Source organism: Plecotus auritus (assembly GCF_963455305.1).
Source record: "Plecotus auritus genome assembly, chromosome: 1".
NCBI lineage: Eukaryota > Metazoa > Chordata > Mammalia > Chiroptera > Vespertilionidae > Plecotus > Plecotus auritus.
This window is the reverse complement of record NC_137770.1, coordinates 13,883,099-13,954,267: the sequence shown is the minus strand read 5'-3', so window position 1 is coordinate 13,954,267 and position 71,169 is coordinate 13,883,099. Positions and strand designations below refer to the sequence as shown.

Genomic DNA, 71,169 nt, shown 5'->3' with positions numbered 1-71,169 from the left:
CAGTGGGGGGCGTGCAGGCGGCAGCTGATCGATGTCTCTCTCTCATCGATGTTTCTAACTTTCTATCCCTCTCTCTTCCTCTCTGTAAAAAATCAATAAAATATATTTAAAAAAAAAAAAAAAAAAAACACAAGAAACATCTAGTAATTACAGGGGGGGAAATAGCAACTTCCCCGTGTAGAATTCTGGAGACACCACATGAACCAAGAGCGTTAACATCACCAGTCGCACAGGCCGATGTCACACATCACCTGAAATGGTGCCCTGAGTGGGGCACAGCACCTCTGTGGCATCCTTCCCAGGAACACATGCCTTAGTCCCGTGGTCGGCAAACTGCGGCTCGCGAGCCACATGCGGCTCTTTGGCCCCTTGAGTGTGGCTCTTCCACAGAATACCACGGCCTGGGCGAGTCTATTTTGAGGAAGTGGCGTTAGAAGAATAAGTTTAAAAAATCTGGCTCTCAAAAGAAATTTCAATCGTTGTACTGTTGATATTTCGCTCAGTTGACTAATGAGTTTGCCGACCACTGCCTTAGTCTAATCACGAGAAAACCACAGACAAAGTGGGCCATCCTACCAGATAAAGCTGTCAAGCTAACGAGACACAGGAAGACTGGCGTGCTGTCCCAGGTGGGAAGAGACCGAGGAGGCGTGACGAGGAGATTCGACATGGGAGCCTTGGACTAGATGGATCTTGACTCACAGAAAGGATGTGAGTGGGAATGCTGGGGTGAAACCCCACAACTTGTAGTCTAGTTGGGCAGCGTCTTCTCTAAGGTTAAGTTCTTGGTTTTGATGGTTGCTCTGTGGTTATGTAAGGGGTTAACATCAGGGGAGGTTGGGTAGAAGGTATATGGGAACCATTAGACATCCAACGTTTTCTCTAAGTAAAATGTTAAAAAAATCAAAACTTTCTCAGGATTGCACACAGCCGGTCACACCTGGGTTTGGGCCGGGAACTGAGCACACACGTGGGACTCCAATTCAGATCTCACATCCACGCGAGTCGTGGCCAGTGATCTCCAGCAGTCGCCCCGAGCGTGTGGTCCCAGCCCAGCAGCAGCCCCTGGGAACTTGTGGGAAGTGCAGATTCTCAGCGCTCCAACCCGACAGAAGGAATCAGAGGCGCGGAGGGCCGGGCCTAGCAATCTGCATTGTAACGCGTCCTCTGGGTGATTTTTTTCCAGGAAAGAATGTTGTCCTGAGCGTGAGCTGGAAAGGACAGGAGAGAGGCCCTCCCCCAGAGCCCAACTCGTGTCCCCACCACGTTCTGCCGCTGTGACCAGATCCCAATGCCTCCCAGACTGAATCTCTCGTCTGCATCTCGGAGCCATTGCTGATGAACTTGACTTGCCCGGATGCCAAGATATCTACTGGGGAAACTGCTCTCAGAAGGAATTAGATGAGGGTAATGAGTCGGCGTCCTGGATGTAGGCAGAGGTGGTGCTGTTATTTGGAAGAGACTTTTTAAGAATTATCACCTCGCCAAAACCGGTTTGGCTCAGTGGATAGAGCGTCGGCCTGCGGACTGAAAGGTCCTGGGTTCGATTCCGGTCAAGGGCATGTGACTTGGTTGTGGGCACATCCCCAGTGGGAGGTGTGCAGGAGGCAGTTGATCGATGTTTCTCTCTCATCGATGTTTCTGACTATCTATCCTTCCTTCCTCTCTGTAAAAAATCAATAAAATATATTAAAAAAAAAAAAGAAAAAAAAAAAGAATTATCACCTCATGATGGTCCTTGGGCAGAAGATTTTGGTGTCACCCTAGGCCGCTGGCTGATTGAATGTTCAGTGTTCCCAGCAGCCGCCTTGGAATTTGAGTCAATGCAGAATCACCTGCCAGAGGCCCCGCACTTCCCACATCCTCAAGCCCCGAGAGGCACCTAGGGACATGTTTTTAAATGCATATTTTCAGGCCTTTCCTAGACCTTCAGTCAGAATCTGTCTGTCTGTCTGTCTATCCACCCATCTCCTATTGGCTGTGTTTCTCTAGAGCTGACTAATGCACGTTCCCACTTCACTTTCTCATTCCCTCCTCGATTATTCTGGAGAACATAAACGGTCTTCTCACCGTTTATGAAGAACCATCCTTCCCTTTTTATATATATTTCAGAGAGGAAGGGAGAGGGAGAGAGAGAGATAGGAGCATCAATGATGAGAGAGAATCACTGATTAGCTGCCTCCTGCATGCCCCCAACTGGGAATCAAGCCCGCAACCTGGTCATGTGCCCTGACCAGGAACCGAACCGTGACCTCCTGATTCATAGGTCGATGCTCAACCACTGAGCCACACTGGCCAGGCCCTTTTGAATTATACACCTTCAAGGAGAAGAGGCCTGTTACTGAACGTAACAGATGTCTAATTGGCTTCACCAAGGAGAATTCTTCAAAATGATTGCCGGTAAGGATACCATTATATGTTTTGAAGTCAAAGAACTTTCTAGAACATGGAGTTACTGGGGGCAGGAATATCCAGTTACAACTATCTGGTTTTGATCCAAAACATTTCTTCTTTCTTATTCTACGTTTATCTCAGATTAGTGATGGGGCTGGGGGCTGGAATCCTGACGCGGTGTGAAGGCCCTGGTGTGGACCCCTGGTGTGGAATTCTGGTATGGAATCCTGGTGTGGAATATTGGTATGGAACCCTGGTGTGGAATCCTGGTGTGGAATCCTGGTGCGGAGCCCTGGTGTGGAATCCTGGTGTGGAATCCTGGTGCGGAACCCTGGTGTGGAACCCTGGTGTGGAATCCTGGTGTGGAATCCTGGTGCGGAACCCTGGTGTGGAGCCCCTGGTGTGGAATCCTGGTGTGGAACCCTGGTGTAGAACCCTGGTGTGGAACCCTGGTGTGGAACCCTGGTGTGGAATCCTGGTGTGGAACCCTGGTGTAGAACCCTGGTGTGGAACCCTGGTGTGGAACCCTGGTGTGGAATCCTGGTGTGGAACCCCTGGTGCAGAGCCCCTGGTGCGGAATCCTGGTGTGGAGCCCTGGTGTGGAATCCTGGTGTGGAGCCCCTGGTGGGGAATCCTGGTGTGGAATATTGGTGCGGAGCCCTGGTATGGAATCCTGGTGTGGAACCCTGGTGTGGAACCCTGGTGTGGAATATTGGTGTGGAGCCCCTGGTGTGGAACCCTGGTGTGGAGCCCTGGTGTGGAATCCTGGTGTGGAATATTGGTGTAGAATCCAAGTGTGGAATCCTGGTGTGGAATATTGGTGTGGAGCCCCTGATGTAGAATCCTGGTGTGGAATATTGGTGTGGAGCCCCTGGTGTGGAACCCTGGTGTGGAACCCTGGTGTGGAATCCTGGTGTGGAATCCTGGTGTGGAACCCTGGTGTGGAATCCTGGTGTGGAACCCTGGTGTGGAACCCTGGTGTGGAACCCTGGTGTGGAACCCTGGTGTGGAATCCTGGTGTGGAACCCTGGTGTGGAATCCTGGTGTGGAACCCTGGTGTGGAACATTGGTGTGGAACCCTGGTGTGGAACATTGGTGTGGAACCCTGGTGTGGAACCCTGGTGTGGAATCCTGGTGTGGAACCCTGGTATGGAGCCCCTGAAGTGGAATCCTGGTGTGGACCCCTTGGTGTGGAGCAGACGGCTTCCCATTCTCTGCGCTGAAAGTGTGGCCACAGCTGTCCTTTAGCCACGGAGACTGCCTCTCACCCAGAGGCCTGCAAAGGAAAATGTCAGAAACCTCCCCCCAATCCGTTCCCTGTGCAAAGCCTTACGTAAGCGGACCCTTACCTAGAAGCCTCAGTTGTCCCGTGAGTAGAAAATAAGACGAATGAGCCAGGGGAGTGGATGCTGCTCGCGGGACCACCCCCGACCGTCATGATTAAGCTGCTTGGTGAGTTTCATGCTATGAGTCGTGGTCACAGGCCATCGCCAGGCCGATCCCACGGTCCCTTTTGGTCCAGTCAGTCGGTTGCCTTTCAGCCACTGAGGGATCTTGGGGGCCACTGGAGGGAGAGGAAGAGGAAGAGACTGATCTGAAGATACACCCTGTCTGCCCTTGGACGCTCCATTTTCTTAGCCCCGAGATCCCTCACTTCTCCCCTTCTCTTAATTACCTTTCCTTTTACCTCTCACTTCAGCAGCCCACTTCCGGCCTGGCTGGTGTGGCTCCGTAAGCATCCCGTACACCGAAAGGCGGCGGGTTCAATTCCCAGCCAGGGCACGTACTCAGGTTTCGGGTTTGATTTCCAGTTGGGGCGTGTATGGGAGGTGGTGTCTCTCTCTCTCTCCCTCTCTCTCTCTCTCTCTCTCTCTCTCTCTCTTCCCCCCCCCTCTCCCTCTCTCCCCTCCTTCCTATGTCTAAAATAAATTTTTTAAATAAAAAATAGTGGGGTTTTTTTTTAAAAAAGCCCATTTCTGGTGCCTCCTGTGACCTGACTGGGGCCAGTGCGGTCATTGACAATGTTTAGGTTCTTGGTGCTGGATGAGGTGACCACTGACAACTCTGAGAGGACAGGTAGCTGCCCCCAGCAAACCTCGCTGCCAGGAAGCAGTGAAAGCAAGTCTTAGGCCAACGTCACCCTCCGTAGAGACAGGTGCTAACCAGTGGTCGGCAAACTCATTCGTCAACAGAGCCAAATATCAACAGGACAGCGATTGGAATTTCTTTGGAGAGCCAAATTTTTTAAACGTAAACTTCTTCTAACGCCACTTCTTCAAAATAGACTTGCCCAGGCCGTGGTATTTTGTGGAAGAGCCACACTCAAGGGGCCAAAGAGCCGCATGTGGCTCGCGAGCTGCAGTTTGCCGACCACGGTGCTAAGCAATCAGTGGCATATGTGGGTCCCAGCCCAGTCTGCAGCCGGTGCCCTGGGCTCCGTGCAGTCCCAGCTCCTGTCCTCCCTCCTGTGACCGCACTGCCTGACACACCAGCAGGACGCAGGCACCACCGTGGGCATCGCCACCGGATCCAGGCCCCGTGCTAGGCGCAGGGCTGGGCTCTATGGTCCCCTCTCTCTCCTGCACGGCTGGTCTCTCCCATCGCTCCCCTGTCATGACAGCGAACACTGCTGCTCATGTAACAGGCTGCCAGGGGCCTTACACGCGTGATGTTATGTGGTCCCTCCGGTAACCACACGGCGCGGGAACCGTTACGGTCCCTGTTTTACAACAAAGAGCTGGAGCTCAGAGAAGTGCCTTGTCCAAGGCTAGGAAGTTAAAGGCACTCGAGTTAGAGGAGTGAGGAGGTAGGTCTGGCTGACGCCAAAGCTGTGAACACTTAACCACGTGCCACACCATCGCTGCATTGCTGTGAAGACAAATATGGAACCACCGCACCACACCGGAGTCACTCCCGGTAAAACTAAGCAGAGAAACCAAAAACTCCTTTGATTTGCCGCCTCGTCTCTCTCCTCCCCTACAGAGCCGCACTTCCCCAAGCAAGGTCTGCAGTTGCCATTTCCTCCCCGCCCCCTTCTCCTCCCCCCTCCCCCCTCCCCCCTCCCCCCTCCTCCTCCCCCTGCCAGCACCACTGCCCTACCACCCCTGCACACAGTGAGTACCCGGCAGAGCTGCTGCAGCCCTGGGCTGGGGAGGAGCCTGAGGGGGTAGGAGACAGAGCCTGGGACTTCCTGATGGGAGTCGCCCTGAAGAGTTGTGTCTGTCCTGTGGCCAGTGGCAGGGCTGTGGCCAGTGACAGGTCCACGCCAGAGGCGGGCAGTGATGTTGTTGAAGGGGACAATACATCTGGGGCTGTAGGGGGCTTTGTATGGGAACCCCAGCCCCTAGATATTGGAAATAGAGCGTTCCACAGCCTATTGCTGTTTCTGCTGCCAATCAGCTTTTCCGCAGTAAAAGTGTAACTCCTGTCAGAAAAGGGAGGGAGGGAGGGAGGGAGGGAGGGAGGGAGGGAGGGAGGGAGGGAGGGAGGGAGGGAGGGAGGGAGGGAAGATGGAAGGGAGGAAGGAAGGAAGGAAGGAAGGAAGGAAGGAAGGAAGGAAGGAAGGAAGGAGGGAAGGAGGGAAGGAGAGAAGGAAGGGAAATGAATATAAATCACCCTGGATTATACTTGTCTTTATAGCAGTGCGGTTATAAAATGTAATTTAATATGTTTTCTGGAGGAAACGGGTCCCAAGAGTCGCGCCTCAGCCCACTCTATGTGCAGGCAAGTGCAAGTTCACTCTCAGTTCTTTCTGAATTGAAAGCAGGTCCCTGGAGAGAAGGTTCCAGGGACATTAACGTGGGTGACTGTTGATCAGCCAGTGCACCTAATAAGAGGGGGCCGATATAGTCGGAGCAACCGGGCTGTCCGCGGGGGACAGTGTTAAAGGGGCAGAAGTGGTTGAAGGCAGAGTTGGAAACATTGCTAAGGGCTGGGCTTGACCTTGAGAACTCTTGTTCCATGAGCTGTGCTGGGACTGACTCCTCATTCCACACTAACTGGATTAGTGGTAAATGGCAGGAATAAGTGAACAAATAGGCTAGCAGGTTAAATTCGTTTAAAATCAGAAGTGAAATTAAATGCACAGAGCCCCAATATCTGCAGGAGGAGGCCAGATTGTTTTTAGTGGCATGCAGCCAGGCATGCCCCGCCTTCAGGGAGCTCACTGTCTAGGGAGAAAGAGGCAGAAGTAAACAAATAATCACACATTAATACCACACTAAAGGGACAGTGGGACTACAGAAGTGGGAAAACTATGCCTGAGAGTCAGAGCGGGTTCCATGAAGAGGTTAGAGTTAGAGTGGGTCTTGAAGGATGTGTAGGAGCTCACCAGAGGGAGGACCAAGGTGAGATGGTGAAGGAGCACAGGCGTTGGGAGTCAAGTGGCCAAGGTTCCAATCCCAGCTCCATTCTTTACCATTCGTGTGACCAGAGACAAGTTATGTACCTCTCTGAGACTCAAATGGCTTATCAATATAACGAGAGGTCCAGTGCATGAAATTCATGCACAGGCAGGGTCCCTCAGCCCTGCCTGCACCCTCTCCAATCTGGGACCCCTCAAGGGATGTCCGACTGCTGGTTTAGGACCCATCCCTGTGATTTAGGACCGGGAGTTGGACATCCCTCTCACAATCCGGGACCACTGGCTCCTAACCACTCGCCTGCCTGTCTGATCACCCTTAACCACTCTGCCTGCTGGCCTGATCGCCCCTAACTGCCCCCCTGCCAGCCTGATCGCCCCTAACCACCTCTGCCTTGGCCCCCACCATGCCACCGTAGCTTTGTCTGAAAGATGTCTGGTCTAATTAGCATATTACCCTTTTATTAGTATAGATACCTACCATGAGGAGTTCTTGGCAGGTATTAAAAACAAGCAATACACATAGAGTATTTAAGTGCTGCCTGGCCCCCCATAGACTTTTTGTAGACAGGAGCCACCAGAGGAGCAGGGGCATTAGAAACTGAGGGTGTGTATAGAGGCATGTCGGAGGGGTGAGCCACACAAAGGCAGGGCAGAGGTGTGTTGGAAGGCTGTTGGAGCCCAGAGAACCTGGCTTTTAGTTTCTTGCAGTCCTTGACATAACAGCAGTGTGATCCTGAGCTAGTGTTTAGCTTCTCTGCAACTGTAACAGCCCGGCCTCACAGGGCGGTTGTGAGGATGCGATGAGTTCATGCAAGTCCAAGGTCCAGCACAGAGGGGGCCATCAGTAAATGGCAACTATCATTTCATCGTTGGAATGGAATTAAGAACCAACAGGTTATCATCTGGCGCCCCACCTACATGGATAGTATTTATCAACAGGGTTTTCTCTTCATTGTATCTCCTATTAGAATGTGAGCTCTGAGTCTCATTCACTGCTGTGAGCCCAGCGTCTAGCAGAGTTCCTGACACATAGAATATCCTAAATGGAGATATGTAAGATGGATGGAAGGGTGGATGGATCGATGCATGGATGCATCAATGAATGGATTGATGGGGGGATGGATCCATGATTGAATGCATGGATGAATGGATGGATGGATGGATGGATCCATGGATGAATGCATGGATGGATGTATGGATGAATGCATGGATGGATGGATGGATGGATGGATGGATCCATGGATGAATACATGGATGGATGGATCCATGGATGGATGGATGGATGGATGGATGGATGGATGGATGGGGGGATGGATCCATGATTGAATGCATGGATGGATGGATGGATGGATGAATGGATGGATGGATGGATCCATGGATGGATGGATGGATGGGTGAATGGATGGATGGATGGATCCATGGATGGATGTATGAATGAATGCATGGATGGATCCATGGATGGATCCATGGATGGATGGATGGATCCATGGATGAATGGATGCATGGATGCATGGATGGATGGTTGCTTGGTTTGAAAAAAGCACAAGGCTCATTTCAGGGAGAAGTCGAAGCACAGCTGTGATTGTGGCTCACCTCCAGCTGCTGTTAAAGCTCCAGAAAGGCTTCCAGCAATGGCCCTGAGAGAATGGAGCCAGAGGAGGCAGGTGGGGGTCTTTACAGGTAGGTGGGAGAAATGGGCATAGGAGGAGCTCACCCCAGCTCCTGAACACAAGTGCAGGGTCAGCTGGATCTTCAAGGGGACCCTTGTCAGCCCTCAGCTACTGGCCCTAGGGAGCCTGGAACCCACCCACATAGTGCTGATGGGAGCCTGGCCTGGGCCCCCAGGAAGGATGGTGGGTAAGGTAGGTGGAGGTGGGGGTGTGGCCTCTCCATCTGCTCCAACTCTGACCATTCTTTGTCACCCTTTTCTGAATATTAAGAGACCCATGTTCAAGTCCTGGTTCTGCCCCTCCCTGCTGTGGCGCTCGGGCCACTTACAGGACCATCAATGCTTCAGCGTCCTCAGTTGTAAAATGGGGTGAGTGCCCGGGACAGAGGAGGCACTCGATACTGAAGTCTAACCAGTGTGAGGCCTCCAAACACTCCATTTGCTAAGGAGCCAGTACTTCCTGACACCTACTATGTTCCAGGTGCTATTCTCACCGCTCTCATTTAATACTCAAAGCCGTCCTGAGGGAAACATCTTTATTCCCATTTTACAGATGACAATCTGAGACAGAGATTTAAGGAGGCTTCCCAGGTCATATGGTTATTAGGTGCTATTCATGCGGCCATATTCTCACCCCCACGTTCCCGTGGAGGCTCCAGGGAGCTCCCTCACTGCTATTTGAGCCCCACTGTGTGTCATAGATCCGGGTGACTCTAGGAATATATGGAAGTCCTTGGGGGGGGGGGTGTATCTGTTCACTTTGGCCACAATAATACTACATAGCAAACAACATCAGAACTTCAATGGCAAACAACGGTGAGCTTTGATTTCGCTCCCATGTCTGGTGTCGGCAGCCGGGGATTGGCTGATGTGGGCTGGGCTCACTGGAGGTGGCTCTGCCCCCACAGTCTCTCCTCCTCCCCCTGGGATCAGCAAGCTGGCCCGGAACAAGCCTCTTCCGGTGATGGCAGAGACCCGGAGGGCAGGTAGAAATCAGTAAGATTAAGCATACCATCACTCCATCCCATTCTATTGGCCAGTGTAAGTCACATGGTCAACCCAAAGGCAAGGGCAGGGAATTATGCTCCACCTACAGAGGTGAGGGAGCCGCCAAGTCACGAGGGAACAGACGACTTGGGCGCCCGTTCTTCCCTCCCTCTTGCCCTGTACCTGGCAGCCTCTGGTGACATCCAGGAAGCAGCAGGACAATGTCAAGGTCCCTGCAGAAGACAGCAGAGCCCTGGACCTCCCACCTCCCTCTCATCAGGATGAACGGGTGTTGCTTTGACTAAACCCCCCTCCGTGGGTTGTGGGAAAATATTAGCTGTAGTTTTTCTTCACATCATTGTCTCCGATAATGTTAATGATAATATAATTCACAGTTGTCTGGGTCTTGAGAGATCACAAGGTACTCATTATCTTCCTGATCGAAGTGTGCAGAGGAGGGAGAGAGCCTAGGAGAATGTATAATTAATAACAACGGTAACAATAATAGCATTATTTTCAGCTCTCGCTGTGTTCCAGGCACTGATTTACACAACTGACTCATTTAATAGAAGAGGAATGGCTCATCACCGGGGCTCTGGGATCTGGGATCGGAATATGCTCTGGAATCTCAGGAGTTCTGCCTCCCAGCTGTGCAGCCTTGGGCAACTTACTTAACCTCTCTGTGTTAGTTTCCTGAAGCTGCAGGAACAATGGCCACACACTTTGAAACAACAGAAATGTACTCTCACACAGTGCTGGAGGCTGGAAGTCCTCTTTTTATTCAGGCACCAGTCATGCTGGAGTAAGGGCCCTTCCTACTCTCCAAGCAACTCCAGTATTAACCCACACAACTTACATCTGTAATGACCCAACTTTCAAATAACCAAGTACAGTCCCAGCCTGAGGTTCTGGGCAGGACATGCGTTGGGAGGGGGACTCCATCTGAGCCAGTGCGCTCTGCAGCCTCGTTTTTCCTTTCGCATCTATAAAATGGTGCTACTCGGCGCTTCTGTATTTGGGGTTGTTGTGAGGATGGGATAAGACCAATCAATGGCTGGAAAGCTCTCAGCACGGAGCCTGGCACATTGAGAGTGCTCACCAGATATAGCAGGTCCCAGGATAATGTCATTTCCTTCGACATCCTTTCATTATAATGTTGATGAGGAAGAAGAACTGATTCCTGCTGGTGGCCACTGTCTGTGTGGTTTGCACATTCTCCCCGCGTCTGCCTGCGTTTTCTCCAGGTTCTCTGGTTTCCTCCGCATCCCAAGGACATGCACGTGAGGTGAACTGGCGTGCCCGCTTGCCTGAGTGTGTGTGTGTATGTGTGTGCGCGCTTGCATGCACCCTGCCATGACAGGGCATCCTCTCCTTGCGCCCTGAGCTGCCAGGATGGGCTCCAGCCACCATCCCCTCCCCCAGCCCACCCCCAGGCCTGAACTGAAGGTAGCAGGTTGGTAAATCATTATCTTGCTTGTTTTTATTCATCTCTCTAAAATGTGTGGATAGCTCACATTTATTCCAATGTCTAATATTGTTATATTGTAAATCAGAAGACGCCTTAATCAATAAGCCATATTTATTTAGAGTCCTGTTTCACCAGCGCTAGCGGGCCCATAGGAAATCTTGCTTCGCAAATTCTGGAGCCCAATATGGTGGAAGTCTCTCTTATTTATATGTTTTTCAGCTTTGTTTTCCAAATTGGGAATGAGACTTCCGGACCTTCTGTGGAAAAAGTCCTGTGTGCTGGGACAGGCCGTGAGACCATATCTCAAGGCCTGGCCTGGCACCAGCACTGACAACTCTGTCTGGGGCATAGTTTATGGCCTCTCTGGAATGGGAGTAGTCTTATTTTTCCCTATTATTTAAGCAAGCAAACGTTTACAGAAGCCAGATAGCAGGTGTTAACGTAAAAAAACCATTGAAACCTGTAAAGAATTTTTGTGAGTTTATTCGAGCCAAACTGTCGACATATGCCGGGAAGCAGAACCTCAATGAATTGAGATAATGCTCAGGAGAATGGTGGTTACATTTGTATTTATACATTACCATCAAAGGAGGGACATAGGTGGGTTACATGAAATTCATTGGTGATAGATTAAGGAGGTGGGAATAAAGCAAAGCTGGGAAGACCCCTGGGATTGGATAAAAAGTGAAATGATGGACACATACTTAAGTGGGTGCAGGAACAATTAACATGATAATGAAGGAATTTGTGGTATCTGTCCTGGCGCCCAGCACATTTGGTTGTGCCCCAGGGGCTCCAGAAAAAGGGAAGTTACAAGTTACCCAGACATTTCAAGGGTATGTTATCATAGATGCAAAAAGACAGATAGGCTCAGTTAAGGGAAAGGTTGACCTTGTCAGTGAAGGGAAAGGTTGACCTTGTCAGTGAAGATAGCGGCCTAGGATGTAACTGCCCACCATCACTGCGTTTAGTTCAAGTTTAATTTCAGACCCTCCTTTGTGGTGACTTTAGGTCTCTGAGTTTGCAAGACCGCCATGCAGGCCTCCCCTGAGCTTGTCAGGTCAGCCTGTGGCCCCTTTCGTCCACACAGGGTTAAATTTTAAACAGCAGTTTTTACCCAAGATGGAGGTTACTATACTTCAATATTAGAAATGTTTGGGTCTTTATTTAGAAGTTGGGTGACGCTTTGTGCCAAGAAATATGCCGTAGGAACTTAACTCTGACTTATACCGATTAGCCTGTGGTGAAATTGGTTTTGTTAAATGTCTGCTCAAAGCCACAGTTTCCAAGAACCCGGGAACAACATTGAGTGAGCACTTCCTGTGGAAACTGTCACCGTCACCGTCTCCCTCACTGTCCCCACGTTAGAGTTGAGGAAATGAGGTCCAGAGAGACCAAAGTGCTTGCCATCCCGTAAACCGCAGAGCCAGGTTGGCTAATTCCTGAGCCAGCGTGCCCTGCATACAGTAGGTGCTCAATAAATGCTCCAGGACAACAACCTGAAATCCAGTGGTCACACACCCAGCCATGGAGCCTGGGGCCCTGGGCTGGAAGGAGAGGGAACCAGGAGGGTTCCTCTGGCTGGGTAGGGCTGACACACCTGGGTAATGATGTTTACTATTAATATTGCAAATTGGATCCCATAAAGTGTCCATCGCTGCTGGCGGCTGCATGGCTGGAGGCCTTCTAGCTGCTGCCGCTGGGACACCATGGGGGCTTGGTGCCTGCTGCATGGCCCCAGGGAGTTTGCTGGTCTAGAAGGCTTTGCCGAGACAGAGAAAGCCAAGTTTTGACGTTTGGCGAACACTCTTCTTAACAAAGTGCACCTCATCTTACCTCCAGGAGGGCTTCCCGGCGCACAGTTGATTTCTCCTAGGAGCCGGTTGAGTGGGCGTGCCTGGGAGAGGGCTATGCTGACAGAGGAACAGGTAGTTCCACAAAGGGTTCAAGTTAGAGGTTTACCCACCTACCTTAGCAGCGGGAAGGGAGGGGCAGAAAAGACTCCTAAGGGAAGAACAAATAGGTGTTTACAGAAAAGACACCTGGGTTTTAGGACACATGGAAGATAAGGAAGTTTGTGATGTTTGTGGAGACAAGGGTGAGCAGTCTTCTCTGGAGCCATAAACCCCCAGAAGGGAATTCCAGTGTGTTCACAGTTAGTCTCTCGCCTGGAAGTGGGCACGCCCACCGAGGGAATTCACAGCCGCCACACTTCCCAGAAGTTGCTGCTTTTAGTCAGATAAGAGAAGCTCGAAGAAGGCATTTTTCTGCATCTGTTGAATCTCAAATGTTTTCAGCTTAAAAGAACCTTCATATCAACTCGAGGGTTCTGAGTGGGTCCCTGAAAGTGAAGAGGAGGAAGCCAGGCAGAGATGTCCCCAAGCAGAGGACATGGGGTCCCCGGGTACTGGCTGAGTCATTGATGGACTGGATGGGAAGTTGCAGGATGTGAACTTTAGGGTGCGTCCCAGTCCTAAAACTCTCTGGGTTTTCTTTTTCGTTAATCCTCGCCGGAGGACATTTTTTCCTTCGTTTTTCAGAGTGAGTGGAAGGAGGGGGGAGGGGGAAGAGGGAGAGAAAGAAAAAGAGAGAGAAAGAGGAGAGGAACACTGATGTGGGACACATCACCTAGTTGCCTCCTGCTCACACCCCGACCTAGGGGAGGGAGCGAACCAAAACCCAGGTACATGCCCGTGACCAGGAATCAAACCTATGACCCTTCCGTGCGTGGGCCGATGCTCTAACCACTGAGGACCACCGGCCAGAACTCTGGATTTTCTTGACAAATAGGACAATGAAAATAAAGGTTGGGAACCGGAGAATCTAAGTTAGACATAACTGCCCATCAGCGGTATGGTCTCAAGCAGGTCACTTAATGTCCCCGAGCCCTAATTTCTCATGTGCTAAGTGAGGGTAATACAATAAACTCAAAGCACTGGTGTTGGTCATCTGAGCCCATGCCCAAGAAGGCAGTTAAGTAGGGACTTGGCAGTGTAAGTGCAATCAAAGTTTTTAGCTTTACGTTATCTTTGAGGATCACGTGCCCAAGGGGACGGATGGGTGCAAAAATGAGGAGGGGGGAATGGTGACTAAGGATCCGGGGGGCAATGGAGTGGTCTGGTTCCAGCACCAAGAGGGGCTTGGGCAGTGCCAGTATCTCTCCTGCATGGGTGGGCCTGCCAGGTTCAGCCTGGGCAGGTGGACAAAAGGTGGCCACAGAGATGCCAGCAAGTAGATTCCAGAAGCAATGCTTGAGGCTTTGAACCGGAAAGAGGCTAAACACGAGGCTTCCTGGGCAAAGGGCTCAAGGGCCAGGGTGAGAAAGAGGGTGGGTAACCCGGAGGTGGATGAGCAAGGAGTGTCAAAGCCATTTGGGAGCGAGGAGCAGGAAGGGACCAGCTCCACAGGAACTTCTAATAGGGCCACTGCACAGTATTTGGCTGTGGCTCCCTCTGCTGGTGATTGCGTGAACTGCATGTGCCCATCAGCCACCAGGAAAACTGGCCACCATTCATTCATTCATTCCTCCTTTATCACCAAGCATAGGAGACACACGGACAGCCAAAGGGACGCTTGCCGTCTTTCCGATGTCCTGGTGGGAATGCTAAATGACGAACTTAACCAACGAGGTGCAAGATGAGGACTTTATTGGCGTCATCGCAAGACACAGTCATCAGAAAGGAAAAAAAGATTTAGGTTATTCACGAGACAAAAAAATATTCTCAGGTGGTTAATTCCAGAGACCAAATAATAACTTAAATATTGATGCAAAAGTATACGTCAACCTCGCAGTTCCGAATGCCAGTCCAGTTCTTGGAGCAATAAGGAAAAGTTCTTCCCGCTTATAGTTTTTGCACGTTTAAAATAATTTATATTCTCACAATTACCTTAGTTCTCTGACAGTCGAGGTTATTCTCTTCATTTGTTGAGACAGCCTAAAAACTGCGATTTAGACTTTTTTTTTTTTCAAGTAAAATATAAGGTTCACATAAGATACCGTTGCCCCAACCCTCCCGCGCGAAGCCTTGGCGCGCGACTGTATCCCGTGGGGTTTGGCTCCTACAGGCCTCCGTAGCGTCCCGGGCTGCTTCCGTTTCTGACGCCAGCCGTGCGAGTGCACTTCCGGCGGCGGCGGCGGCGGCTTCTGCAGCCGAGGCAAGATGGTGAGTGACTAAGGCTTTTGGCTGGTGGTCGCGGTGTGACGGGGTCCGAGCGGTCCACCCGCTGCCCTGCCCGCCGGCCCGATCTTCTTGGGGGACGGAGGCTCCGGGTGACGGTGCTCGGGTGCGCCGCGGGCCGTGCCGACCTGCGGGCCTGGCTCGGGAAGCTGGGGCCGCGGCTCGGCGCGAAGGGTCCCCCAGGAGAACCAGTAGGACTGCGGGGCGGGTCCCGTCTCCCGGTTTTGGGGCTGTGCTGACCGGCCGGGGAGCCTCCTGAAGCACCTGGGATGAGTGATTTTGAGCCACTCAGGTGGCGGGATGTTCGCCCGGCGGAAGGGAGGGCGTCGATCCCGCCGATCTGGGCAGAGTGGGGTCGTGGAAGGCCGCTCCGAGCGGGGCATTTGAAGGCGGCCTGAAGGCTGACAATTTTAGGACGGGTGGAAGTCGGAGGGAAAGGCCCCGGGGTGCGTTCGTAGTAAAAAAAAAAAAAAAAAACACAGTTCACTTAGCAAATATTTATTGAGCACCTGCAGTTTTGGGGGCGCGGGCAGGCTCTCTTCTAGGCACCTGGGATGTAGGGGTTGAGCGTGATTGACCGTCTCTGCCTTCGTGGGGCTTACGTTCTAGGAAAGGCAGCCAAACAGAGAAATAGGTAAGGTGATGCCAGAGAGCGGAATAGAGAGGGTTTCATGGAGTGGCCATGGTTATATGGCTGTTTTATAGGGCAGCCTGGGATGGGGAGGGACCTCTGGGAGGTGAGGTTTGAGCTTAGAGCTAAATAAAGCGGGAGAGGAGCCTGGGCACAGAGGACAACGCGGTCCAGGCGCAGGGACAGCAAGTGCAAAGGGCCTGAGGCGGGACTGGGCAGCCTGCGTCGTGAACAGCACGAGGCGGCCCAGAGCCTTGCAGGTCTTCTCGGACTTGGGGTGCTGTGGAAGCGTATGCCAGGTCCTCTCCCAGCATTTTCTCCTATTCCTCACAGCCGTCCCCTGAGGCAATTCTTATCCTCACTTTACCAAGGAGGAAACAGACACCGTCAGTGGCTGTGCACAAACCCTGTCAGTCTTTTCATGAGCCCCTTCTGTGCTGGACCAGTCCCTGTGGTGGAGACACACGCCGATACTGCGGACCTGAGTGTGGTTCCTGGCCACGACTCTGACACGCTTTGTAGCAAAAAGCAATATGCGTTACTTCTCTGCGCCTCGGTGGTTTTGTGTGTAAATTCGAGGTAATGATAGTACAAGCTCATCGTGTTTGAGAATTGAGGTGGTACCCTGAGGCCGTGCAGGGGTCCTCAAACTACGGCCCGCGGGCCACATGCGGCCCGCCGAGGACACGCCAGGTGCCGCTGCCTGTCCTGCTTAGCAGCCAACGCGTCCCGGGCCCGCAGTGCGCATAGGAATTTGTTCATAGTTTTTTTTTTAAACTATAGTCCGGCCCTCCAACGGTCTGAGGGACAGTGAACTGGCCCCCTGTTTAAAAAGTTTGAGGACCGCCAAAACCGGTTTGGCTCAGTGGATAGAGCGTCAGCCTGCGGACTGAAAGGTCCCAGGTTCGATTCCGGTCAAGGGCATGTAACTTGGTTGCGGGCACATCCCCAGTGGGAGGTGTGCAAGAGGCAACTGATCGATGTTTCTCTCTCATCGATGTTTCTGACTATCTATCCCTCTTCCTTCCTCTCTGTAAAAAATCAATAAAAATATATTAAAAAAAAAAAAAGTTTGAGGACCCCTGATAGCGCGTGGCTTGGCATATAGTATGTCTGTTAGACTGAGACACATCATGTGAAAGGCCCCCCGACGTAAAGAAGTGTGGGATCTGTTCAGGAAAGCGTCCTCCGGTGGGGTGGGGCAGGACCGGCAGGATCATGAGGAAGGTCGGTGAACCTGGAAAGTTTATCTGAAAAGTAGAGGAACCTGCAGCCAGTTTAAGGGCCCGGCATGCTCAGCTGAAGAGTTGGATGTTACACCGCAAGTGCTAGGGAGAGCTGCAGGCTTTTAAGAATTAAAGGATCAGCTGATGGTTTTCGAAGGTGGTAGCTGGATAGGGGAGGGGAGAAACTGGAGGCGGGAACCTCAGTGGAGAGGCTGAGTCCAAATAAGACACAGGGGCCTGGACAGAAATAGAGAGAAGGGATAGACAGGAGAGAGGGAGCTGGAGCAGATGGAGTTCAGTGTCAGGATTTGTGACCAGACCAACAATTAAAATGCTGACCCTGGCATTTCTGACGCACCAATACTGTATTGGTGAGTAGTTCCTGAGTCACGTAAATACTCAGTAGTTGATTATGTTACTTCATTTTCAGCAACAGTTAGGAGCTAGAGTCATCCAGGCTTTCCCGTTAAGGACCCCAAGGCTCTGGTAGGTGACCTGACTTACCTGAAGTCACTAGCCTATTAGTGATGGCGTGGGAATTCAAGCCTGGATGCATCTAATTCCATGTTCTTAGGCTTGTTGTAGTTCCTCATCTAGAAAGGGGGAATAATGAACCCTGCCTTGAAGGATTGTGTGGAATTAATGAGTTAGTGAAGGAAAATGTCTGTACACACAGGCACATAGTAAGCACCCCACACACATGAGCTGCCCCAGCCAACAGCGTATTTCCTTATTATAAGTGATTGTTAAAGACCTATCATTTGGGCAGCCTGTTGCAGTATAGCTGTTTCCCAAAATTTCTCAGAGCCCTTAGTTACTTTCTTTGGAATAAAGCACGGAGTTTTAAAAAGGCTGCACGTGGGATATATATTTGACCTTAATTCCTTTGGGTAACCCATGATATGGTAGTTTTGTTTGATAGTGAAGCTGGCAGTGTATTTAGAGGTTCCGATGTAGAAGTGATTTGAGGGGATTGAGGGGGGGCCCCCAGTTAAGTAAGTTCACTATTGTTTAAAATGCAGTCTTTTCTGAGACATTGCTCTGTGTTATGCATTGTCCTGTAACTGAAGGATCTTTTAAAATCAGAAATCCTGCTGAAGCTTATTATTAATACAATTAAGTTCTTGATACCTTAAGGTGCTTCAGCTTTTCAGGCTTTAGGGATGGTAGGTGTGTAAGCTGCTGTTAAAAGGAAGTCTCCTGGATCTGGTGTTATCTTAGTAAGGAGTAAATTATTATTAATACATCTACACTAATAAAAGAGAAATATGCAAATTGACCATCACTTTGCCACGCCCACCAGCCATTCAGGAGTGAGTATGCAAATTAACCTAACAAAGATGGCGGCGGCCCCGCCCCCCAGCCACTTCGGGCCTCTGGGCAGCACACATGCAGGCTCAGAGCGGCCAGGCGGGACTGGACGCCTGCTCTGAGGGGGAGGGCGGGGGGGGGGGAGGGAGCTACAGGAGCGGTGCTCCGGCTGGAGCAAAGGCAGAAGGCAGCGGCCAGAGCGAAGGCCTGGGTCCCAGGTGCTGGAGGAAAACCGGTGCCGGCAGCCAGAGGAAGGAAGGCCTGTTGCACGAATCTTTGTGCTACAGGCCTCTGGTCATTGTTGAAAAGGGAAAATGATTTCGTTTTCATGGCCTAATTTCACAAAATACACTCTTGGTGGTAGTTCTATATTAAAGAAGACTGTACCAAACTCTATGCCTTCCCCTCAAGAAGGGTGTGTGTCTAGAATCTTAGCCTCATTATGATACATTATGTCTGTCTGTTGATGGAATTGTCCTTGATTTATGCAATCAGTTACAAGGTGTACCATTGTGCTAACAGCTTTTCGGAAAAATAAATTGTGCCATGCCAAATGTGCTTATTGACTGCAAGTGCATCTCGATTTCAGAAATGTTAAAATGAGGGGGGAAATGCCGCCAGTGTCTTAGAACTTCAGGAAAAGAAGAAGGGTGTTCTTTTGAAATGATCATATTCTGAATTTATACCTCTTCCCACCCCTCACCCCCAGGGTCAGAGTCAGAGTGGTGGTCATGGTCCTGGAGGTGGCAAGAAGGATGACAAGGTAAATATGCAGCCAGATATGTTCGTGATGTGAACAACTAGTGGAAACTGTCATAGGTCCCAGCTGCGTTCTTTGGGGATTCATGAATCTTAAAACGCAAAATAAATAATCTTGTAGTTATTTAACCCAGCCTGGCCTACAGATACTGGACCCTTAACATGTTTTCAGAAAGGTTATTGACCTGTCACATATGTATTTATGAATTAATGACTTTTAAATGTGTAAAAGTAACTTGACCACATTAGAGGAGTGTTAAAATACATTGCTTCTAATTTTAGTGTTTAATTTCCTGAGATGTGAAGAATTGTCTCAAGTTACATCAACTCAAACTTTTGGAATATAACTCTGAATTCTAACCTCTATTCCTTATTGAATAATTTATTGTGTGTTATAAAAAGAAAGACCAATTACATCCACATATTAAAACTGCAGAAATATAAAACCTAATGTGTTTTTTTAAAGAACAATTTTTAATAGTAGCCTAAAAGATAAGGAAAATTATATCACCTGGAAATAGACAATGATCCTACAGAAATGTTTGTGTTTTAATATGATTTGTGTGATTCTTTCCCCCCTGCTGTTCTGAAAACTCAAGGACAAGAAGAAGAAATATGAACCTCCCGTACCAACCAGAGTGGGGAAAAAGAAGAAGAAAACCAAGGGACCAGATGCTGCCAGCAAACTGCCACTGGGTAATGACATGGTTCTTCCTTGCCGTCTTTCCCATCCCTAGGGGAATGGACTATGTATGTAGCTTAGACAGGAAACGGGCGTGGTTGAAGCTCCAGCTCTGGGACTGTATTCTAACTCTTGTGTGCGGCGTGCCTCTGGGTTGGAATAAAAGCTATATTTTGGGTTTAACAGTTATATGACTGTCTCACTTTAGGAATCTTTAACCAGTTCCTCTAATCTTTTAAAAGTAGTTTTAGAGTAGAAAGCTCAGGCTGAGCTTGAGTAACTTAGAAACACATTTACTTTATGAAGCAAAGGAATGCCCTTTGTTAGAATTCACATCCTATGGTGCCTGAGCATAATAGTTTTCAGTGGCTTCCTATCCAACATAGAATAAAACTCAAACCAGGCGGCCCAGCCCATGTGTCCATCCTTAGCCCCATCACTCCCTTTGCTGGTGATTCATGTAGCCTTGTGCTCTTTGACTCTTCTACATGCCAGGGCCTTGCCCTCTGCTTCAGAATGTTCTTCCCCAGTCCTTCCTGTGGCTGCCTGCTTCTCACCCCATTAGGCCTGAGCTCAAATACCTCCCCTGCCTCTATCTAAACCAGTTCCGTCCTGCTTAGATGAAATAATTTTTAAAATATTGCTTGGTTAAGAAACGACTCAGACAGTAAAAAATGTGCCATCCGTCTACTGTAATGAATCAATATGGTAATGATAAAGAATAGATCATCAGGTCACCAGAAGAGCATAGAAGGTCAGGTGACATGGATAATTAATATATGGTGAAGGTGACATTTTAGTTCTATGGAAAGATTCTGTGTTATTTATTGGCTATTGAAAGAAATAGACCCCTTGCTTTTTGCCAGATGGATTATAGATAAACATATGAAAATAATAAATGAAAATTCCAGGAATAAATTAACCTTAGGGGAGGAGAGACCTTTTGAAGAAGTCAGGAAACCCGACACCACAAAATAAAAGGTTTATTTATATAAATATTTAGAATTAGTGAAGCCAAGAGAAACAGCACAAGAGTGTGGGGAAAAAATATTTAGCTCATGTTAATATCACTAGTATTTCACAACCCTATAACGGGAGGTAAGTTACATTAGTGTGCAACATGGTGGACGGACTGCATAGCATGTGCACCCATTAGCACTGTGAGAAACAATAAGCCAAAGCAAACTTACCTTCTGCATCTATGACTTTTTTATATACACACAGTTCACTTAGTGATTTTATTATGTATTAGCTGGTTGGTCACAGTCCTCACCCCCATTTTTACAGGCTTGCCTATAACTGCCAGAATCCCTGTCCCCTTCCTTTTAGGCACCTGCTTAATTAGGGTAACCGAACTTAACATTTCAGTCTGTCCAACTAAAGTGAACTTAGTCTTTTTTTTTCTCTCAAGAATAAACTGAGGGGGGAAGGCTGGGTGGGGGTGGGCAAAGGTGGGGAATGAGGACATCTGTAATAGTGTCAACAATTTAAAAAAAAAGAGTAAACAATTGCTAACTTCAAGCTTCAAGTATAATAAAACTTTATTTTTTTTAATTACAGTGACACCTCACACTCAGTGCCGGTTAAAATTATTGAAGTTAGAAAGAATTAAAGACTATCTTCTCATGGAGGAAGAATTCATTAGAAATCAGGAACAAATGAAGCCTTTAGAAGAAAAGCAAGAGGTAAATTGAGAAATTACTGTAGCTTTTATTTTTACAAATTAAATTCTTTTTAAACCCTAAAACTGTCCGTGGATAAATGAAATTCAAGTAGTTGAATCATTTAGGCTTTATGATGATTCATTATTAGCTGCCTTTTAAAAGCACCAACTGCATCCTGGCCAGTGTGGTTCAGTGGTTAGACTGTTGGCTCATAGTTAAGGGCCTGTAGCTTAACTGTTGCAGGCTCAAGCTCCATTCCTGGTCCTGGTCGGGCCCAGGAGGCAACCAGTCGATGTGACTCTCATATTCATGTTTCCATCCTCCCTGCCTCCCCACCCCCACCCCCACCCCCACACCCAATCAATGGGAAAAATATCCTCGAGTGAGGATTAACAAAGTAATCTATATGTATAAAAGCCTAAGCGACTGTCCAACTGGTAGCTATGATGCACAATAACCACCAGGGGGCAGACACTCCAAGCAGTAGAGGAGGGAGCCTGATTCCTCGTGGAATCGGCCGTGGGTTAGGTTGCTGCTGGGACACTGTCAGCCCCCAATATGCTTCATCCGCACCCCAGACCCAGAGAGGAGGGAGGATGGTCCCTCAGCCTGGCCTACGCGGATCGGGCTGAAACCAGCCTGGTGCACAGATTCGTGTACCGGTGGGGTCCTGGACCTGGCCTGTGGGGATCAGGCCAAAACCAGCTCTCTGACATACCCCGAGGGGGTCCCAGATTGCAAGAGGGCACAGACCAGGCTGAGGGACCCACCAGTGCACGAATCCATGCACTGGGCCTCTAGTAAATAAATGCGCCAACTGCTTTTTAAATCTAGTGAGCTCTCAACTCATCTGCTTTTTAGGCCTAATCTACTTTTCCTTCTTGGCATACTCTTCCATAGGAAGAAAGGTCAAAGGTGGATGACCTGAGGGGGACCCCAATGTCAGTGGGGACCTTGGAAGAGATCATTGATGACAATCACGCCATTGTGTCTACATCTGTGGGCTCGGAACACTACGTCAGCATTCTTTCCTTTGTGGACAAGGACCTGCTGGAACCAGGCTGCTCCGTCCTGCTCAACCACAAGGTGAGTTGAGTCTCAGAGAAAGCTTTCTCCTTCCTCTTAGATCTGCCCACCCGTCCCATGTAAGTACATCTTCCACAATCAAATTCTGTGATCAGCATTGCTTGGTTGTAATGAACGTATGAGCCTCACATCCTGTATTGAAGCGTACTGTTCCCTGTTAGGTGCATGCTGTGATAGGGGTGCTGATGGATGACACGGACCCCTTGGTCACGGTGATGAAGGTGGAAAAGGCCCCGCAGGAGACCTATGCCGACATTGGGGGATTGGACAACCAAATCCAGGAAATTAAGGTATGTCTAGGACCCAGCGCTGGGTCTGAGACTTCTGGTTTCTCGTTTAGGATACTTGGAGTTGTTTTGCATGTTTTGTTTTCTTTATTGATCAGACCAATAACTGACTCAGAGCTTACCAGCTGTGGTGTTTTGTATTTGTGAATACCGAGTTAGGTAATAGAAGTAACTAATTCTGTGATAGTTCTTGCAGCAGCTGCAGCTTAATACTTTTTACATGTAATGTTGAATGATTCTCTGTGTGAGTATATACTGGTCCCATTGTGTTGACTTCAGCCAGTGATGTGTGGGGTAGGGTGAGTGGCACACACTTACACAGTGGTGGGGTCTGGAACATATTCTCTGCCCTGGTTGTGGGGTTGGGGGAGAGACCATCTGGGATGGCTGTGGGCCAGTCCTTTGCAGGTTCTTTCATCTGTAGAGGAGTCCCTCAGAGCTGTCACGGATCTCACTGGTGACCTCTCGACAGCTGGTAACGGCCAGGGTGGTAACAGCAATCAGAAAGCCTTGCCCGTTCCTATCTGTGAATTTTAAGTTTCATTTGCTGAGGAAGTTTTAGATGTTATTCAAGGCTGACTTCTACAAAGAAGTGAAGGGGAGATCGGGTGCCATTAGGCAGAGGGGGGATGGGTGCTGGGTGCTCCAGTAGGACAGGTGTCGTCAGTGTGTCCTTGCTACTAGTGACGTCAAGCACGTTGTCTCCAACAAGAGTAATTGAAATTTTAGCTTATTTTTTGTTGAAAGTGAGATATGCTCATGATGCCAGTTCATGAACATGGTGGTGATTTCAGTAAGAAAGCTTTTCACTTTTACGTAGTGTTTGTTTCCTATAGGAATCTGTGGAACTTCCTCTCACTCATCCTGAGTATTACGAAGAGATGGGTATAAAGCCCCCTAAGGGGGTCATTCTCTATGGGCCACCTGGCACAGGTATGTGTGCTGTGGGTTTGTCACTTCCAGGCACTCAGCTCAACTTGAGCAGCAGCGTTTGTTGAGTGGGGATGCCACAGTCCTTAGTTTAAAACAGTGTGTTCTAAGCAATATTTTGGAATTTTGGGATAAGCAGCTTCTATGGAAAAACACCTATTACATAAGAAAGTGTATCTGTATAATAGATGCACTAAGAAACTGAGGACTTGAAATTGTAGCCTGCACAGAGTCAGTGTGTTAAAAAAAAAAACAAAACAATTGTAGGAACTGCAACAAGAAACCAGTAGGCACTCCTTCCAAAAATACCTGCTCAGTGTGATGTATTTACAGTTCCCAAAAACTCCTACTCAAACACACTAGATGTAGATGCTATAAAATGTAATGCCTTCAAATATTTATAAATGTAATGTGTCTTTTGAAACTAGGTTGTAAGAAAAGGTAAACAAAACAGGGTGCTTCACCTTGGCTGTACATTGGAATCCCCTTGGGAGCTTTAAAAACACTGGTTGTCTGGGTCCCTCCCTGAAGATTCCATTGTGTTGTCTGGAGTGTGATCATGCACCAGAGCCATGGCGGAGAGTCATGATTTAAAACCTACCCTGTGCTGTTCAGATTAGGTTCATTCTCCTGGTCCACTGGCACTAAATATTCATATTGGGATGAATAAATGCATGAAGGTTAAAAAAATCCTATATAATAAAAGCCTAATATGCTTTGTCTGACTGCAGTGTGCATGATGCACACTGACCACCAGGGGGCAGACGTTCTGACCAGTAGGTTAGCTTGCTACTGGGGTCCGGCCAATCGGGATGGGACAAGATGGGCCAGACCCGCCCTGGAGCCCTCCCCTGCCCAATCGTGCACTGGTGGGTTCCCTCGGCCTGGCCTGTGCCCTCTCACAATCCAGGACCCCTTGGGGTATGTCGGAGATCTGGATTCGGCCCGATTCCAGCAGGCCAGGCCAAGGGACCCACCAGTGCACGGTTTGTACACCAGGTCTCTAGTCATATATATATATATATATAAGGCTAATATGCAAAGTGTCCCCTCGGGAGTTTGATCACTCGCTATGACGTGCGCTGACCACCAGGGGCGGTGCAAAACAAAGGAAAGCCCTGGCTGGCAGCCAGAAGGCACTGATCACTCCTGATCGCCAGCCAGGCCTAGGGACCCTACCTGTGCAAGAATTTCGTGCACCGGGCATCTAGTATATATATAATTGACTTGTGTAAGTTGTGCAGTAAGGACTTTAGCATTTCATTGCTATGCAAATTACAAAGGAAGAAGGTTATTTGATTGACTTAAAACCACATACCCAAGAGGGTGGCATGCCTTTTCATCATAGGAATCCGTCCATATTTAATATCCATTTAAATTAGTAATGACAGTTTCTGAGGATTTTTTTCCCTTTATCTTTTTCAATATAAAATAGGTAAAACCTTATTGGCTAAAGCAGTAGCAAACCAAACCTCAGCCACTTTCTTGAGAGTGGTTGGCTCTGAACTTATTCAGAAGTACCTAGGCGATGGGCCCAAGCTCGTTCGGGAATTGTTTCGAGTTGCTGAAGAACATGCACCATCCATCGTGTTTATTGATGAAATTGATGCCATTGGGACAAAAAGGTAGACTTTCTTTTACCTGTTTTGTAAACTCCAGAGGTTAAAAACCATGTAGCTCTGTGAGTGATCATTGGGCACTCCCTGTGTGGCCTCACAGTGTTTGCCACAGTTCCTGCTCTGGCTTTCCCTGATGCTATAGGCACTGCTCTCCCACCTACTGGGTGGTTGTGAACCTGAAGATTGGTCAGTCAGTAACCACATCCTGAGCATCTGCTCTGAGCCAGGCTCCATCTAGACTTTGGGGACACAGCAATGAACACAAGTCTCTGGCCTCAAGGAGCACTCAGCAGGTTGGGGGACACCAAACTTGGGAGATAAAACTTTGGCAATGAAAACTGCTACAAAGAAAATAATGAGATATGTAAACTGGCTGTTGGGTTGAGACAAGAGTGTTGAGGTGTTTTGCTATAATTTCCCGTTAGCAGGAGTTCAGTTGGGTCTTCATTCCTTCTCCTCCTTTTCCAAAGATATGACTCAAACTCCGGTGGTGAGAGAGAAATTCAGCGAACCATGTTGGAACTGTTGAACCAGTTGGATGGATTTGATTCAAGGGGAGATGTAAAAGTCATCATGGCCACAAACCGAATAGAAACTCTGGATCCAGCACTAATCAGACCAGGTCACATTTGCTTTTGCTTCATCATGGAGAATAACTATCTTCATGTGTATTTGTGTTTCTTAAGCGTAGTTTGGGGAGCTAATGAGATTATAAAATGATACATGTAAAGGCAACATTGCACTGAAATTTGAATAACCTTGAGGTTATAGATAACAACATGTAGTCTGTGCAGCGTGGCTCTTTGAATTCCGATGTTATGTGATCTTTTCTATCCTAGATACTCCCTTTTAAGCCTCAAGGACTTTTTTCCTGAAGAAATGATGAAGTAATTCATATAATAGTTTAGGTTCAGTTTTTACATTCATTTAGCAGTAAAAGCAGTGGTAGCTAATTTGTTTACTCTCTTTGTAACTTTTTTAACTGGACTGATCTGTCCTTTTGCACTATATGTGTCGTTCAGAAACCATTCCTTTGATCTGTTGCTGGAGGTAGCAGAGAAAATAAGTGAATTCAAACATAGAAACAAACTAGAATGGCGAGTGTTCACCTTTTAAGACTTATACACAGAAATTTAGAGGCAATCAACAGTGTATGACCATGTCCTCCTTCCAAAGGACACTGAAGCTGGACATGAGACAGGCGCGGTGCAGCCAGGCTGCAGAGCTGCCGCTGAAGCCTCTGTGCTTACAGGCCGCATCGACAGGAAGATCGAGTTCCCCCTGCCTGATGAAAAGACCAAGAAGCGCATCTTTCAGATCCACACAAGCAGAATGACGCTGGCTGATGATGTGACACTGGACGACTTGATAATGGCTAAGGATGACCTCTCTGGTGCTGACATCAAGGTGAGAACTGTGCTGACTGGAACTCTTGGTTTTATCACATCCGTTTGTGAGTTAGGATGGTTCTTCCCAGGTGACCAGAATTTAGAACAAGGCCTGGCAGCACTGGATATGCTACATCCTGCTTTTTATGGGAAGATTTGGTTTCTGTCAGGTTTAGGGAGAGGTGCGATGGCAGACGTGGCCTTTTCATGCTGCTGCCTGCTCTGTGTATCCTTGGGTCTATAGACTACATTAGTGTCTCAGTTGGAAAGTAAAATCTCTCTTCTTAAAACAGAAATTTGATTTTGCACCAACTTTTTCACTTTGAAATATTTTAAGCCTTCATAACAGTTGCAACAATAGTTAAACACCCATATAGACCCATTACTTCGATTTACCAAATGTTGCCATTTTACCAGTTTGCTTTATCTTTCTCTGCACACATTTTTTCTGCTGAACCATAACCAAATAGGAACTTCATTGCTAGGATTATTTATATCATTTCATTGTTTATATCTTGTTTTGTAACAGGTAATTCTTAAAAAACTAAATATATTACTAAGTGTTCTCTTATGCCTATTGGTAAATGAAATGGTCATACACTGTCTGTTGCCTCTAAATTTCCGTGTATAAATCACCTATTACTTAAGAAATATTACTCCCTTTAAAGTGGGGCTGTGAGAACTTACTGACCTGCCAGGCCACGCAGCTGGTTAGCACCTGAGCCAGTACTAGACCCGGAGCCTCACTTCCAGGCCAGTCCTCTTCCTTAGTTCCTGCAGTTTAAGCCGCCTCAGGTCCTTTGTGAAAACAATTACAATGCTTAATGCATTTTAAAGAATCTAATCTTTGCCCAAATAAATTTGAGTAATTTGTGTTTAAAACAAGTGTCTTCCACCTTACTTCAAAATAGCTCTCTCTCTGAATTGTTAGAATAAAAAATAAAAAGTATTTCACTTTCTGAACATACCGTTCTTTCTTACAGGCAATCTGTACAGAAGCTGGTCTCATGGCCTTGAGAGAACGCAGAATGAAAGTAACAAATGAAGACTTCAAAAAATCGAAAGAAAATGTTCTGTATAAAAAACAAGAAGGCACCCCTGAGGGGCTCTATCTCTAGGGGACCTCAGTTGCCTTCAAGGAAGTGGTCAGGAATGCCGACCCCGGGGAGGGAGGTGGTGGGAAGTTGCCCAGAGGAGCCCGTTCCAGTTGCTCTTCATTAGCAACCCATTCTGTGCGCTGTGTACCTCTGAGCATGTGTAGGAGCCTGATGTGCAGCGCTCCATTCCCAATAAAGCGAGCTCTTTCTCACGCACGCCGTCCTTTCTGGAGCATCCACACCCGCCGCTCAGCAGGTGGACTGGGTGTCGGAAGCATCTGTTCTGGGCGATCACCGTGCAGCCTTCAATACCTGGTGCCCTCACATCACACCCCAGAGCGGGTGGTGGCTGCACCACAGCAGCCAGCGGGGAAGACGTGACCATAACCACATGCCAGCATCGCTGAGGGTCCAGCAACAAAGGCTGCGTTCCTGTGGCTGTGGGTTCCCAGCACTTGGGAGGAGTGGGGGGTGCAGGAGAGAAGCATTGGTACTGGTAAGAGAAGTCTGCAAAGGTCAGGGATGAAGAATCTCATCCCAGACCTGCCGTCCTTGTCCCTGGGTTCAGAGACCTCGTCCTCAAGAGCATCTGAAAGTGTCAGAGCTTCTCCCCGTTTCTCCATGTAATTCCTGCACTTCTCTTCCTCACAACCGTTTAGTCTTAAAGCCAGTAAGTGGGGCAGCAAGTGTCCCCCTGGCTGGCCAACATCCTCGTGGGCTCCGAGACACTGCCCTCCCCTTTTCCCAACCTAATGTCCATCTGTTTGTAGCCAAAGTTCTATTCCACGTACTGGCTTTCCTGGGTGAGTTGCCAAAGGAATTTTTCTTGAGTGATTCCGGAGACTGTGACTTTAAAAAGCCAGAGCAGCTGGGCAGCCCTCACAGAACACCCCCACCTCAGCCGCGCTGGTGCACAGGACGCGTGCCTCCGCACGTCTCACGGGCAGGGGTGGGTCCGGTGAAAGGAGCTGGCATGTCCCTGTCAGGGAGAGGGGCCCCTCCAGGTCCCTCTGGGGGAACTGCCCAGTGCAGCCTGAGCCGATGGGCACGTTTCCTGTCTCGGTGCTGCCCGGCTCCCCTCAGCAGGAGTCTCATCTCCTCGGGCAGTGCTTTCCCCACTGCACACAAGTACCTGGGGGTCCTGTCTGAGCAGATGCTGGCTCAGCAGAGTTGGGGCGGGCCTGGGCCCACATCTCTAACAGGCTGGTCCATGCTGGAGGCATCACCAAGAAGGTTGAGGGAATAACAGACTTTCTAAATACACCTGATACAGGCCGGAACTCCCAAGTTTTAATGACTCCCTACCGCCCTGATCTGAAGGTAGGGCAAAGCCTGCTCTGCCAACCAGTCCAGGGGAGGAGGTCCTGGTGCTGAGTAACCAGACCTTTCTAATCGCGACTGCGAAACCCAAAAGGCTTAGCAAGGACCAGCATGGGTGCCAACTGAGCGGGTCTTTCACCCGTCGCGCTGGCTGGGCAGAAGAGCGGAACAACTCGCACACACCAACCACAGTAGGTTTGGTTACCATGGCCCTGTTCTTATCTATGACATGTAAACACAAGATTCGCATGTATAATATGTGAAACGAGGGCTTCTGTGTCATTGGCATATCCAAAAAAATGTGCAAGAGATGAGAGACTGATAACCAGACACAAATTATCTAGAAAACTTTAAAAACGGGTTTGCTGGCACGCGCTCGCACACCTGATCCCACCTCGTGCTCCCCAGGACAGGGACAGGCCCTGAGGTGTGGTCCATCCCCGGGTCTCTAGTCCTCCAACAACAGCTCCAGCTCCTCCAGGGGCAGGCGCACTCGGAGCTCCTTCTCGGTCATCAGGTCCAGGATCTCCTGCATCTCATCGGGGAAGTACTCCACAGCATCCATGTACAACGCCTAGGGCGGAGAGCCACCGCCTTGGTCACCAGCCACTCCCTGTCCCAGCAGGCCTGCCCTCCGGCCCCTCCACAGCCCGCAAGCCCCTTGCTGTCCTGACTCCTCAGCACACATCCGGAGGACACTGACCTCAGGGCAGAGTGAAAGGGAGTCAACTCCAGGTGGGACCAGTTGGCAGACAGGTTTCTCAGTGTCTGACTGGACTCTGCAGGGCAGACGGGCCATAGATCCCAATGCCTGCAGCCTCTGGGCAAACGCCGGGAAACCCACAGCGACACTCCTGAACCCCAGCTCCATGCAGAGACAGGAAACGTGCCCATCGGGTCAGGCTGCGCTGGGCAGTTCCCCCAGAGGGGCCTGGATGGGCCCTGTCTCCCTGACAGGGACAGGCAGGCGGGACAAGGGGACTGACTGGGCAGGAAGGTCCTCGGGTGTCAGGAGATACCGTGGCCTTTAGAACTTACCTTTGCCCAAGGACAACTCTGAAGTGCTTTGTAGAACACACCCTTGCTTCTGTCCTTATTTCCTAACGAAACCTGAGGGGGAGGAGGGGACACAAAAATGAACTGAAGCCGGTAGGCTGAGGCTACAGAGACCACCCCTGCGCTGACCCACACAGGGTCCTCAGCTGCAGCCAGCCGTGGGGACATCCGCACAGCGGCTACTGGGTGTCTACGTACCAGGGGACGCTAGCTATCGGGGCCTCTGCTGTGTGGGGTCCATTCCTCCAGCAACAGGCCCAGAGTGCTGACCGTTCACTCTTCTGGCTGGCCTTCATCTCCTCCTGTGGGCCCGCAGCCTTTCATTCCTAACAGTGCCTGGGACCCCGAGGCCCTGTGTGTGTGGTGAGGCTGATGGCTTTACTCAGAGAAGACCTCTGCTTTAACACGTGCCATTTTCTGAAAACTATCTCCGAGAAAAGAGAGAGCCAGGACTGCTGAATGGGCAACACTGAACGTAAACTTCAGGCAGGCATTTCAGTCCGAGAGGGTGTAGACATTCGGCAGGTCTCTCTAGTATAACGTCCTTAGTCTCAATTCCGACACGCCCTCTCTCCACACCCACTGTGGGAGCCAGAGCTGCAGGTGGCACCCCCCTGGGGCCTCTCCCACCCCCCAGGAAGGGACCTGTCGCTTGGCGGCTCCTCCACGCACTCAGCCCACCGGGCAGCTCCCCAGGCTGCCAGGTGTCTGCAGCTGTTCGTGGGCACAAGCCAAGCTCACGGAGCTGAAGTCTGTTTCTGGACTTTGCACCCACCCACCCACCTCCTCCAGACTCATTCCCAGAACCTTCTAGGGGATGCCAGGTCTCTGCCAGGTGGCTGGTGCTTGGCATCCGGCATGGCTCCAGTGAGGGTTGCTGACCAACCTCCCGAAACCCTGGCAATGGCATCTAGAGACTCCAATCTGTGCCTCAGGAGCTCTGCCCACCAAGGCCAGCTCACTTCCTTTTCCGTTTTTTCAGGTTAACGCCCACCATCACCAAGACTGTGACTTTGGGCTGTACCCAGCATCTGTGATAAAAGGTTCAAGCCTCCCCATGTCCCCCCACAGAGCCTCCCGGCTGAACACTCCTGCTTCCCTCCCTGGCGTGAGCCTCGGCCGTTCTGAGGTTAGACCTCTGCATCGCATCCCAGGAGCCAGTGTGAGCTGTCCCTCCTTCGCTCAACAAAGTACTTCAATGTCCTCTCCAAAAATACTGACTAAACTTTAGATGTCTTTCCCTCGTTTTTGGAAGAAGATTGCACTACTGCAAGTTCTCACCCACCGTGTCTGTGAGACTCAGAGGTCCTGGACCCAGCAAGCCCAGGTGCTTCTATGAGCTGGCTAGCCTCAAAGGAGACCCTCTCTCTGCGATGATCAACCGGCCACCAGACACTTCCGCTGGACTGTACAGAGGGTCTTGGCCAGGGAAAAGCCTGTGAGACCACTGGTTTTCTCTGTTCGGAATTTCCTATTCTACGACGGCCCTGGATGTAACTGCTCCTTCTCACTACAGTGCCCATGTTCTAAATTTCCTCATCTTAAACCCCGACCCTTGTACAGTTCCTAAGTCAGGGCTGAAATCTAACCAGTGGATGACGCCCATGCACCCTGTGACCCTGCGGGGCTGTGATGGGGAAAGTGTGTCTCCTCGGGCACCTGGGAATGTCTCGGGGCACTAACCGGGACCAGGCACGGGACTGAAGTCACAGCTACCGAAGGGGCAGAGCTGCAGGTATGGTCTCCACGTAAAAGCCTCCGAGGCCGCCAACAACAGTCCCTAAATACTGACTAAGCCTCACACCAAAACGCCCGGCAACTCCTCCTTCCTGTCATCCCACCAAATACCCCAAGTAAAACTGCTACAGGCAACCCCGAGAGCCCTGACATTATCTCCCTCCAGGGGCAAGGGACAAGGAAGCGCCTCCCAGCTTTCCCGCACAGGGCCCCTGGACACCTACACTTTCCGCGTAAAAAACAAAAACTCCTGTATTTTCTTACCAAAAACCTCAAGTACATCCTCCACAGTAAGGGGCACTGGCTGCCGTGCTCACTCCGGATCGCGTTTTCAAACAGGGCTCTGATCCGGTGCGTCAAGCCGGTCTCAGGAATTGTGGCGTAGACCTCTCTGCCATCTACCCTGCAAGACAAAGGCTCGTGAAACCCCGGGACAAGTTCTCACACTGACATCGCAAGAGGGAGAGGTGCATGTGTTCGTGACAACGAACGTCAGCAGCAACTGGATCACGGCTTGTCAGAGGCAGGGCTGTCCCTCAGATCTGGGGGTGCTGGGGGTGTGGAGTACAGATGGGATGCGCTCCTCCAAAGCCAGAGGAAGGCAGTGTCCAGGGTTCTGTGGTTTCTCACACACCAAGTCCTTGCTTCTCGGGAACCTGTCAGAGGCGAAGTGGCTTGTCCCAGGTCACACAGCTGGTAAAGGAAGAGCTGGGATGTGCACCCAGAGTCCAACCCCAGGGCCTGGCTCTTCCCCATATGCTTTCACCACAGCGTCTCCGATACCGAAGGCCTGACCATTCCCACCCACAAACCATAAGCAAGGGGCAGGATCCCAGAAGGCATGGCCTACGAAGATGGCCACAAAAGCCTCTGATGCAAGATGCTGCTCTTTGTAGGTCTCTTCTATAAACCCTACACACCCACACCGGTGTGCCAAGCACTGGCCGTGTTCATTTCTGTGCCCCTGAGGCTCAGAGGGTGGGGGACACGCACACATTCCATAAAAGTGTGGACACATGAACAAGGTGAACGTAATTACCTCTGGACGGTCTCCACCAGTCTTTTCCTCATTTTCTCAGCTTCAATGGCAAACAACCAAGGCTCCAAGGGTTTCGCAGACCTGGTGATTGCATCGAAGAATCTCCTGGTCTTGCTGGCACTGTGGGACTTGTTCTGAATCTGAACGTAGGACCTCCAAAGAACCTGGTTGCCTGGATACAACTTTAAAGCCTCTGAGAGCGCCTGCCGCAGAGGAGCCAGAGGGTAAACGCTGACTTTCATGTGGAACCTGAGCAGGCTCGTGTGCATCAGTGTGATGGCCTCGAGGACGCTGCTCACACTCGGGGGGCAGGCACTGGCCTCCAGGCCTGGGCCTTCTGGGGAAAGAGAGCCCTTCAGTTTTGCAAATACCTGCTCGTGTATCTGAACAGCGGCATCGATCCCTATGGTCAAATACTGGAAGAGCATAAAGCATTTCACCACGCTAACTAGGCGGTTAAGGGAGGCGGTGGCAGCTGGATCGGAGACGCAGCTCTCACCCAAACAGTCCTGCAGTGCATGTTCGTAAGCCTTCCGAGCTTTCAAAATGTGAACGGCCAGGACTTGCCCAGTGTAGGGCCCATAGGGACCACTCTCAGCCAGCCTGGTTAATATGTGAACAGCTCGGGCCGCGGTGGCCACTCTGGCATCTGGCTCCAGCTCCAGCTCCAGCTCAGCATAGAGCAGACTGAGCTCACAGACCTCAGGGTCCTTCAGCTCCCCGCACCCTGCCGAGCTGAGTGCTGTATCGAAAACTTTTCTGGCGTCCTCTGTGTTGCCAAGCAACCATTCCAGATGTGCATACTGCTTCCAGAGGCAAACATTGTTGCGGTTTTCTGGCTCCTTAAGGAGATTCTTGGCTAGTTTTTTGCAGTTCTTTCCGCGTGATTTTAACCTCTTCTTGTTTTTAGTGTGCAGACACCAAATGACCTAGAGGTAAAAAGGAAAGATGACTCCATGTGCTCTAGGATGTTAAAGCAATCCTGGGGTATTGTCAGCTTGAGAAAGCCACACGAGGCGTCTGTACTTTCTTCCTTCACCACATGCTTGGTAAGCACTTAGGCTCTCTGAGCTGGGAAAGAAATCAGGATTTCTTTTTCCTCTATTGATTTTTAGAGGGAGTGGAAGGGAAAGAGGGTGGACGGAGAAAGAGAGAGAGAGAGACATAGATGTGAGAGACACACATCAATTGGTTGCCTACTGCACGCGCCCTGACGGGCCGGGATCGAACCTGCAAACCAGGTACGTGCTATTAACTGGAAATCAAACCCAAGACTTTTCGGAGTGTAGCCTGATGCTCTAACCACTGAACACACCAGTCAGGCACAAATCAGGGTTTTTCACCAAAGCCACAGGCACCCCAAAATGAAACATCCAGGTGTCCATCTGAAACCTCTATAACCAAGGCTGACATACTCTAAATGTTCTTCTCCAAAGAGGCAGCCTCCCAATTTTATACTTTAACTAGTGTCCCAGTGCACGGGTTTGTGCACATTAAAAGGAAATTAATTAGAAAAAATACTTTAATATTGTTATTTGCTCTTTCTCTATAATAGAAGTGTCAACCAAATTCACAATCGACAATGACAGATTGAAACACATGCGTGAGATTGGCGCCAGCGAGAGCTTTATATGTATCATGTATGTGCAAGTCAACTTAGCCTTTTATCCTATACTAGAGGCCTGGTGCACGAAATTCGTGCACTGGAGGGGGGTGTCCCTCAGCCCAGCCTGCACCTTCTCCAACCTGGGACCCTTGGGGGATGTCCAACTGCCGGCAGACGGACATCCCTCTCACAATCCGGGACCACTGGCTCCCAACCGCTCACCTGCCTGCCTGCCTGATTGCCCCTAACTGCTTCTGCCTGCCAGCCTGATCACCCCCTAACCACTCCCCTGCCAGCCTGATCGATGCCTAACTGCTCCCCTGACGGCCCGATGGCCCCCCAACTGCCTTCCCCTGCCCACTTGGTCATCCCTAACTGCCCTCCACTGTCAGCCCGGTTGCCCCTAACTGCCCTCCACTGCCATCCTGGACACCCCCAACAGCCCTCCCCTGCCAGCCTGGTTGCCCACAACTGCCCTCCCCTGCAGGCCTTGTCCCCCCCAACTGCTCTCCCCTGCAGGCCTGGGTCCCCCCCAACTGCCCTCCACTGCAGGCCTGGTCATCCCTAACTGACCTCCCCTGCAGGCCTGGTCCCCCCCAACTGCTCTCCCCCGCAGGCCTGGGTCCCTCCCAAGTGCCTTTCCCTGCAGGCCTGGTTGCCCCCAACTTCCCTCCTCTGCCAGCCTGGTCACCCCTAACTGCCCTCCCCTGCAGGCTTGATCGACCCCGGCTGCCCTCCCTTGCAGGCCTGGTCCCTCCCAACTGCCCTCCCCTGTTGGCCTGATCACCCACAACTGCCCTCCCTTGCAGGCCTGGTCCCTCCCAACTGCCCTCCCTGCTGGCCATCTTGTGATGGCCATCTTGTGTCCACATGGGGGCAGGATCTTTGACCACATGGGGGCAGCCATCTTGTGTGTTGGAGTGATGGTCAATCTGCATATTACTCTTTCATTAGATAGGATAGAGGCCTGGTGCATGGGTGGGGGCCAGCTGGTTTGCCCTGAAGGGTGTCCCGGATCAGGGTGAGGGTTCCCTTGGGGCGTGGGGCGGCCTGGGCGAGGGGCCTGTGGTGGTTTTCAGGCTGGCCACGCCCCCTGGCGACCCAAGCGGAGGCCCTGGTATCTGGGGTTTATTTATCTTCTACAATTGAAACTTTGTAGCCTGGAGCGGAGCCAAGCCTTCTGCTTGCTCCGTGGCGGCAGCCATTTCTATTGGGATTTATGTATCTTCTATCATTGAAACTTTGTAGCCTTAACCAAGGCCTGGGCCAGCCAGGGTGTGCGGAAAGCTTGGCTTCCTCCATCACCCGGGGCAACCCTAGCCTCCTGCTCTTTCCAGCTCCATGGCTGCCACCATTTCTGTTTGGGTTTATGTATCCTCTATCATTGAAACTTTGTAGCCTTGAGTGGAGGCCTAGGCCTGCAAGGGCAGGGGAAAGCTTGGCTTCCTCCATTGCCGGGGAAACCCAAGCCTCCCTCCTGCTCTCTGTGGCCGTGGCCATCTTGGTTGGGTTTATTTGCATATTCGCTCCTGATTGGCTTGTGGGCGTGGCTTGTGGGCATGGCTTGTAGGTGTAGCGGAGTGATGGTTAATTTGCATATTACCCTTTTATTAGATAGGATAATAAAAGGGTAATATGCAAATTGACCCTAATGGCGGAACTACTGGGAACAATTGGTCACTATGACATGCATTGACCACCAGGGGCAGATGCTCAATACAGGAGCTGCCCCCTGGTGGTCAGTGCACTCCCACAGGGGAAGCTGTGCTCAGCCACAAGCCAGGCTGACAGCTGTTGAGTGCAGCGACAGTGAGGGGAGCCTCTCCCGTCCCCTTGGCAGCGCTAAGGATGTCCTACTGCGGCTTAGGCCCGCTTCCCCTGGGGAGCTGGCCTAAGCCATCAGTTGGACATCCCCTGAGGGCTCCCGGGCTGCCAGAGGGATGTCTAACTGCTAGCTTAGGCCCGATCCCTCAGGGAGCGGGCCTATGCTGGCAGGTGGACATCCCCGAGGGCTCCAGGACTGCGAGAGGCCGGGCTGAGGGACCACCCCCCGAATGCATGAATTTTCGTGCCCCGGGCCTCTAGTATATATAGAATAAACTTGCTTAATTAGACCTGCTTTCTGATTTAGCTAAACTTTTTCCAGCCCAGTGAAGCACCCCAACTTCTCTTTCAGGTAATTGTCAGCAACACAGCAAAAAATATCAAAACGAAGCAGATTATTATTGTAGATCACACAGGGAGAACAAGGGGTAAAATATTTAACTGCAGCAGTGTTTGACTCTATTCTGCACAGTGAGAAAACCTGAAGTCATTTTCAGGTTCCACCATTTCTTACTTCTTTTCAGTCAGGTCAAGTTTCTAAGCTTTCTAAATCTCTGTTTTCTGGCTAATGAAAAGAAAATAGAATTCTACTGAGTCTCCTATCTATCTACTCCAGGACTTCTGTGAGGATCAAATGAGATAAGGCACGTGAAAAAGCTTCCCAGACATTTGGTTAAACTGTAAAATGTTCGCACCTCGCTGTAAAGCAAGTCGGGTTCCTGGCTGAAGAAACTCCAAGGAGGCTAGTCGCTAGGCAGAAGAAGTTGGGCATTGTTACGTGATGTCATTACCCGGCGCCCACAGCGACTGTTTCTGGGCTGGGCTGTGGGCCACATTTTGTGCCATGGGGTCTTGGCAGCGATGGTTGTGATTTGGTGGGGTGTCACTCCGGGGTGGTGGTGGGGCCTGTGTCCCACTTGGGGGAAGCCGAGTGTTGCTTTGTGGGTGCTAGGTCTGTGGTGCTGTTTATTTTTAAATGGCCAGTGCACATCATGGCAGCTCCTGCACTGAGCGTCTGCCCCCTGGTGGTCAGTGCGCATGATAGCATCCGGCCGGCCGGACACTTAGCCTTTTATATATATATAGAAGGTAATACAACCTGGTGTGTGCAATCTGTAGTTAAAATGTTAGAACTTTGGGGGTTAAGATTCTATACTAACTTTGGCCAGCAGAGGGCGGAAGAGTCTATTCTAGACAAATTTCTAGCAGATAGATAGATAAAAGAGCAGGGTAAGTAGCTTATTTTATCTATTTTAATAAGCCCCTAAACCCTCTTACCCTGCTTAAGCTTAAGCTTGGTTCTTAACACTAAGAGCTCACATAATCACAGGCATCTGGTGATACAAGAATCAACACAAATAGCCCAGTCACTCCTGCGTTCTCTTGGCTGTGGCCCCTCTGAAAAGGGCAGCCACACACCAGGTGCCTTTACGGTCCCCGAAGAACAAGGTGCTGTGACCCAGGACCCTGAAGAACACCAAGAGCCTTTAAAAATACGGACACAAAAGGAAGTCCCCACGCAGGGGTGGAGGGGGCCGGAGTTACCTTTGCAATCTCGTACCGTAGCCAGGAGGAGCAGAGCTGGGACCTCTCTGTGCCTGAAAACAAAGGCATCACCAGGTGGAAGATGTTGCGGATGAACTCCTCGCCCTCTCGGCTGTGACCCCTGGTCCAGCGCCGACAGCCCAACTGGTCCGTGCGACCGACACAGCTGACGCCAGAAAACGAAAAGTTGAGAAAAGTCAATGGCTGTTCGTCATAAAGTCCGTTGTCGAAGATGCTGTTCTCATCCATGGCCAGGTAGAGGCAGGAGGCTGGAGGGCTGAAGCCAGCAGGCACACCCAAGAACTGCAGAAAGGCCACAATCAGCTGGAACTGAAGAGCGTGGCTGGAAAGTCGGATTAGAGATTGTCCAATATCATCAAACAGCACCTGCAATAAAGACAAAGGGACCTGTTCAGGGGCTCGGTTTATTTATTTATTGTAATAAACAAACAAAAACCATCACAATTCTCCCACAATTCTCTTCACATGAATGTGTAATGATTCAACATTATACAATTTTAAACAGATAGGAGCTAGGTTTTCTGCAAGATGCAAAGAAGCTAGAGGCCTCTCAAGACAACCCGGGGCGCTGCAGGGTACGCTTGCAGTGCTGGTAGGGTCCCCACAATCCTGGGATTCTCGGAAGGAGGGAGGCCCATGGGCAGGCTGGAGCCAAAAATTTTCAAAGTATCCTGCTGGATTCATAGAAAATCTAGAATCACTCACTTCTGAAAGGACACACAATTGCTTTGTAGTTACAAGTGTAAATTTTTTTTTTTAAGATAGAATAACTTTATTATTCTGTGGTTTTTTGGTATAAAACTGCTTTAGGAAATGAAAAATACGCTAAAAAATAGATATACAGCAGGAAGGTAAGGGAAGAAGGAAACTACAGGAGCAAGGACTGTGTTGAGATCAATTTTAGGAGCCTAATACCAACTGTGAGTGTTCGTAGCTGACTTCAGGTAATAACTTTAAAATGTAAGGCTTTGTTCCAAGGTCCTGCGCATCTGATTGGTCTTTGTGGCTCTGAGCAAAGGACTACCTGGAGTCAAGTAATCAAAACCATCAGTCAATCAGAAATCTCCAGGCTTGGCGTAGAGAAAAAGCTAAGTGACAAGAAACTGCTTGCAGCACTAGTGTGCTCCAGAAATGAGCTTCCAGGAAACTGCCCAGATTTTGAGCCCTGAGAACTGACTTCTGGAAGGGTAATGAACTCTGCAAAACCCTCAACCACCACCGAAAGAGCCCATTCCTCCCTGAACCTTCCAGCTACAGCCAGGAGAGGGCGCTCACGTGCACACTCGCCTCACGACAGTCCCCCCACCGAGCACTGGTGGTTCAGCAGTGAAGAAAACAGGCAAACATCTTCACCCTCTAACAGGTAGGGAGGGTCACAGACAACAAACCATTCCAAAGCGGACAAGTCTCCCTACTCTCAGTCCATACTATACCATGTTATATAATACATACTTATTACATTTGATTCCAAGCAATATAAAATGTATCTTGTGAAACTGGGTCAATTCCAGGTATCCAGAGAATCTTTTCCTTTATTTTAAAGGAAAGCTCCCAGAGCTGTGGCCACGAGACAGAGCAGCATGTACCGAGTCCTCAGCAACGGCGGTAACAGAGCTAACGTGAGTTCACTGCCTGGACACAGCAGGCGGCAACGCTGGTTCCCTCTCCAGCAAGACTAGCTGTACGCCGACCGCCCCCAAACGGCCCCACACCCAGTCCCCCTTGTTGTTCGGAGTCAAACCTATCTGCTGTTTCTGAGGGCATAAGGAGGGCGGGGAAAGTGGACACAGCTAAAGAACCTAGGACAGGGATTCTGTGTATTTAAACCCTGAGCCCTCCAGCTTCCGTGTGAAAAAGTAACTGAGCACTCTGGAAGACCACCGCTCCCATTCAGGGGCAGGAACTACCTGGTCCAGGGCCTCTCAGCTCCTACACCATCAGCAGCCAATGAAATGCTACCTGGCTTTCAGTGATAGGGAAGTTTCCAGACAGTAACAAGAGTCAGGCTAGCGGCTCCTAAGCCAGGCAAGTGCTCTGGGTACCCAAACCCAACGGGAGTGGGGAGAAGGCAAAGACCCCGTGGCTGGGGTCCCTCCTGGGGCGGGTGGGGTACTTGCCTGTCTCTCTGGATCCTCACAGTCTTCCTCCGTTTGCTTCTTGGTCTTATCAGGACGCCACGGCCGCCAGTGCCTCTGGTCTCGGGATCGCTCAGCAGTAAGCCAGATCTGCCACCTGGGCAGAGTCTTATCCCTGATGTCCTGGTCATCCTCTTCTGGTTCATCATCCTCATCATCTAGGCAAGAACAAAACTTCTAGCTCACCTAACCAGCAAATAAAACCGTCACCACCAACACCCAAATCCACCTGGATGCCAGCGCTGTGGTGGCACCTGGAATGCCAAGGTGAGTAAGAGCTACCTAGGCCCAGCCTTCTGGAAGGCCCAGTGGCCTTTACCGATGGCCTCTCCTATAATCACTATCAAGGTCCCCCCAAAACGGGAGGTCAGCTGATGAAATCTAATGATTTTAACGCCATCATACCCAAGAAAATGAGGACACATATTCTAGAACAGCACTGACCAACACTACTTTCTGTGGTGATCCAACCTTCTATATCTGTGCTGACAGAGTAGCCACCACCACAGGGGACTTACTGGCACTTGAAATGTATCTGGTAGAAGAAATTAGTTTTTAATTTTATTCCACTTTAATTAACTTTAATTAAAATAGCCATATGTGGCTAGTGGCTACCACTGGACAACACCATTCTAGAATGCTAAATGACATTTAATGACAACATTGGTTTAGATTTTCTTAAGCCATCAGAATTTTTAGCCAGTGACCTTACAATTATGACCTCTGTTCACTTCTTTTAAAAAACGTCAATTCAATATATCCTTCAGTGATATCCTTTATCTTTCAGTGATATCCTTTATCCTTTAGTGATATCCTTTATTTCCCTGTTTCCTGACTCTGAGCATGCAGAATGGAAGAGGAGAAGAGTCTGAATCACCTATAAAGTTCCACATTTAAACAGAAACAAACAGGGCATGTAAAATGGTACCGCCAAGGAGAAACCAAGATGGCGGCATAGGTAAGCACCTAAACTGCTGCCTCGCACAACAATTTCAAAACTACAACTAAAAGACAGAACGGACATCATCCAGAACCACAGGAAGGCTGGCTGAGTGGAAATTCTACAACTAGAAGGAAAGAGGAAAGCTCACGGAGAATCAGAGGAGCGGCAAAGGAGGGCTGAGGTACGGAGACGTGCGCAGAGAGGAAAAGCGACTGAGTGCCTGGCTGACTTTCTCTGGCGGGAGCGGGAAGGAAGCCCCCGAATGCACTGAACCCCAGTTCCGAATGCACTGAAACCCAGTTCCGGACGAAACCCCGTGGACCCAGGCTCATACAGGGGGAGTCTGGACTGTCAGGTAGAGAGAAAGGCACACGGAGACTCGGAGACTCGGGGGAGCCGCGGCGGGTCTAGAGGCGCGCACGCGCACATGCGAGTGCTCACAGAGAAAGCTGAATGCGGAGGTTGCCGCAGGCATTCCCTAGCGGAAGGGAGTCGGAAGCTCCTGACTGCACTGAACCCCAGTTTCAACTGCACTGAACCCCAGTTCCAGGCGAGCCCCTGGGGACCCACGCTCTTACAGGGGGAATCTGGATTGTCAGGCGGAAACTCAGGGGAGTCGCGGAAGGCAGAGGTCTGGAGGTGCGCGCGCAAGGGCAGGGCTGACGGGAAGCCAAGACTGTCTGCTCCGCCCTGAGACTCCACCCCATCCAAGCTGAGCACAGAGGCTTTTGCAATTTTGCAAGTCTGATCCTATAAGGCTGTCTCCAGCACTGAACTTCTCCCAGCGTAGACACGGCTGATCCTCACAGCCAACTGGCCTAGAGGTCTATTCCTCCCAGTGATACCAACAACAATCAAGACTTAACTACAACAAGGCTGTACACACAGTCCACAAAGGGGTGCACCAAGAGTGTCCACCTCAGGTTAACTGGGGAGGCCGACCCACTGGGCCATATAGGACACCTAGCACACAAAGCTACCCTACCAACTCAGGGAAGCAGCAAAAATGCGGAAGCAAAGAAACAGGTCACAAACGAAAGAAATGGAGGAAAACAAACGACGGGATATAGAATTCAAAACCACGGTTATAAGGCTTTTAAAGAATATCCTAGAAAAGGCCGATAAATTTAGCGAGACCCTCGAGGATATGAAGAAGCACCAACTAGAAATTAAACATACCCTGACTGAAATAAAAAATATTACACAGAGACCCAACAGCAGACTAGAGGAACGCAAGAATCAAGTTAAAGATTTGAAATACAAAGAAGCAAAAAACACTCAACCGGAAAAGAAAAAAGAAAAAAGAATCCAAAAAGTTGAAGATAGTGTAAGAAGCCTCTAGGACAACTTCAAGCGTACCAACATCAGAATTATGGGGGTGCCAGAAGAAGACAGAGAGCAAGATACTGAAAACCTATTTGAAGAAATAATGACTGAAAACTTCCCCTACCTGGTGAAAGAAACAGACTTACAAATCCAGGAAGCGCAGAGAACCCCAAACAAGAGGAATCCAAAGAGGACCACACCAAGACACATCATAATTAAAATGCCAAGGGCAAAAGACAAAGAGAGAATCTTGAAAGCAGCAAGAGAAAAACAGTTAATTACCTACAAGGGAGCACCCATATGATTGTCAGCTGATTTCTCAACAGAAACTATGCAGGCCAGAAGGGAGTGGCAAGAAATATTCAAAGTGATAAAAAGCAAGAACCTACAACCAAGATTACTCTACCCAGCAAAGTTATCATTCAGAATGGAAGGTCAGATAAAGAGCTTCAGAGATAAGAAAAAACTAAAGGAGTTCATTACCGCCAAACCAGTATTATATCAAATGCTGAAAGGTATTCTTTAAGAAGAGGAAGAAGAAAAAAGTAAAGATAAAAATTATGAACAACAAATACATATCTATCAACAAGTGAACCTAAAAATCAAGTGAATTAAAAATCTGAGGAACAAAATAAACTGGTGAATATAATAGAATTAGGGGCATAGAAAGGGAGTGGACTGATAATTCTCAGGGGGAAAGAGGTGTGGGGGGTACGGGAAGAGACTGGACAAAAATCGTACACCTATGGATGAGGACAGTGGCAGGGAAGTAAAGGGAGAAGGTGGAGTGGGAACCGGGTGGAGGGGAGCTATGGGGGGAAAAAGGAGAAACAATTGTAATAATCTGAACAATAAAGATTTATTAAATTTAAAAAAAATTAAAAAAATAAAATAAAATGGTACCGCCACTTGGAAAAGTTTGGCAGTTTCTTATAAAACTAAACATGCACTCACCATAAGGCCCAGCAATTGCACTTTTAGGTGCTGATGCCAGAAAAATAGAAACCTATGTTCACACAAAACCCTATCCACTAATGCCCACAGCAAAGCTTTATTCACATCAGCCCAAAGCTGGGAACAACATACACAAACTGGTACAGCTATGTCATGGAACACTACTGGGCAATAAATATGAGTCAACTATTGACATACACAACAATTTGGCTGAATCTCAGGGGAACTATGCTAAGTGAAAAAAAAAAAATCTTCAAAGTTACACAGAAAACAAGTGCTGGCAAAGTTACCCAAACACCTGCAGGGCCCCGCCTAAGAGGTGACAGACATGCCACCTGGCCTGCAGCTCTGCACTGCCAGGGAGATCACAGCCAATCCAAAATTTCCATTTCTCAGATGAAAACTGGAAGGTGATACCTGTGAAAAGAGGCTGGCCGAGCCTGGGGAGTGCCCACCCACCGCTCGCTCCCTCACACGTGCAATGAAACCAGGCGACGAAGCACTTCCTGACCAGCTAAGAGCTGCACTGGCCAAAACGGCAGCGTTAATATGTGGCTATCACGCCCCTGAAAGTGGCTGGTCTGAGCGGAGATGTGCTACACATGGAAAACACATGCCAGGTTTGAGTTCGTATAGGGAAGCATGCAAAACACCTCATTACATGTTGAAATGTTAATGATTTTACATACTAGGTTAAACAACACACATGATCAGAATTAATTTCACCTCTTTTCTTTTTGCTTGTTTGAGGTGGCTCCTAGATAATGTGAAGTTACACATGTGCTTGAGTTATATTTCTATTGGTCAGGGCTGTTTTAGAGGGTAACTTTGGAAAGTACTTTGGGGTCACTTAGAACGACATTTATAGAAATGCTAGTTAATAATTTTATAGTATTCCTTAAAAGGCATGTATTTTCAAATGATCTGGACATGCCAAGAAAACACAAAGACTGCCTTAAATACACACTAAAATGGGGGTGGGGATTAGCAACAAGACCAGTTCTTAAGGAGCCTGAAAAGGAAAAATGAAGCATTTCCTCAGGGAGAACTCAAAGCCTCCAAGCATGGTGCAGAGAGGGGTCAACCGCTTCAAAGGCTCTAACAGGAAAACAGTCTATTCTCCCGGGACATCTACTTAATGTACTTTTGACATTTGTACAATGTTCTTAAGCTACTGCTAATGGCTTATACATATAAACAAATAATCACAACGACGTAAAAACAAGTTCCAGAAGAAAAGCTCACACGCGTGCTGCGAGGGTCTTACCTGGGTTGATGACCACCCAGCCGCCCCGCTCCTGCTGGTGCATCCACGCTCTCCAGCCTCGGGCGCCCTTCTCCCCAGCCCGGGGCTCTCCACTGTCCCAAAAGGGCTCAAAGAACTCTACCTGTTCAGATGTAAGACATGGAGGTTAGCCCAACTTGTACAAAACTGCTGAATCACCAGGCAAATTAAGTGCAGGCTGGCATAAGAGGGGCTATGCTTCGTGAAACCTTGCCTGTCATCAGTCTCTGAAGTAGATATAACACACACCCCAAAACAGAAAATGTAATTATCTAGTGTGGGGCGGGGGGCAGCCTCCACAGAAGCCCTCAGGGCTATGGGATTCACACCCTTGAGTATGGGCTGGACCAAGAATATGGCAAAAAGTGATGGGATGACACGTCCAAGATTGGGTTTCAAGGACTGGCCGAGGTTGTTGAGAAGGGTAGGAGCAGAATGGTTTCCCAGTTCTGACCCTGGTCGGCCAGTCTAACAGGAAGCACTGGCACTGCCAGGCCCCCTAACTGATACCCTAAGTCATGCTGCTTTCGAGACCTTCTGAGGGGAAGGGGAGACGAGGTTTCATCAGGACAGACGCTGAGGTCTTGAGGACATGGCCACATCTCAACTATCTGCTCCTAACCTGGCACAGTGCCCAGCACCTAGTAGGGACTCATTCAACACTTGCTGGCACAGAGCTAAACATGGCAGGCACCCAATGAATAAAAAGGTCTGCAAGCCTGGCCCCTCCCTCACTCCTCTGGACAGTATGTCTGCAGTGTGTGGAAACCAGTTCAGTGGCAATAATTCCACATGGAACAGACTGTGAACACAGCAAGGAACAGGAAAGCGATCATGCTATCAACCAACAGTAAGGACTTTAAAAGAGAGCCAATAACTGGCTCAGTGGGAGCTTTTGTAAGAAACCTTTGAAGAGGATACCAGGCTTTGAACGGGCACACCGTGGGCCAGGAGCCGCAGGATTATCCAGCCTGAGTCCAGGAAGGGCCTCGCACGCCAGGAGGAGGGCGGTGTCTGGGAGAGCCACGAAGGGCAGGGCGGACATCATGACATGGGCCCTGGATGCTGAGCACACGTCAGCCACCTCAGGAAGGGAACTGGGAAGACTAGACTCCCTCTCTTTTTAAATTTATTTTTATTTGTAATTGATTTCAGAGAGGAAGGGAGAGAAAGGTAAAACATTAATGATGAGAGAGAATATTGATTGGCTGCCTCCTGCATGCCCCCCTAATGGGGATTGAGCCTGCAACAGGGGCATATGCTCTGACCAGGAATTGAACTGTGACCTCCTGGTTCATAGGTCGATGCTCAACCACTGAGGCACATCAGTCTTGCTACACTCCCTCTTTATAGGTTTTATTTACTCAAAAAAGGTGTGTTTTTTTAAAGTGTGATAAAGGTTATAACCAATTTATTCATTCCACAGAAACACAGACCAGTAATACCAGACTCTGCCTGCTTATGGTGACGATTTACTCATACATACATAAAGTCATTAAATAAAAAGCTCTATTTCAAGGTTGTCATGTAAATACTTTGTAATTACCTGTGCTGTTAACCCCAAGGGCTTGGATTAGGCTCTGCTGACACATCAGAGGAGAGGCTGCCGATGCCCCACAGTCCTGGGCAGGGCCCTCCCCACAGCCCCATGAGAAACTGCTCTCATCAGACTGCGAGTGTCAGCAAAGGGGTGGGCATGAGCACGACCCTGACCCTGACCTTGAGCCCCAACCACACACCCCATGCTCTGCAGAGCTGGCTAAGAATCACTGCTGTAGCACAGCATACTCATAAGTAGCAAAATATGTCTTAAAATAACTGTTATCTGGCTTACTACACGAATAATCAGTTATCCCAATATTCACCAATATTCTTTAACCCAACTTTGCCTGGGGAAGAAAAACAGATAAAAATAATAATGGTATTTCTCTTCCGAGGCCGACGCGATGTGGAGGACGGGAGTGTTTTGAGAGCGCAACCGCCGCCACCATGAGCCTTCTCCACAGCCCGAGGGAGATGACCCGGAGGAGCTGCAGAAGCGGAGGAGGGAGAGTTTAACACGGCCCCCTCCCCGTGCTCACGCAGTCGGTCAAGAACAACGAGGTGCTCATCAAGTGTCGCAATAAGAAGAAGCTCCTGGGCCGGGTGATGGCTTGACAGGCACTGCGACATGGGGCTGGAGAAGTGAAGGAGATGTGGACCGAGGGCCCCGAGAGAGGCCAGGGCAAGAAGTTCAAGCCAGTCCACCAGGAACGGCTCCTGTGCAGGAACTCAGCCACTGTGGTCCTGCGGAGCCCACTCATCGCTGGCAAGTAGGGGTTCCTCCCTGCTGTCAAAATCCACTCCTCCGTCCTGCAAAGACCTGCCCTTCGACAGAACAATAAAATCCTGTGTTTTTCTAGTGGGAAAAATGATGAGAAAAAGTCTTTATAGGCAATTCAAAAAAATTCTACAAGATGGGGACCTTAGCCTCTCAAGAAAGACCTCTGAAAGATCACCATGAATTCAGATATCCTATCCCTCTCCACCACACCCTTTGCAGAACAGGAAACAGGGTTTGCTTCCATGCAAAAGGGAAAAGAAGGCTTTCTTATTGAATAGCTCTGTGATAAGGTTTTCTTACTGCTTCACATCATAAATATTGGCCACGCTCACTTGTCACCTGAATGACTAACCTCTCCCCAATTAGGATCGGTGTTGACAAAGTGCCAGCGTGGCATTCCCTTGGCACCTCCAGCAAAGATTTGAGCAGTGGAAAGGTTACGAGGGGAAGTTAGAAAAGACTCACCTTAGAACGCACAAAAGTAGGCAAGACAACGGTTTTCCTGACTGTGGGCATCACTAGCATTTAAACGAGGGCCATAAGTAAGGGAAACAAGGGACATAAGTGAGTCTTTATACTGGGGGGTGCGGGGCGGGGCGGGGGGAGCTCTTGTTTTATCTCTCCATGTTTCACCACCTTCATCATGGAATTTTCCTTGGATTGCTAGCATCTATCTGAGAAACAATCCTCAGCAGGTCTAATACAAAGAGAGATATGGTATTTTAAAAATACTACCACTACCGCCATAGCTGGTTTGGCTGAGTCGATAGAGCATCAACCTGCAGACTGAAGGGTCCCAGGTTCGATTCCAGTCAAGGGCATGTACCTCGGTTGCAGGCTCCCAGCCGTGGTAATGGGCATGCAGGAGGCAACCAATCAATGTGTCTCTCTCACATTGGTGTTTCTCTCTGTCTCTCCCTCTCCCTTCCACTCTCTCTAAAAATTAACGGAAAAATATCCTCAAGTGAGGATTAAAAAAAAAATACCAGCACCACCTCCCATGATCCATCCCTCCCCGCAAAAGAGAGAGGAGCGGGGGAGGAAAGGGGGGAGGGAGAAAAGGGCCGAGAGAAAGGAAAGCAGAGCTCCTACCTGTCCTCTGGTGGGCAGATCTTGGACGCTGTCGGGTTTGAAGAAGGTGAAGTCGACCATGGCCTGGAACAAGGAGACGGCCTTCTCCGCGTGCCCGGCCTGGCGCAGGAAGTGGCACTGCTGAAGAAAGAGCGCTGAAAGCAGGCAGAGAACTCTGGTTAACACCATCGAGGAAAAATAACCTGGTTTCTAAGATACAGTAAGACGCCGAGAACATCTCCCTAAAATCAGTTACTGTTGTATTTTCAAAGCTGTGATACCTACATGTCCTGCTTTAAAAGGACTCACAACAGCTCTGTAATCAAAGTATATTCATTTAATTTTTATATAAAACCATCACAGAATACAAATATTAACAATAAAAACTACATATACATAAAGGTAAGGCAAGAGGTTGGTCTGAATATTGGTTATCAAAAACTCAAAAGGATTGTTTCTCAGATAGATGCTAGCAATCCAAGGAAACTTCCACGATGAAGGTGGTGAAACATGGAGAGATAAAACAAGAGTCCCCCCCAATATAAAGACTTACTTATGTCCCTTTTTTCCCTTACTTATGGGCCTTGTTTAAATGCTAGTTATGCCGACAAGAGAATTTCTAGAAAAGGATGGCATGGTACATTTTTTTTTTTTTTTTTTTTTTTACCAGAACGCCAAGATCTGTACTCAGTGGATCACTAGATGGCATTATTCACCAGCAATTTTCATCATATGCTCACAGTCGGCTATAACCAAATCAAGGTTCCATGCCTGAACATTTCAGTTTGCCGTCAGTGTGGTGCCATTCCATTTACTAAATATCGATTTGAGCATATCACAGATGATAGCAAACACAAGGCTCGTTATGCCAGTGTGTAAATGCTTATCTCTAGAGCAATATATCTAGATCTTTACAAGTTCACTGTAATAGCAGGATTTTGACCCAATAACTGCCTGTGGTGTGCTAGACACTGAGCTAGACTCACCATATATTTTCACCATATAAGACTGTAAAGCAAGTAGCATACTATTGTTGCTGAGGGAGAAACAGGAGCTTAAAGAGGTTAAGGCACTTATCCAAGGTCATACCAGAACCACTGAAGGGCAAACCCAGGATTCAAGTCAAGAGCGACATTCTCTAGCTCCTGCATACCATGCTGCCTCTGATATCTCACTACTGGACAAATTTATATTCTCGGCTCCTTTGGGACACACCAAAAATGCTAACCATATAATACCAGTAACCTCTATCCCCATGCAAAGATTTCCAGTCAGTGAAGTGAGGGCATCCCACAAGCATTACGCCCGAAACCCTAGGACTGGAGGTGGTGAGCAGCAGACCAGGCCGCTGGCAGCCAAAGTGGTGAGAGTGTTGACTGCGCCTCCCTGGTTAGTAACCAGAGAAGCTGGAACTTCTAAGCCAGGGATACTTTCCTAACTCTACTGTCTCTAATGCCCGCCCCCACCCCACCACCAAGAAGCTGGAGGGGAAGAACCCATCATGGTCGAAAGGAGTCATAATAGTTTTTTTCTTGATTAATCAATTTTATCAATTTTTCAATAAGGTTTAGCAACTTAGACTCTTCTAAAATAAATCAAAATAAATTTTCATTTGCAATTAAAGTCAAAAGCATTATTCCCTGCCCAGCAGGTGAGGCTCAATGGTTGAGCACTGACCCATGAACCAGGAGGTCACAGTTCAATTCCCAGCCAGGGCACCTGCTCAGGTTGTGGCCTCAATCCCCAGTAGGGGGCATGCAGGAGGCAGCCGATCAATGATTTTCTCATCATTGATGTTTCTCTCTCTCTCCTTTAATTAAAGAAAAAAAAGGCAGCATCATTCCTCCCACATAAATGGATCTGGTCACCATCTCCTTACCAAACATGGCCTCTTCGGTGCCAGGCAGCTCAGGGTGAGATAAGATGCTGCCATCCTTCACAGCAGACAACGTACTCAAGCATTTTCCATAAAGGCTGTGAATTTTTGATATTGAAAAGGTGCTGAACTGGCTCTGGCAAAACAAAAGGTATTTCTGCCAAAGGGCTGTGTTGTTGGGGTGTAGGAATATCAGTTTCTGCCACTCTTTGACCAGCGTGGAGGGCTCCCAGAACTCCGTGCAGAGCTGCAGCTTGGCGAGCTTCAGGTCCACGCTGCTCGGGTTGCTGTCGATGGCCCGCTCCAGAATGGCCAGCTTCTTCTCCAGGATGAGCTTCAGGGACCTCTTCCGCTTCTCCTGCTCGCCTTCCTCGATGGCGTACAGGCCAGGGCTTCTCATGACCTCGTCCTCAACAACAAAAACACCCACTTACACATGCACACGCAACCGCATCCTCCGGATCCCAGCTGCTCAGGCAGCTACTTACAAGCCCCAGAGGGTGCCTCATCTCTCAAAATGAACTGCTCTTTGGACTGTGTTGATAACCACTAGTTTATCACAATTTCTTCTAATGGCAGCTCAGTTCCTTGGGTACTTGTGCCACCTGGTATACTGACCTTGTATTTATTTCACGTGACTGACCTGCCTATTGTCATTTAAAACTTAGATTTATGTATCAATCACTAGCATGCAATGCCTTGAAAACCTTTTCTGGAATCAACTTGGCCATTAAAACAGTCAAATGAGGGACAAAATATAATTGTATAAGTTGTTCAAAAAAACGTTAAGTGGAACTAAGACAACCCGTGTATCTTAGAAAGGGCGCACGAAGCCCTAACGAGGTAATTCAACAAGCAGCCCTTCTCTTCCACATTGTGAGCTCTCCGCATGGTCTGTCTGACTTCCCCAAGGCCTCCCCCACCTGGTGAGCATCCACTCTTCTTTCAAGACTCTGCTCAGACTTCACCTTCTCTTGGAGACCCTTTCTTACTCTCTATGGCAAGTCACTCCCTCATTCCATCCCCAAATTACACATTAAGGCATTCATCTCCCCAGATGCAGAGTTCTTCACACGCCAGTCTTCTCCCTGCACTCAGGGCAAGCTCAGGGCAAGGGCTACAGTCTAACCATCTTTACATGCCCAGTGCCTGGGCTCCTCCTGGGAGCTCGCCAAGCACATCGCTTTGCCAAAATGAGGACTGCCATCCTCTGTGAGGTAGGAGAGGTGGGACAGTGATGCTTACCTGAAAAGCAACGAACGCCATCCACAACTGAGTATCCCGAGGATTCTCCCGCACCCTCCTGTTAAACTCCTCCACCCTGGCCTTGAGAAGCGCGTTCTCACGGTCTGGCTGTGAGTCTGGCTGCTTGGATTCCTGCTCTGAAGGACCTTGTCCTTGTAACCACTGGGTGGTGGATTGATCATAGATCCCCAGAGGGTTCAACCAGGTTGTAACAGGAGGAACCACATCGTCCGAGTCCTTCACTGGGATAAAGGAGATGGGCGCAGATGAGGGAGGGTCAGTTTTACTGCTAACGGCAACTCCGTCAGTGTTCATCAACCCCACGTTCTTCTTCGTAAAATAGCGCTCGACATGCTTGTGCGCACGCTTCTTTTCCGTGGAAGCCCCCTCCCAGGATATGCACTGCTTCTTAGGGTTAATGCCAAGGCAGGAGTCTCCTTTCCTCTTGTATCTTAAGTTTGAAAAAGAGAACAAGTTATTGAGGAAATATGTGCACTAGCTCTGAATGGGTGAAGGCTCATCACACTTAAAACTCTTGTTATGCAAGTTAAATGCATATATTTAAATTCACCTTATCTTCAAACTGTCTCTATTGAGGAAAATAGGATTAGCAATGAACTTTTAACTGTCCATTTAACTTATTCCTCTAACACTTCAAGTCTTCGTTAAGGTCTCATGAATTTAAGATCATGCCTGCCTCCTGGATATTGGTAATTTACACTTTCCTGGAGCTTTGTAGTTCAAGTCCTGTCACCTACATTATGTCGTTTGATCACAATCACAGGCGACAGGCAAGGCAGGAGCCATCATCCCCTCCTCTACACTCTTCCTAAATAAGGACACTGAGACCTCAGGTGACACCAAGTCATCTGTCTCCTTTCCCTCAGTATGGTCCTGTGTCCCTACTTAAAAAGATAACATATAGGTCTAAGATTCTTTTTTAATCCTGAAACTAAGTGTGTCAAATAAAATTACATCTGGCTATTTTCTACTCTAGAGGAAAAGAGGCTGGGTTCTAAAACGCTTTTATGGAACGTGTAGGCGTCCCCAGAGTTAGGAACACATGACTACCGACTAGCTGCACAAAAGCTCAGGAAAACTGTGCACTTCTCTGTATACATGTTATATAAACAACCCAATTTAAAAATGGGCAACAGATCTGAACCGAAGTCAGAAAAGAAGACATGAACGGCCAATAAGCACATGAAAAAAGTGTTGGACATCATGAGTCATCAAGGAAATGCAAATTAAAACCACAGAGATATGTGACATACCCATCAAAACAGCCAAAATTAAAAAGAATGACAATACCAAATGTTGGTGAGGGATCAGCAGGGTAACCAGGACCCCATATGCTGTCGATGGGAATATACACTGGCACAAGCACTCTGGGAAAAGGTCTGGCGGTTTCTGTAGAAAACTAAGTACAGACCTACCCTATGACCCAGTAATTCTATTCCTAGGTATTTACCCAAGAGAAAGGAAACCACATGTCTACACAAATACTTGGGCACCAATCTTCTCATAAGCTTTATTCACAACAGCCAAATACTGGAGGGAGTCCAACTGAAGAAGGAAGAAACCAATGGTGGTAAATGCCACAGCACGGATGAAGCTCAAAACCATTTCGCTGAGTGAAAGGAGCCAGACACAAAGGAGTACACACTATCTGATTCCATTGAATATGAAATTCTAGAAGAGACCACGCTGACTGATGATGAGAAAAAATTAGAACAGTGACAGCCTCAGGGGAGGTGGGGTGTGGACTGACTGGGAAGGAGCATGAGGAAACTTTCTGGGGTCACAGTGTATTCTCTATTTTCACAGAGGTCTGGGTTATCAGGTGCATCCCTCTGTCACACTCAGCAAATGAAGATCTGTGTATTACAATGTATGTAAATTTTAAATCAAAAGAAAAAAAAATGAAACGAATCTTGCACTGTAGTTAATGATATCCATGCTGAAGTATTTAGGGGGTAGTATATTGATGTTGGCAATTTACTTTGAACTGCATCAAAAACTAATATGGGTTGATGGATGAATGGACAGATATATGATAAGGCAAATATAAAACTAGAGGCCCGGTGCATGAAATTTGTGCACGGGTAGGGTTCCTAGGCCTGCCTGGCGATCAGGGCTGATCAGGTTCCCCACCTCCCTGGCTCCTTCCCTCGCAGGCCATGCCACCACCCTCGCTCCCTCAGTGCCCCACAGCCACCGGTCACCCACCATGTTCCACGCCGCTCCCTGGTGGTCAGCGCACATCATAGCAAGTGATCAAACTCCTGGTCTCCCAGTCGAACTCCCAAGGGGACAATTTGCATATTAGTCTTTCATTATATAGGATGGTAGAATGTAGGGGGCAGGTATATGAGTGTTCATTGTAAAATCCTTCCAACTTACGCTGTATTTTTTTACATTTTCATAATAAAGTGCCAAGGGGAGAAAAGGCAGAAGAGACCCGCTGCCATCTTCTGACAACTCCCAACTCCCGGGAGCTCTGCCCCCACCCCCTGTGGCTGAGCCAGCACCTCGCTGGCTTCCCACTGCCAGCAGGTACCCAAGAAGCTCTCTGCTTGCCTGTGCTCCCTCGCTGCCCAGGTGCAGTGAGTCCACTTTGGGGGAAGCGTGTCTCACACATACGTACGAGCTGTCTCTCAAGCCCTTCTCTTCATCCTCTCTCCCAGCTTCTCCTAGATTATCTCCAGATAACCTCTCTCCGTTCCATTTATGAGTTAAAAACAACTTTAACAACAGAGTGAGGAGATAAATAATGCAACAATTGCTCTAAATAAGCCTATCATTCCCCAAGGAACAAATTTTTTTTTTTTAAATATATTTTATTGATATTTCACAGAGAGGAAGGGAGAGGGATAGAGAGCTAGAAACATCGATGAGAGAGAAACATCGATCAGCTGCCTCCTGCACACCTCCTACTGAGGATGTGCCCGCAACCAAGGTACATGCCCTTGACCGGAATCGAACCCGGGACCTTTCAGTCCGCAGGCCGACGCTCTATCCACTGAGCCAAACCGGTTTCGGCGCCAAGGAACAAATTTTAAGTAAAAAACTAGTTTTGTTCTCCTTCGTTACTATTTTATTTTCACTAAAAAATGAATATTTTAGAAATTCATATATCTAAAACAGGTTTACTGAGTTTTCTGAATTTAAAACTGCATTTTGTAAAACTAATTTTAATAGCTGCATTTCATAACAAATTAAATGAAAATGATGGAGGAAAAATAATATTACTGGTCCATATTTTTAAGCATCTTCTTTCAGATATGTGGGTATGTATAGATTTACATGTATATACACACAACCCATATTAAAATAGTTATATAGCTTCAGACTTTTCTTCTAATTTTTTAAGTATTTTCCCACACCATTAGTCTTAAAATATGTAATTTTTATTGGCTTCGAACTGGTCCATTTAGAGGGATATGCCATAGTTTATTTATCCATTTCCCTACTGTGGACATTTAGGTTGTAGACAATTTATCATTTATCACAGAATCTTAATAACTGGTCAGGACCTCTTGGCCTTATATCCCATGATTCTCTACCTTCACTTTTGATTACCTGTGAGCTGTCTGGGAACAGAGATTGTTCTTTATGTTCCCAACAGTGTCTCACAAAGCACTAAGTACCTAAAGGGTTTAATAAATATTCACATATTTTTTATTAACAGATTAGAGGAGAAAAGCTTAAACTCATTACTGAAGCAAATACCATCACCTAGTTTTATGATTATCTAGTGATGCATGCTGAAAACATTTTGAAAAAGTCATTACCATTTAAGGTCATTTTTTAAATAGGGGGGGGATAAATAAAAGGCTTTTGCAACTTTTTAAAATGGCATATAGATTAGATCAAATGGTTTCCAGACAGAATGTCATAATTACTTCATGGTATTTTTAGATTCATTCATGCAACAAATACTTACTGAACACCTACTATGCCAGGCACTGTTCCCTAAGCACCATGGATAAATAAGATTAATCTGACCTGGAACCTGATCTCAAGGTTTAAGTGTTCATTTTGGAATGTAAGATAAGATACGCCTAAAGAACTTAGCAATGGATAAAAACCCAACAGAATCTACAAGAGGCTGGGTGTGGCCAGCCAGCCAGAGACAGCGCTGAGAGAGTTCAGGAGAGAGATGTTACTTCCCACCAGAGAAAATCAGGGAAAGATAGGATGGGTACCTTGCTATATCTCCTCGGTAGAGAGACTTGTACTCCCAGTTTGCAGGATCTGGTTTCTTATCTGTTCTGAAGGTTTCTCCTGTCAGAGCCTGGATGTCCTCAAGCCAAACACAGCGGGGCCCAGCAGCAGCAGCAGCAGCAGCATTTTCTTGGCTATGGGACAAGGGAAGGTGAAGAAGAGAAAGGGAGAGGCACTTAACCTTCCAGTTAACATTTCACATTTGCAGCAACATGGAAGTTACACATTTCAAACTCCGCACAGCATCAAGGGAACGAGGTGCCCAAAATGGGTACATGCCATACAGACGAGAAGACGACGCCTGCTGCAAAAACAGGTTTAAAACAGAAAGCAAACCCTGTCCACGCCACGTGGCACTTTACCAGAAAACAACTCGGCTCAGAAATTAACCTGAGGGATATGGGGGTGCTCTTTTCCAAGTATTCCATTTAAACTACGGTAACCTGAATGTCAAATATACTCACAAACAAGTGATTTTCTTTAACAAAAGAGAAAAAGGTGGGCTGCTCTTACTTCACCTTATTTGAAAGTGCTCAGGTTACTTATTCCAACCCCAAACTCATCAATGACAACAACGAAGGCCACAGCTGTGAATATTCCGCCTCAGATGTCACTTGGGATAAGTCTAAGTCTTGCTTTTCTGGTCTGGGCTCTGTACACGGCTCTGCTGCATGGACGGACCTCCTCCATGAAGGGCAGAGAGCGCCCGTTGTAAGCCAAGACCCTGATTTATCCCTTTGAACCAATCTGTGAGCTGGCAGACTTTCAGCTCAGATACGACTGGAACCACTTCCCTAGGAGTCAAGTGAGAGGGAGGGGAGGATTTTCTGGCATCTAACACCTTCCCTCCTGTAAAGAAAATCAGTTCATAATGCTGCTGACAGATGCTGCCAAAGGTCACAACAGCCATTAACTGTTGTCCCATCTGCTTTTTAGCTCTCCCCGATAGAAATGAAGATTCTGGAGGCTTCTAAATCATTCTTGGCTGGGAATACAAGAGAATGGTATTTCAGGGACACAAAGTAGCAATTCAATAAATATCTGTTAAATGACGTGTCTCCAGTTAACAGGGTGATGGTAACACATCCCCCTTCAGAAACACTGTGGAGGGGTTTCTGCCAATGAAAACCATAAGGGTCAGGTAAAGAGAGGGAGAGAGACTGATGCATTCCAGAAGGAAAGAGAAAGCCAACTGGGGGTAAAACAAAAAATAAAAGGAAGGGCCAGCAGCAGACCACCCCTGGGGAGCAAACCAGCCCTTATCCCTCCCCTGTTGAGTATTCAGGTCAGGAAGCAGGATGTGGTCTGGGCTGTGCGGAGAGAGGAATCTGCCTCCACCTGAAGGTGAAGAAGAAGTCATCCTAGGAAACAAAGGTCAATTCGAAGCGATAGCCTCTGGGGAAATCAGCCCTTGATCTGGAGACCCACATGGTGTATTACCCGCCATGAATCCACTTTACTGACATCACAGAAAAACTCAGAACTCACTAATCAAAATGGAAACAAACTATTCTTCCAGGTCACCGTCCCACAAAGAGACTACAGACATTAATACTAAGAAAGTAAAACAGAAGGACAAAGACATTTTATTTTTATCTTATTGGGGATATTCTGCAAAACATCAACAAATTTAAAAATGCTGTCCGGGTCATAAAACTATCAGGAGGCTGCAAAGATCACCGCTGTCGTGGTTAAGCACAGGCTGAAAACAACTGTCTTTCAAGTTCGAATGGTGGTTCCTGTGTGTGTTCAGGAAATCCTTTGAAGCTTTTTTGCCTCAGCTACAAAAAGGGACAAGTAGCTAACAGTGAATTTACAGAAGCTGCAATGATTATTTTTCTTTGAAGACATGCCAAAAAAGCAAGAATATCAATAATATACTCACTCATTCACATAACAAAAATGTATTCGGTGTATGTATTACTATGTATCAAGCCCTGTGCCAAGGCTGGGAGGCACAATGGTCAGCAGGGGGGCATGGCTCCTGCCCACATAAATTCAGACCCTTTTGCTTGACCCCTTTATTTATCCTCCTAGAGCAAGTTTGGGGTACAGGTAGAGCACCTACAACACACGGAGGGCTAAATACACCTGGATCCTCTGAGCCAGAGGCCAGCATGTCCTCCAACACTGATCAGACAACAGAAGGGTCCTGGAAGACTGCGGCACCCACCTCTCCAATGGAAACTCTACAGGCCACGTTCCAAACCTGCTCCACACAGAGTTCTCACTGGCATCAATGGGATTTCTAAGCATACAACAAAAGCAAATAAGCCCTCAAGAATCGCAAAAATCTTATAGCACTGAACTTTTAGTATGCTGTGGACGGGTGCTTAACTCTCTCTCTTCTCAACCGTATGAACAAAGAAAAACAAAGTTAAATAGGGAATAATTCAAGTATTTTCACCACATACTCACTGTCCCACCCTGGGCAAAGGGACTCCCTATGAAGGGGGATGTTAGACTAAGCAGAGAGGAACAGCTACAGTGAGGACCTGCCCTGTGACCGTTCTGCAGAAGGACTTGAACAATGCCCTCGAGGTAGACAGCAGCCCAGTATGCGCAGCAATGAAGCCCTAAGGAGAGGAAATACTGTGGTCATGAGCTAGCTTATACCTCCAACTCAGTGATTCTAAAAAACGTGAAATAAGAACAAAAGCAACTATTATTTTAAGGGCTATAATTAACCCTAACCAAAAAGTGTGAGAGGAGGGTGCACAGAGGGGTGAAAGTGACTAAAAGGAAGATACAACACAATGAGAAGATGTTTCTCTTATTCTTGATAAATGTGGAGGCCAACGGCCCCTTCACGCGAACTAGCCCAGACGCCCACCGTGTGCACATTTGCCGTCTTTCAAAACTCCCAAGGATTTTTTTGTCTAAATCAGACTTTTACATAATCATTACTGTGCCTAACATTTCTCAAATAAAATCATGGCCCTAATTTGTTACAAAATTTTCTTTATGTTGACAAGGTGCTACAACTATTTTTTCCCCAGCTTTGTTGAGATATTTATTGACTTTGTTTGACTGAGTCGAGTTAAATAATCATTTAACTGCTTAAGTTATGGCAGCAATCGGGGGAGAAAAATTAAAGATTTAGAAGATCACAGGTGTTGAGAGCAGCACCTACCTCAGTGTCTCCGGTCCTCTGTTGCCGCCTCTGAGGCCTCTGGGGGATTTGTCCTTTTCAGAGTCGGTGTCTGCCTCAGACCCACTGCTACCTGACTGCCCGCGTTTTCTCTTGGTTTTCTTGTGGTGCTGATGCTTTCTTTTCTTCCTTTTCTCTCTCTTCTTTTTCCTGCTTGCTTGTCGGAGGTTTCTGTTCGAGTCACTTTCATCTGATAGCTCTGCTTTCAGAGGACTCCTGTTTGGGAAATCCACATTCGACTTTTCAGAAGAGGATGAGGGAAAATAATATGTAAATAAGAAATCAAACAAATATATAAAAGGACATTCTAAAAGTGCTCACACAGACTTACTATTTGCCCATATATTATAAAATATCTTTCTGGATCACAACTCACCTTAAAATAAAAGTTGGATCTACAACAAAACCAGGTAAAGAAATTCTAATAGCCTCTGAAGCTATACTTTGATATCTATACATTTTTAAATGAAAGTAATCTACCAGTTATTTTATCAAATATAGTATTTTTAAAAGCAACATTAGAAAAGGTTTATTTTCCTCATCATTACTGAAATATCTACAAACAACTCCTTCTCATGTGTCAACTACTCTCAACTTCCAAAGGCTTCTTCCGCTTTGGGAGAACATGGCTTCCGGGGGTTCATCATACTAATGGACCATCTAGTCTATATTGGTGGGCGAGTGAGCTCATTTCTCAATTCAATGATCTACAACAATATTCTTTCAAAGCTGGGGAGAGCCGTGTACTATTTTGCTTTCCCCAAAGTTTTCATGAGATTTTTCCTATGCTGTTGTGGAGTCTAGAACGAGCTACCCCCAGGAAGTGCCTCAGTAATATGCAGATTGCTTTGAGCTAAAGGCAATTTTAGCTTCAGGCTCAAGAGAAACTTCTCCTCCCTCCCCCCTTCCTTAACTACCTAGAAGAATTTGAATTAGAGACCCTTGCCCTTTGGAGACTGTCTTATGTTTAAGTCCTGTATCCATTTTGAGTTTATTTTTGTGTATGGTGTAAGTTGGTGGTCTAGTTTCATTTTTTTGCATGTATCTGTCCAATTTCCCCAACACCATTTATTGAAGAGACTGTCTTGACTCCATTGTATGTTCATGCCTCCTTTGTCAAATTATATTAATTGAGCATATAAACACACCAATGGACACAAGACACTGGGGGGGTGGGATGAGGGCATGCGACAGGGGGTAGGGGAGGCTGGGGGAAGGTCAATGGGGGAAAAAAAAGGAGATATATGTACTAATATATGTAATACTTTAAACAATAAAAAATAAATAAATAAATAAAGAGATTGTCATAGCTTCTTCTGAGCTACCTATAGGGCAGGAAACTTCTATTTTACTAAAGGTCTGTTCTTATCATCCTGCAATGACCTTCTGAAGGCACCTCCCCTCGCCCCTCGTTCAGGAGGTCTTATACCCTCAATCTCCCTTTCTATCTCTGACCCTCCCATGCACGCAGGGTCTCTTCTCTCCTGTATGTGGGGTTCCCATGCACACGATATTAAATTCTATTTTCTCTTGTCAATCTGCCTCCCGTTGAAACATTATTTTGCCAGCCAAAAAGAACCAGAGGAGAGAAAGGAAAAATTTCCCCCTTCCCTACATTATATTACGCAAGCTCCTTCTATTTTTACAAAAATGTTGAAAATGCAACTAAAGAAATAGCTGAATTCTATGTTTATCAATATTCTAAAGGTTACTAATGAGGTTGGTAAATAAGAATCCCAGTGATGCCATTTCCCTCATGGGCTAATTACTGGCAGTAACTGTGTCACGCAGTTGCCACTGCAATGCAAAGGAGGGAAAGGACTAAGAGTGAGGTAAGGGAAAATAGGCAAAGGTCACCTCATTACTTTAAGGGAGAGTTTTACTTAGCTCTTCTATCACAGGGTTTTCTAAGGAGGCTCATTCAGGCTAAGCCACAGTGTCACCGACAAAGACTCAAACTCCATCTACCAAAAGTACTACCTCGTCAGTGGTGACCCTTCGGAAACAAGAGCTGCGGCCTCTTCAGTTTGTTGGCTCAGAGTTGTGACGGTTTCAACACAAAAGCTTGGGTTGCTCAGCCAATCTAATTCTGCACATGCAAAAGAGAGAAAAGACCAATGAAACGAGCTCAGTATGATTTCTAAAGCAGGAAATCCATCCGACCAGCTGGCATCCTCATTCACAGCCAATGTCAGCCAGACATTCAGAATAGTCCCCAGAGGCTGAAGGTAATCCATGAAATTTTTATTTCACGGGGCATGGGGCTTTGACACACTCTCAGGTATTTCAGACGGAAATCCTCTGTGATACGGGGCTGTGGCTTAAGCAAAAGCCACGTAACAAGTGTGGCCTAAAAGCAACCAGGCTTTATGCATTCCATCCACCCTCCTGAGTACGGAGGCTTCGTAAGCATTGGTTTTTAATGACCTCAGATTTGATCTAGGCAATTCCAAAAAGTTAAAAAATCAAGTCATGCATAAAAGCCCGCCATGCTTATTACCATTATCACGAAAGAGTAAGGTATTTTCTTTAAAAGAATATTCTGATGTTCTATCTCAGTTAACATAAACCTGTCCTTATATCAAACACTCCTCTGAAAATAAAAACACAAGGGTGGCTCAGTTGGTTGGAGTATCATCCATCCCATACACCAAAAAGTTGTGGGTTTGATCCCCAGTCAGGTACATATGAGAGGCAAGTGATCAGGTGAAGATTTAAAAACACACACACACAAGGTGTCCATTTTTCTAACTAAAGTTAAAATTATGTAAGCCAAAACTGGTTTGGCTCAGTGGATAGAGTGTCGGCCTGCAGACTGAAAGGTCCCAGGTTCGATTCCGGTCAAGGGCACGTAACTTGGTTGCGGGCACATCCCCAGTAGGAGGTGTGCAGGAGGCAGCTGATCGATGTTTCTCTCTCATCGATGTTTCTAACTCTCTATCCCTCTTCCTTCCTCTCTGTAAAAAATCAATAAAATATATTTTAAAAAAAATTAAAATAAAATAAAATTATGTAAGATACTAACAATGACTGCCCTGGCCAGGGTGGCTCAGTTGGTTGGAGTGTCATTCCATGCACAAGAAGTGGCGAGTTCAATTCCCAGTAGGGCCATTGCAGGAGGCAACCAACCGATTGATGTTTCTCTCTCTCCTTCTCTCCCTTCCTTTCTGTAAAATCAACAAATAAAAATAAATAGTAACAATGATTATTTATTAATAATAGATTAAATGTCTGAAACAATTTTTCTTCTTATCCATTAATTTCTAACTCTTCTACAATGAACTATTTATAAATTATTTTCTAACTTTTAGGTGTCTCAGCTATGAAGGAAAGTAAAAAAAATCATAGGTCAGGAGAAGGAAGGGGAAACAAGGAGGGGTTTATATTTGTCCTACTTTGTTTTAGGATGGGTGGTCAGGGAATATTCATATGCTGAGAAGATGGGTGCAGTTAGAACAGAAAAGGGTAATAAGATTTTTTAACAGTTGTACTGGCATATTCTTTATATACCATAAGGTTTAATTAACCATATAAAGTGTACAATTCCGTGGGATTTAGAATATGGTGTAAAATTATTTAGGACATTTTCATCATCCCAAAAGAAACCCCATACCTGTTAACAGTCACTCTGCACCAACCACCTCCTACTCTCCCACCCCAACTCCAGTCCTAGGTAACCACTTACCATTTTTCTCTACATACTTGCCTATTTTGGACTTTTAATATAAACAAGATCATACAACACATGGTCTTTGTAACTGGCTTCTCTAACTTGACATGTTTTCAAGATTCATCCATGCTATAGCATGTACCACTACTTTATTTCCTTTCATTGCCAAATAATATTTTATGTATTATACCACATTTTACCTATTCATCAGTTAATGGGTACTGGGGTTGTTTCCACTTTGGGGCTAGGATGAATAACGCGGCCATAAACATTCATGTGCAGGTTTTTATATGAACGTATGTTTTCATTTCTCCTGGGTTGATGTCTAGGAGCAGAACTGCTAGGTAACTCATGCTTGGCATTATGAGGAACTGCCAGGCTGTTTTCCAAACTGGCTGCACCATTTTACATTCCCACTAACAATGTATGAGGACTCCACTTTCTCCACACCCTTGCCAACTTGCTACTGTCTACCTTTTATATTACAGTCGTCTGAGTGGTGTGGTGTGTTTTCTCATTATAGCTTTGATTTCCATTTCCCTGAGGATTACTGATATTGAGCAACTTTTCCTGTGTTCATTGCCATTCATACTGGACTAGAAATAGCTATTCAAACCCTTTGCCCATTTCTTAATTATTTTTATTATTGAGTTATAAGAGTTCTTTATATATTTTATATTCTAGTCCCTGGTGACAGGTACTTCGTTTTCCTCACTGCTATACCCCAGCACTGGACCCGGTGCCTGGCATACAGCAGTAGGAGTTTAACAGATGTTTGTGAAAAGCAGGAAAGGGAGGGAGGAAAATTCCCAAGGAGGAGAGGTACGTTAAAAAGCACAGGAAAAGGGGAAAGAAGAGAGGATTCTAAGTAAGTGCCTACAGTAGGACAAGCATCAGGGTAAGCACTTTACATCCTTAGCTGTTAATCCTCTATGGGATTATGATCTCTATTATATAGCAACGGAAACGAAGGCTCAAAGGGAGTAAGTACTTTGTAAAGTCATACCCAGTAAGTGCTAAACAACCCTTCACACAATCTTTTTTCTACTGTCTCCTTTTTCCTTCTGAGGTTGGTTCCCTTCCCTTGGGCCTAATTCCTGGCAAGAGGCACGTGAAAACATCCTGCTGCTCGCTGAGATGACAATTATTTCCACAACAACTGGATTCTACAGTGAACAGAGGAAAAGAAAGGCAGGAGAGATGGAGCAAACAACATGCAAGGAGAGGTGCTCTCCAACAATTCCAGTGTGTTGTTACTTAGAGATTCTAGATGGTGACAACAGCTGGAGGAAAGGTAAATAAATACAGTGTCAAAAACACAGTGCGGCCCTAACCGGTTTGGCTCAGTGGATAGAGCATCGGCCTGCGGACTCAAGGGTCCCAGGTTCGATTCTGGTCAAGGGCATGTACCTTGGTTGCGGGCACATCCCCGGTAGGGGGTGTGCAAGAGGCAGCTGATCAATGTTTCTCTCTCATCGATGTTTCTAACTCTCTATCCCTCTCCCTTCCTTTCTGTAAAAAATCAATAAAATATATTTAAAAAAAAAAAAAAAAAAAAACACAGTGCGTGCCTCTCCAAAGTCCTTCACAAGGTACAAGAGGAGTTTTTAAGGGTGCAATTAAGGCATATAGGGTCATGGGGGCGGGGGGAGAGTGGGGAGAGAGAGAGTATAAAGAACTCAATACCCTTAGGTTTTGAACTCAAATAATCACTGGCCCTCTGTGTGACCTTCCTTTCAAATGATCTTTTGTCTGTAAACCAAGCGTGTCAAACTTGCGTCCCGCAGGCCGCATGTGGCCCACAATGAATATTTTTGCAGCCCAGCAAATATAATGGTATGTAAGAAACGTTTTAATAAAAATTTCGTAACTTAATTTTTACAACATCCTATTATACATAATAATTATTTTTTTTAAATATATTTTATTGATTTTTTACAGAGAGGAAGGGAGAGGGATAGAGAGCTAGAAACATCGATGACAGAGAAACACCGATCAGCTGCCTCCTGCACACCCCCCACTGGGGACATGCCCGCAACCAAGGCACATACCCTTGACCAGAATTGAACCCGGGACCCTTCAGTCCGCAGGCTGACGCTCTATCCACTGAGCCAAACCAGTTTCGACTATACATAATTATTAATAACGAACTACAACGTTTGTTAATGACTGATTACTAGAATCGTGTTGCATTCATTTCCCTTCCGCACCTTCCGCACAGGCGCACCATTTCTCTCCACTAATACTAGCAGCAAATATTTTAGCAACCGATGGCCACGTCATTGGTCTTAGACTGACTTGTTTGGTGTACGCAACAGGGAATATTTTGCTTTTGGAGAACAAGAAAAATAGGTTTATTTGCATTCCGTTTATTAATCTGTGCAGTTATTCAGGGTCTGGTAAGTTAATGTTCAAGAAAAAAAGATTAATTTTTATTAAAATGTTCTATTATTTTAACAATTACCCATTTATTTCAGCCCTTTGTATTCAGCATGTCTCTATCGAAATAAACCTACGTTCCATGAAAATTGAAGCTTTTGTTTTTTGTTTTACATAAACTTAAACCTTGTTTATCTGTCCCGTGTTAGCCTTTGAGTTTGACATGCTTGTTCTAAACCAAAGGTCAACAACTCAAATCCCTACAGGGACCAGGTTAGTAACAATTACTGTGACACTACAGGGAATGACAGTAGGAAGAAGAAAAAGACAAAACAAAGATATTTTGCCAGCCAAACAAATACACCAACTGGTTTCCAGCTTTTCCCTCTTCTTCCTCCAACTCCTTTCTTCCCAAACTAAAAGCAACATGAGGGCAGAAGCCATGACCACTCACTCCTGTAGTCCCAACTCCTAGCACAAAGTAAATGGACTCATAAATATTTGTCCTATAATTGAATGAATGAAGATCTGAACCATATCTTTGCATCTTTGTATCCCAGCACCTAATTTATTGAACAAAAGAGATTTTCAAAAGTGTGCCATTAGGTAGGTATAAAGTACAACTATTATAATTCTTCTAGACCTCACTGTAAATAGATTTAATAATTTAAAGAATAGGGTATTGAATACTTACTATGTGCCAGGCACCGTTCTGGGCTTTGGGGATACAGTGGTGAACAAGATAGGCCAGGCCTCTGCTCCTACAGTGCTTATACTTAATCATAACCTTATACTCATCATAAATTCTGAATCACAATTGGAAAGTATCCAGTTCTATACCCATTCCCCATTCTATTATAACCAAATAGCACTGATGACTAGTTTGTTTAAGTGAACGCAGGTGAAAGCCACACCTCCAGGGGTGGTAACTCAAAAGACATTTCTAGGGCTCATTGCATCAATAAATTAGCTTATGTATTAAGGATGGGGTTGTTCCTTTAAAAAAAATGAGCCAAGCTCTTCATTTTGATCAAAACCCTTACTTTGTGACAAAGAATCTGACAGCACAAACATTCCTACAAAAAAACACCAGAAAACGTGGCTCAAAACTACACTTAAACATGGTGAGCCCTGCCTGGTTTGGCTAGAGCAGTGGTCGGCAAACTCATTAGTCAACAGAGCGGCAAACCGCGGCTTGCGAGCCGCATGTGGCTTGCGAGCCGCAGTTTGCCGACCACTGGGCTAGAGCGTCAGCCTCTGGACTGATGGGTCCCAGGTTTGATTCTGGTCAGGGGCGCATGCCCAGGTTGTGGGCTCAATCCCAGGTGGGGGTGTGCAGGAGGCAGCCAATCAGTAATTCTCTCTCATCACTGATGTTTCTCTCTCTCTTCCTCTCCCTTCCTCTCTGAAATCAATAAAATATTTTTTTTAAAAATGGTGATTAAAGAACTTAGGCAAAGTCAGCTCTTATAAAGTAATTTACAAAAAGTACTAGTAAACCTACAATTTGAAAACACCCAGACCCCAAAGATAATGTATAAACAACCAAAACCAGAGCATTCTGATATCATAGTGTGGTTTCTAACACAAGTTCTCGAGTCAGAAGAGCCTGTGTTCAAATACTGGCTTTATTAGTTGAACAACACTGAATAAAATAATCTGAGTTTCTTTCTTTCATTCAGCACTTTTTTTTTTACTGAGAGCCAGGCACTGTTCTAGGTGCTAGGAATGCAAAACCAATAAGACAAACCCAACATGACCCTCGGGGAGCTGATACACTGGCAGTCATTGCATGCAATGGGACAAATGCCAAAACAGAGAAAACACTCAGCATATAATCAGAGCACATGCTTAGGTGCCCTCATCCAAATTAGATATGGATCAGAGAAGGCTGCCTGGAAGAGCGTCTCAGTTAAGACCTGAAGGATGAGAAGGACTTAGGCAAATACGCTCCCAAGAAACATCTAGGCAGAGGAAGCGGCTTATGCTATACTTCAGGGTGTCCCAATAGTGTTGAGGAAAGTTCTTTATCAAATAACTGAGCTAATAAATATGGGAGGAATGCTAAAATTAGAAAATAACCATTTTGTAACCCCAACGAAATAACAGATCTAAGCAATAATCATAAATGACTGCAAACATTATTAGGTGAAGGCTGACAGTGGAACGTTTATAAGAAGAGTGTTGCTCTTGTCATTTATCTTAGCCAGTATTTATTGGACATCTCGGTATCCTGCATGGATAATGGTTGTAATGTTTGTAAAGTGCTGTTTGTAAAATACTGTATTTTAAAAATATAGTGGATGAACCCGGTTGTCCAAGAACCCACTGATGGATCTTCCCATCACTAAGGGAGAGAAAACTAGACAGCAGATCTTCTTTATCTGATTCAATACCAAGTGCAGAGCACCTCCAATGAGCTATTTTCAACTAAAAAAAAATTATGCCTGAATCTAATTAACTCTCTAGATCTAATTACCAGTTTACAGGAAACACTGGGAGAAGCATATTAAATGACACCAGGAGGATTTGGTGGGAAATATGTATGGGACAAACAATCCAGTTTCCACAACAAATAAACACAGTGGAAAACGGAGGGAAGAGAAACCTTTATAGTTAAAAGGCACCTTTTATATTTAAAAGAGACATACCCACAAAATGCAACGTTGCATCTTTTTTGGATCCCGACTTAAACAAATCAACTATAAAAGGCCACTTTTGAGACAAGTTGGGAAGTCTGAACACGGACTGACAATGAGACGATATTAAAGGATTATAATTAATTTCACTGAGTAATAACGTTGTTTAAATTTTTAAAAATACAGTCCTTTACAAACAACACTTTACAAACATCACAAACATTATCCATGCAGGGTACCCAGATGTCCAATAAGTACTGGTCAAAAGACAAGAGCAACACTCCCCTTATGAACCTTCCACGTCACCCTTCCAAAATAAAAGGATAAGCCCTTGGCCTGTTATTCAAGTCACTACCTTCCCTCATCACCAGTCCCAACCATATTTCCCAAGGCTCCTCTATTTCCTCTATATTTCCAGACAAACTGGACTATTTGCAGTTCTCTGCACAGGTCTCATGCTCCCCTTCCTGCATGCCTCTGAAGGCCCTGGAATGCCCTTCCACTAACTCTATTTGTCTAAACCCCAACCTCTTGAAGACCCGCCTCTAAAATTAGCTCCTACATAAAGCCGTATATGAAGCTCCCATGAGAAGTCATTATTCCTATAGTTCACCTAGCCTATATAATCCTATATAATAAAACCCTAATATGCAAATAGACCAAACTGAGGAAAGACCGGTCACTATGACACGCACTGACCACCAGGGGACAGACGCTCAATGCAGGAGCTGCCCCTTGGTGATCAGTGCCATCCACAGGCGGAGCTCCACTCAGCCAGAAGCCAGGCTCAAGGCTGCAGAGCACAGCAGCGGTGGCAGGAGCCTCTCCCGTGTTCACTGCTGGCAGGTGGTAAGGAGCCAGGGGGCCCGACTGTGTGAGGGCGCAGGCCAGGATGAGGGACCCCGAGTGCACAAATTTCATGCATCAGGCCTCTAGTGACATCTATAACATCCTGCCTTGTACTGCTATTTCTTTAAGCACCTACTATTGTTCTCTACATTCAGCAAATATTTAGTGAGCATCTACTCTATTTTTGACCTATGCTAGGGGCTAAGTGTGCTACAGTGAATAGACACTGTCCTGACCACATGGAGATTATAGTCCGTAAAGGATGACCAAAATTACACGAATTATACAAGAAATTACAATTATTGTAAGCATTACCAAAATATAGATGTAAGAGCCATCTGAGAGGACATGTATATAAAGGAGGTGTCAGATACAATTAGACTCCGCCACATTAAGTGCATGACTTAGAATTACTTTTTTACAATTCACTATAGGCATACCTCCTATTACTGAGCTTCCCTTTAATGTGCTTCACAGGTGTTGAATTTTTTTTACAAATGGAAGACCCTCCACCAACAAGATTACAACTCGCTTAACTGCGGGGTAGGCTGGAACCAAACTCAACATCTCGGAGGTACGCCTCTCAGTGCCTCCATTTGTAACAATGCAGACCTCCTGGGGACGATTAAGGCTTACATAAAACATGCTATGCCATCACCTGGCACACAGTAGGCTCTCAAAAAATAAGTGTTAGTTCTATTCCCAGCAGCTGTGCCTGTCGAGAGAGAAAATGCTTGACTGGGCTTTGGGTCCTAATCCCCTAGCTCTCGGCCTAAAGATATGAACCAATAAGCATTTCAGAAATAAGTAAAACAGGAGAGAGGGCATCAGAACACCCAGCATTTGCGCCAAGAGTTTCCTTGAGACGTGGAGCACCATTATTCCCACTTTACAGGAGAAGTAACTGAGGCTCAGAGAAGGAATGACTTCATCGAAGTCCCAGCTCCAGGGTCCCTCCTAGGTCTTTCTCCTTCCGTAACTACGACTCGCGCCCCGAAGAAGCCGGGACCCGGCCAGGGGCCCTTCCCAGGAGGCTTTGCAGCGCCGCGGGGAACTCTGGGACACAGGTGGATCAACAAATCCAAAGCAAGGGGGCGGAGAAACTACGTCTTAAGCCCGCCGAATGTCTTCTTCATCCCTTTTGTGCGCTTACCTTTCCTGGCGCTCCCGCTATCGGGAGCCTCACTAACGCCCGCAAAGGCCGGGAACAGCGCCATGGTCACAGGCCGCACCGCCGTTCCCGGCTACGTAAATGGCGCCCGGCGAGCGGACGCCGGTAGTGAGGCCATCGTGGTCGCGGTGCACTCTGGGAAGTGTGGTTTTCCTGACGCTCACTCAGACGGGGCGGGGCGGGGCGGAAAGGGGCGGGGCGGGGCGGAAAGGAGCGGGGCTGGCAGGGCGGGACCACTCCCAGTAGTTTTGATACCAGCAAGTCTCCGTGAGAACCGTTAAAAAGGTGGAGATTGAGAGATGAAATTGTTCAGAGCGGGAAATGCTAGGAAGTTGGGATTACAATCCACCCCTGAACTCACGCCATCACGTACTAACCGGGTTAAGTTAATCAAACTCTCTAGCTCTAGTTTCCTTGTCTGCAAAAAGTTTAGAAAATTGAATGAGCATATAAGGTACTTAATTAGCATTGTGCCTGGTTCCTGGAAAGCACTTAAAAATTAGCTATTATGTGAGTTGTGACTGCAAGTCCCAGGGAAAGCCGTGTGGGATATCCAAATTTCAATAACGCTATCATGTTAAATATCTTAGAAATAGCAAAAAAGAATGCAAGGTCCTATCAAGCTCAAGTCTTCGCTAGTTAGAAAATATATTTACACACCTATGAAGGATTCTTGACTAAAAAAAACAAACAAAAACTAATCAAGCCTGCTAGAAATATAGGGGATTTTTTAAAAAGACAATTTAAAGACATCATACCACCTAGACTCAATCAACCAAATCCAGAATATGGGAAATTATATAAAACCCAGTTTCTTCAACAAATCAATGGCACAGGGGATGGAAGATTGCAATAGATGAAAAGACTTTGGAGACCAAATGCAATAGAGTATAGGGCCTCATTATGATTCTGATTGGACAAATTGTAAAAAAAAACAACAACCTTTTTTAGGCAAGTGGAGAAATAGGAGATGAATAAGAGGAGTAGTAGATGACATCAAGTAATTCTTAATTCTAGATGAACTATTGGCACTAAGGTTACTTTTAAAAGTTTTAATATATTAGAGATACATACTCTATTATTTGCAGGTGAAAATAGATAAATGAAAATATGTTTTTTGGATCCCTGAGAGTTCGAAGAGTTAGATAGGAAATGAATTAGGAACCAAAAGATGCAAATCTAATCAAGGAATGGGTAGACTCTTCCTGCCACGAAATGAGCACTGTGTGATTCCAAAATGAGCACCCATCAAGCCTCAAAGGCCTCTACATAGTATTTACCAAAAGGGACTTGGTATGGCAGTAGTGGTGGTAAACCGCTGCATGTCTGCAGCTATAAAACTCAGGTCCTACCAAAATCTCTGCTGTTACCTCAACTAATTGGGGCAGCATCTCCCTCCCTTAGCAAATCAGCTCTGGTTACTGGGATGGTGGCAGTCTTCCCGAGGGCTTCATATCTTTCCACTCCAGGAAAATAATTAACAGGCAAGGTTTAGGAGAATCAAAACCATAGTTTCTGTAGTAAGAAGAAATCTGGATACATTAGGTATTTTCTGTACTACAAATGTGTACAAGAATTTGGCTTGAGATACTCCCTTATGAGAGCAATGTAAAGTGTATAGTAGAGTAACTGATATAGGCTCCTGATTTTAGGTTGAAAGATTATGAAGGCTAAGCAGAGTTTTAGAACATCTAAAAGAATGTAAAGTTTACCAAAGTTAGCCCTGGCTTGTGTGGCTCAGTTGATTAGGCATCCTCCCATGCACCAAAAGGTTGTGGGTTCAGTTCCCAGTCAGGGCACATGACCAGGCTGTGGGTTCGATCCCCAGTAAGGGGTGTGCAGGAGGCAACCAATTGATGTTCTGCTTTCACAACAATGTTTCTCTTTCTCCCTCTCTCTAAAAAATCAATAAAGTTACTTTTAAAAAAATAATAAAGTTTACCTAATTTGTAAGTATAATTGGGACTTTATAAAAATTAATACTTGAAAAAGATTGATGTATCGTCAGGTGGTAACTGAAGTAACTGAGAAGGAAAGA

General features: G+C 47.2%; 2 protein-coding genes across 2 annotated transcripts; one reads left to right on the top strand and one right to left on the bottom strand.

The window, feature by feature from the left end:
* The first annotated feature begins 14,985 nt into the window (after positions 1-14,985).
* On the top strand, positions 14,986-27,951 carry PSMC1 (proteasome 26S subunit, ATPase 1). Its single transcript, XM_080657351.1, has 11 exons — positions 14,986-15,044; positions 18,937-18,990; positions 19,586-19,682; positions 21,229-21,353; positions 22,233-22,418; positions 22,580-22,708; positions 23,542-23,638; positions 25,071-25,260; positions 25,725-25,876; positions 26,507-26,661; positions 27,626-27,951. The coding sequence occupies exons 1-11, from the start codon at positions 15,042-15,044 to the stop codon at positions 27,758-27,760; spliced, it is 1,323 nt and encodes a 440-aa protein (XP_080513477.1). The 5' UTR covers positions 14,986-15,041; the 3' UTR covers positions 27,761-27,951.
* A 1,058-nt stretch (positions 27,952-29,009) lies between these two features.
* NRDE2 (NRDE-2, necessary for RNA interference, domain containing) lies at positions 29,010-69,256 on the bottom strand. The gene is made up of 14 exons (XM_080657339.1): positions 69,114-69,256; positions 60,404-60,512; positions 58,406-58,639; positions 55,254-55,406; positions 51,046-51,496; positions 49,804-50,209; positions 47,946-48,079; positions 44,513-44,633; positions 40,005-40,180; positions 37,867-38,253; positions 32,892-33,820; positions 32,117-32,255; positions 30,098-30,169; positions 29,010-29,633 (listed from the first exon to the last, which is right to left on the bottom strand). Exons 1-14 carry the CDS (start codon positions 69,175-69,177, stop codon positions 29,508-29,510), a joined length of 3,501 nt encoding a protein of 1,166 aa, XP_080513465.1. The 5' UTR covers positions 69,178-69,256; the 3' UTR covers positions 29,010-29,507.
* Between the last annotated feature and the right edge of the window lie 1,913 nt (positions 69,257-71,169).

Coding starts and splice junctions, on each gene's coding strand:
- PSMC1 (XM_080657351.1), top strand. Junction 19,683..21,228: donor TGCCAGCAAACTGCCACTGG/GTAATGACATGG, acceptor TTTTAATTACAG/TGACACCTCACACTCAGTGC. Junction 22,419..22,579: donor CCGTCCTGCTCAACCACAAG/GTGAGTTGAGTC, acceptor GTTCCCTGTTAG/GTGCATGCTGTGATAGGGGT.
- NRDE2 (XM_080657339.1), bottom strand. CDS start 69,177: ATGGCGCTGTTCCCGGCCTTTGCGGGCGTTAGTGAGGCTCCCGATAGC. Junction 51,497..55,253: donor TACCGAGGAGATATAGCAAG/GTACCCATCCTA, acceptor TTCAAACTTAAG/ATACAAGAGGAAAGGAGACT. Junction 30,170..32,116: donor GGATGTACTTGAGGTTTTTG/GTAAGAAAATAC, acceptor CCTCCCCCTCAG/GTTTCGTTAGGAAATAAGGA.